The sequence below is a fragment of the Anomalospiza imberbis genome, chromosome 6 (genome assembly GCF_031753505.1).
Source record: "Anomalospiza imberbis isolate Cuckoo-Finch-1a 21T00152 chromosome 6, ASM3175350v1, whole genome shotgun sequence".
NCBI classification, from domain to species: Eukaryota; Metazoa; Chordata; class Aves; order Passeriformes; family Viduidae; genus Anomalospiza; species Anomalospiza imberbis.
This window is the reverse complement of record NC_089686.1, coordinates 44,103,034-44,174,850: the sequence shown is the minus strand read 5'-3', so window position 1 is coordinate 44,174,850 and position 71,817 is coordinate 44,103,034. Positions and strand designations below refer to the sequence as shown.

At 39.7% G+C, this 71,817-nt stretch overlaps 1 protein-coding gene and 3 long non-coding RNA genes across 8 annotated transcripts; 2 read left to right on the top strand and 2 right to left on the bottom strand.

The window, feature by feature from the left end:
• Positions 1 to 305: 305 nt before the first annotated feature.
• Positions 306 to 3,698, bottom strand: LOC137475924 (uncharacterized). Its single transcript, XR_011000133.1, has 3 exons — positions 3,539 to 3,698; positions 3,269 to 3,373; positions 306 to 484 (listed from the first exon to the last, which is right to left on the bottom strand). It is a non-coding gene; the product is annotated as an uncharacterized lncRNA (long non-coding RNA).
• A 12,856-nt stretch (positions 3,699 to 16,554) lies between these two features.
• LOC137475915 (uncharacterized) lies at positions 16,555 to 26,235 on the bottom strand. Its single transcript, XR_011000124.1, has 5 exons — positions 25,661 to 26,235; positions 23,213 to 23,316; positions 20,182 to 20,297; positions 19,613 to 19,774; positions 16,555 to 17,248 (listed from the first exon to the last, which is right to left on the bottom strand). It is a non-coding gene; the product is annotated as an uncharacterized lncRNA (long non-coding RNA).
• LOC137475916 (uncharacterized) lies at positions 17,245 to 27,159 on the top strand. Of its 2 annotated transcripts, XR_011000126.1 has the most exons (4): positions 17,245 to 17,550; positions 23,231 to 23,323; positions 25,688 to 25,756; positions 26,824 to 27,159. It is a non-coding gene; the product is annotated as an uncharacterized lncRNA (long non-coding RNA). The 2 variants fall into 2 exon arrangements; XR_011000125.1 differs by lacking the exon at positions 17,245 to 17,550 and having other exon boundaries at positions 23,011 to 23,323.
• A 1,450-nt stretch (positions 27,160 to 28,609) lies between these two features.
• EHF (ETS homologous factor) lies at positions 28,610 to 71,081 on the top strand. Of its 4 annotated transcripts, none has more exons than XM_068193805.1 (9): positions 28,610 to 28,634; positions 55,326 to 55,425; positions 57,893 to 58,138; positions 58,459 to 58,518; positions 60,898 to 60,966; positions 61,057 to 61,125; positions 64,199 to 64,258; positions 66,637 to 66,832; positions 67,643 to 71,081. In XM_068193805.1, the coding sequence occupies exons 2-9, from the start codon at positions 55,329 to 55,331 to the stop codon at positions 67,740 to 67,742; spliced, it is 897 nt and encodes a 298-aa protein (XP_068049906.1). In that variant the 5' UTR covers positions 28,610 to 28,634; positions 55,326 to 55,328; the 3' UTR covers positions 67,743 to 71,081. The 4 variants fall into 4 exon arrangements, with proteins under 4 accessions (XP_068049906.1, XP_068049904.1, XP_068049903.1 ...); XM_068193803.1 differs by lacking the exon at positions 28,610 to 28,634 and adding an exon at positions 32,153 to 32,177; XM_068193802.1 differs by lacking the exon at positions 28,610 to 28,634 and adding an exon at positions 36,749 to 36,934.
• Positions 71,082 to 71,817: the final 736 nt, after the last annotated feature.

The following is a 71,817-nucleotide window of genomic DNA, read 5'->3' as shown; positions in this document are numbered from 1 at the left end:
AGAGTTTGTGTCCCTTTGGAAATTTAACTGGTTTGCAAAGATGAGCCTGGACTGTGTGTGATGTGAGGCCAAAGCTTGCAGTGATTGCTGTCTGCCTGCCCCCTTTCTGCATACTCCTCATGTAGTATCTAAGTGGCCTCTGTATTTTGCCTTTTTTCGATGCTCAGGAATGCAGATTCCACAGTTTTTTGTTAAACTCACACAAAAATGCAATGCTTTATGTTTTGAGTTTGATTTCTGGAATGCTAACCATGCATCCTGCTATTCTGTGAGATGAAATACAAGTATTCTCCACAAAGGCCTGCAGCACCCACAAACTGTTCCTGGGTCATGTTGCCTAATTGCAAGTCATTGACATTAAAGTGGGAAAAGGAAATGCATTTGACATCTAGTTTGTACTGGTCACAGCAAAATTGCAACCACTCACAGACATTGTGCTCACTCCAGTATTCTGAGAGGGCAGATGTCCGGAAAGAATTAGAATCTGTAACATATTTGTCAAGAAGGAAAAACTGCAATGAAGAAGTCACATAAACATATTTCAAGCAAAACTAATCCCTTTGCTTTCTCCTAACTGCAGTCTCCCTTCTTTATTCCTGTCGAGCACATCAAGCCCTGTGTTTGGCCTTTTTCTGCTTTCTATTGTTCAGCCTTTTGTACTTCATTTTGTATGAGATATTCAAGAGAATGTTTCACCTGGAAATAAAAACTTCCTCTTAAAACTGAAATAATTTTTTTTAAATGGGCAAAAAAGAGAATTTGTGAGAATTTAGAACTCTGTAAAAAAAGCAGTGATGTGTTCTTAGATTGAAATAGCTTGACTCTTAGATTGGAAAGTACTCAGTTAAAGCCACCTAGCTACACTTTATGGCAGATAGATAACTTATGTTAATTTCTAAAATTTTTCCTACAATCCCAGCAAGTTCTTTCACTCACTTAATCTAAAATAATGTTAAGGTCATAATAGGGAATATTTTTTTGTTAGATTAGAAAATGAAAAATGTATTACTCTCAACACACATCAGTGGACAAAGAGCTTCCAAGTCACCCTGCCAATCATAGCCAATCAAATTCCAAATTTTTTAACAGCTTCTCTCCTCAGCAATGCTGAGGAGGAAACCAAGAAATGGGTAGAAATATGTATATATTTGCAATAAACTTTTTTCCCCCAGAAAAACATATTTGAACTGTTACTGGTATAATATCTAGACCTGGTATGACATATATACTGCAGCTAACAAACATAATTTGTGACACAAGCACTATTTTTTTTCTTCCTAGAATCAAAATACAGGCTTTGTTATTGTTTTTTTAACTTTTTAAGGATGAATAGTAATTTCTCTCAGTTTTGATTCTTAAGCAGTTACAGGAATCCAAGACTTGAGGAATTATTGCTTTAGGATCTTTAAGGATTCTACATTAATTTGGAATATATTATCTGTAATATCTATTATATGACTTGAGTGGGGCAGTTGCAGAACAGCAAATAGCAAAAGAAAGACCATCAAGTATGTGAATGAAAGTAGTCTAAAAAAACCTGAAAATGTAGTTATTTTCACATATTACAGCATCCTACACTTGACCTGCATTTCACAGTTTCTTAGTCCAGTCGTCTATTATTCACTATGTAAGTTTCAATTGAATCCAGAAAGTTTGACTTTAGGCATTGCTTATATGAAATTGTAATTAAAAATGGCTTATATCACTGCAAGTCAAATGAAAAGTCTGTCTAGACAGAGAGTTCAGAATGCAAAACGATGCAAATAAGAAGGAGGAGTTTCCAGAGTAAAATTAATTCAAAGGGCTTGAAATTGTGACAGAATAACTGTAATATGGATCTTGCATCCTACATGGCTTCTGTAAAGTAATTAATACTTCTAATTACTTTAATTACAACTCCTAAATGTTTACAGAAGAATTTGTGGTTGCTTTCATGAATCATTCCCATGCTATAAATATCTTCATATGTATGCACATACAGAGTTAATGTAATATACTGCATGTGGTGTTTTAAACCCTGAGATTCTACTGCGACATTGTAGCAAAGCCAAGAGGTGGGCAGAAGCTCTGGGTCTGACTTTTGAGACCCATACCTTGAGGATATTTGGATCTCAGATTTCATTCACCTCCTTATTTAGAAGGAAAATCATATGAGCTTGACATTGGATCAGCTTTACAAGCCCTGCAGACTGAGCACACCTGGCTATGCCAGGGTCTGAAGGCTTCTGTGGGGGAGAGTGGGAGCGCAGGCTCACAGGCCTTCTGCTAGGGGAAAAAAAAACCCTAAAAAAGCTTTAAAATTAAGCCTTAGCTCTACAGAACTTTAGAGGCTGCTCAGGAAAAGCAGAAGGCTGAAATGATCCCTTTCTGAATCAGGCATACTTTTTTCTTTTTCTTTTTTTTCTAATCCTCTGCCAACAGCCTCCCTTAGGAAAACTAGAATATCATAACATCCTCAACTAGACATATTTAGAGGAGATGAGCATCCCTGTGGGGCTGGGCATGAATCCAGCCCTGTGTTTCAGGGGCTACTGTGAGCTACTGCCACAGGCCAGTCCAGACCTTTACCCTTACCTGTGTTTCCATGTGCAGCCAAGTGAAAAGTTCATGACATTGCTTTTCTATCTACAAGAGTGTTGGATTGCTCCTTGTTCTTCTATCTAAAGATAATATGAAAGAAAAGCAGAAGTATTTATACTGCCAATCCACAGGTACAGTGAATAACCCTGAAATATTTTGTCCATTGGGCTTGAAACTTTGATCTGATTTTGATAAATATCTTCTCTGGCAATTTTTGTACTGTCATGTAAGTGAGATGACAGGCTTTGTTCATGGAACAGCACTCATCTGGTCCAGTTTCTGTCTTTGCTTTGGTTTTGGAAAGACTCAGATAATTAATTTCAAATATTTCACAGCCCCTTGCAGTACTGTTGTGTTTGATGAGCATTTTAAAGGTGCTGACACTGAGACCTCACCTTCACATGTGCTCATACCTTTTATATCTCATATCAGAGTAAAGAATTCAGGAAGCTTTGTTGTCTTGTAAATGATGAACGTGATCAAGGTATTACCCCACTGAGGAGGGAAAGATCAGCCAAAGCCAAAGGGTCTATGAAAGACTTCAGGGTTTTTTTATGAGGAAAAAAAGGGGCAGATAAAATTACATACCACCATACATAAGAACATAAGAGCCAGTACATCCCCTTGTGACAGGAACATGCCAGAATTGTTCTTAAAAGTACAGCTTGATGTGTGAGGGGAAAGATACCTGGCAGGATGATGGTGAATAGCTGAGGATGGAGGAAAATAAACATAGAATTCAGACCTTTCATGTTCCAGCCTTTTAAGGTGATTTTCCTCTTTTCAACAAGTGCTGGAAAACAAAGAGAAGAAATTAAAAATTACACAATATATTTGGTGTCACAAATTTTAACATACTTCACTTTGTATTAGAAAAAATATAAATGCTGATATATTCTGATTGCCAGAAAATAAAAGCATTAAAATTACCAACATGGGAATGGAAAGGCAAACTTACCCTGTGTTTCATCCCATGGGATCATGGCAGGGGACTGCAGCATCCCAGATGGCAGTCCTTCTAATGCCAGGGTCCTGTCTCTGATGAGCCAGATGTGCCAGAACTAGTTCACATTTTTGCAGAAAATATTTTAGAAACTGGCTTTGGGCTCATACAACAAAATAGCAGTGTGCTTTCCAGAAGAGAAGCTGAGCCCAGCAATGGCCTGTAAATCAGTGGTCCTCATCTGTTCCTTTCTAGGCAGTCTTGCTACCACAGTTTCATCTCTTTTAATTACGCTTCTACTCTGTTTCTACCAAGCACAAAACAGGTTTTCAAAAGGCATCAGGATCACAGTCCTTAAGCCTATTACTGTCACCAGAGGAAAGTGTAGGTTGAATGTTATTATGCTGACCTACATTCTTCTCTGGCCTCACAGCAAAGTACTTTTCTGTTCAAGGGCTGCCTGTGCAATGCTGGTGGCACTGCTGTAGTGGCTTTTATCTGTGTGTGCTCAACACGGACTGGTAGGCTACCGTGGAAGAAATGACAAGGGAATTCCCTGGCTGGTTTAAATTGGAGAGAAGTTACTGTAACTGTGAAGGACTCCTAGAAAGCCTAAAAGCATCAGGAACTGAGCAATAGAAAACATGTGGAGAAAGGAGCATTCCTTGGTCAGAGAAGGCTCATTATTTCCTCAGCTCATCTCTGCTTAGCAAGAGGCATCTGACCTGATTGTTGAGTAAAGCTGCATCTCTTAAGAGCACAGGGAGCTCACACTCAGCCACACATGGAATTCAGTTTAGCATATTCTCTGGAGTGTAAATGTTGCACCACTGTTCATCTGGATGAAGCCAGAGCTGTGCAGCTGTTGCATCACAGACCTTATACTGATAACAAGTAACAGTCTGCAGTAAAGTTAGAAATTGCCAAAATGCCTCAGCTGGGCTGCTTTGCTTTTGGCAATTGCTGATCTGCTGATATCACAAATTCCCTAGAGACTATTTCAATTTCAGTACTGTGGGGTTTGTATTTGGGGTTTTTTTTTATGTTTGTTTAAAAAAGTGGAAGAAGAGTAAATAACAGGCAAATCTTTAATAAAAATCAAAGCAATTCATCTGAGTGATCCAGAATTAACTTCAAGAACAAAATATTTTCTGTGATTTCTGTAATTTCAAATGAAATTTAGAATTGTATTCTGGGATGGAATGAAAACTAATATTAAAATAATATTATTTTAAAAAGCTCAATTCCTGCAGGACTTTAAATACAACCATTTGCTGGAAGCAAGGATATTTATATTCTACCTCATACGTCAAACTTAGCGATATAGAAACAAAGCACTACATGATTAGTGGTCTTGGATTAGCATCACCAGAAGCCACGGGGAAATTATTGTTATTACTCAAACTGTGTCTAGGCAGGCAAGGTCTTTTCCAGCAGACCAGCAGTGTCGTCACATTAACGAACAAAAGTAGCTTTGGAAGAGAAAAATGTTGCATGCACCCATAATTTTTTCCCAGTTCTGACCAAAAGTTTGGTTCATTAACATGAGTGGGTTGTACTACCTCCTTTTTCAGAATGATTCAGCCTGAGTGCAGAGAAGAATATTAGGACCACTTAGGAATTTGAACCAACTGTTTAGAAGGGAGAAGATTTCTAACAAGCAGTGCTTACTTTAGCTTCTGAATATGGATCTGACCTGACACCAGAACATTTGGTATTAACTCCTTCAAACAGAGTTGGGATTCCCACAGGAAGTATATTCCCTGGTGAAGTATAGGGTTTCCAGTGCACAGAGTATTGCTCTCTTAACACTGGCAATCCTCTATTGGTGAACTCTTGCATTATTACAGATGCCTTTCTCTGGTGCCTTTCAGAATCCTTCTTGTTGCCGGCTAAGTGTGTCTTTACCAGGTCACTGCTTTCATTACCAAGCTGCAGAGCATTTTAGGAACTAAATCTCACGCTCATAGCTGGAGTGGTGTGTTGTGTGGTGCTGCCAACTCAGTGGGCAGAAAGAAGCAGCTGAAAGCCAGTTGTCATCTTGGAGAGACTAGAATATCTCCACAGATCATTGGAGAGACACAATTTAAGAATAATTGCAAAGACAACCTTCTCAAAGTATCTCGTTCACTCTTTATACCTGCCACCCAATATGTAGGATTTCCCACAAATGTCTAGAATGAAATCCAGAATCTGTGAACCATGGAAAATAGATAGCCTCAAGCTGAAATAATATCTGGGAAGATGGATGAACTGATACAAGTAAAGGGTGTGAAAAAAATTCCAGAGCCACTGGATTAAAAAAAAAAAAAAACAAACTTAGAACTAGGCACGTGCTTGATTTTGTAGTTATTGTGAGGACAACTTATTTCTCTAAGCTGGGAAACTGTCTGTGAAGTGGAATGGCAACCTCAGTCCCTGCTGAGGACTAGACTTGAGCTTACAGGTGTGGGGTAAAGATGCCAGCTTCCAATCCTATCAGCAGGTTTGACCACATACCTTACAGGCAGCAAAATCTATTGGGGAAGGAAAAATACTGATTTACCCATATGCAAAGATATTATTAATTACCATTAATTTCTGGAACATCCCATATAGAGCTCTGGATGTTCCAGAAATTAATGATAATCATTAGTTTCATTAGAAAAGAGAAGATATTTTCATGCATTTTATGCAAACAGGATATTGGTTTGGGTCACATTGAATAGTACCTCACCATTAACTGGTGCTGTTTATGTATGCACATATATGCTTAAATACACTTAGGAGACACAGAAATTGGAAGAGTCATGCACATTTTGTTTTTCCAAACAACAGGAGAGCTTTACAGCTCTGTTTTACTCCAGCTGGTACTGTGTTCACAAAATCTATAAATTAGTTTTCATGTTACTAACAGTCTCTTCTGATTTAGTGATACAGGCTGAGATTGTTAATTTATTAAAAGGTGTTGAGACTCATGTTTGTGTCCACAATTAATTCATTGAAGCAAAGTCTGTTGTTTACCATTGAGAAAATTAGTGATGCAGAAATGAGAATGGCAGGGAGTACATCAGTTGAGTGCCTGATAAAATCATCACAGCAAAACCATTCTGGCAGCCTACAGCTCTTTTACAAACAATTACTTCAGTAAAACAATTGAGCTTACTTTTAGGCAGGTGATTAATCCTGATGCAGCACTTTAGTCCAGAAGTAGGTCTTGGGAGCAAGGGGGAGCAGGAGGCTTCAACAGCAGCACAGCCCAGCACTTTAGGAAAAAAGCCACCTGCAGGATTGTGATATATGGAAAAAAATAGAGACAGGCTGGTTCGGTTTTACAAGTTCCTATACACACCCCTTTCGATGACAGTGATAATATATAGCATAGCATAGCATAGCCCAGAGACAGGGGGAGAAACATTCTCAAGTACAGAAAGTTTACCTTTGGTTTTTTCCCTCTTTGTCTACATCCCCTTTGTTGATTTATGCAAATGTGGCTTATGGACCACCTAAGCAAACCTGCTCTTTAAACACTTAACTGAGGAGCATCTCACTCCTTCTTTTGTGTCCTTCACATGTAAGAAGGGCTATCAGATTTTGTTTAGAGCTCTCAAAGCCCAGGGGGTAGTGTTCTCACTGTTTGCATCTGGCAAAAACCAGGATGCCGAAAAGTAATTGGATTAAAGTCACACAGCAAACCACTGTGGGTGTTAGAAAATGAACAGCACTCACCTGAGGTCAGGTGACATCTCTGCCTCTTAGACCCAAAAAAGCCTGCTGGGTTCTAGCCCAGGTGCAGCTGCTTTTAGGTCTGAAATGATCATTAAGAGATTTGAATAGGATTCATGGATAGGATGCTTAGCATGATTAGAAGCAGCAGATCAGCAACACTAGAGGCAGTGAGAATGAATTGGTGAATGAAAACTGTCACAGCATATGCCTCAGCACATGCTGTAGTTGAGAGGGCCACCATACACAGAGTATCACCATACAATTTCAGAAGGCTTTAAGCAGTCACCTATACAGGGTAACTCCATACCACATCAGAAAGCTTCGGGTGTCTGCCCATACAGAGTAACACCACACCACTTCAGAAAGCTGCAGGCATCTGCCCTTCTTTTTCTTTAGCCCAACCTTTCATACCCCTCGTGTTCATGCATTGCACCCGTGTGCCCTCTGTTCCCTTTGGTGGTTGCTCAGTGCACCTGGGCACTCCATGGCTCATTGCTGTCAATGCTGCTCACCTGCTTCTCACAGCTGTACCCACTGGGGATGAGGCTGGGCCACAGCCCCACTCCCAATTACCACAAACTGTGTGCCTACAGCAAACCATACATCTAGCAAAATACAATACTTTCAAAAAATATAAAATAGGAATGGTTTTGATTTTTGTGCCCCAGAGCTCCATCTTAATTAGCAGTCTCTTGAGGATGCCGGCATAAACAGCAAGAGCAAAAAGTCTAGGCACAAGTGGAGGCATTTCTTTACTTGATTATGTGCTGGTGGGTGCCTCATGAGCTTCACATGCTACTGTCACGTGCACCTCACACCAGTGGTGTGACGTGGCTGTAGGGAGAAGTAGCTGTGATGCAAGGTGATGTTGCATGGTGTGAGTACAAGGAGAGCTGACTCAGAGGGAGTGCCACATTTTACCTCCCCAGCACAATAAGGGTCATGCCAAGAAACACTGCTAATGGAGCTGGGCGAATGCCACCCAAGTGCAGTGTCCCAGCCAGTCACTTCAGAACAGCATATTGTCCCAGGAGAATTACCTCTTGTTACACAAGATGATGGCTGACAAACATGACTAAAGCCTACAGGCTCTATTTGGGCAAAGCTTTAGCCTTCGAGGACCCACCTTCCTTCTCCCACTGCACTCTCCTTCAACTGACTGATCTCTCTACTCTGTGCTTCTTTTTAAATTTCCTTCTCTGCTTACCTTTCTTCTGTCTTTCTCTCTTCACATTTCTTTCGAAATGGTAAAATGATGGGATTTGCTTCTGCCAGTAGGGGAAATACACATATACTGTGGTACTTCTGTTGCAGAAAGATTTTTCCAGAAACTCAGTCTGTGAGACCAGACACATAAGGTTGTGCAACAGCTTATCACCTTGTCCAAAGCAACCGTCTGATTTCTTCTAATGTGGCTTTTGCATTGATAAAACAGCATATAGACTGTAGGATAATCCAGACAGGAAATTGTTCATAACCTTGTAAACATCAATAGCTGTATAAATAAGGAGTTTCTGCACGGTACAGAAGGGATCTCAAAGGCTCTATGAACAAAATTTATAGATATAGGTATAACCCTAAGAAATGAGCCATAAAAAAGAGATTTCCTCTCCTTTCTCTGCTACTCCATGCAGATATTTAAATAAAATTCTCATTTCTTAAGGATGTGGGAAAAGACTTCTCTTTTGATATAGTCTTATGATGTGCTTCGGCAGTTGTGAATTCTCAAGTCAGCCCCAGTTCATGCTGTTTACTTGGTTTTGCACTGAAGTACCTGAGCCTTAGTGCTCAGCTTATGAACAAAGATGCAGGTTTGAATAAATTTGACTAAACTCTTGAGATTAGCAGGAAGAAGTGGATTAGTCCATGACACAGTCTTTCACAGTTCTTAATAAAAATGTCAATCACAGAACTTCTCAGACCACTTGGAGAAGTGTTGCTGGGGTGTGCAAATGGATGCTGAAGAATTCCACAGTGAGATGTCTCTGATTCAGATACATCTCTGATTTTGATTTGAAAAAGTGGACTTTGTTAATAGTCTATTAAACTGGCTTCATCTGATATTTCCTAGTTTATAACCTGTTATTATTTTTTGTCACTCACCATCATAAGAGTGATCTGAGACTTTGACTTATATGATGTAGAAAGTGTAGGGATGATAATACCATAAATACTAATCTAGTTTATTTTCTTTCAGCTACAGAAGAAGAGAAACCTGGTTAACTCTGTTGATTCCATTCAGAACTCACCAACACCAAACAATTCAAGGTCAATCATAGCAGAGAATGTCATGAACACACTGCATCACATCTTCACCCCTATACATGTAAATCATCTAAATAAGAACCATGCCACACTCATCATTTATCAGGCTTTTGCTGATTTTTGTAGCAACTGCTCTCACAAATTTTTTATCCCCTGAAAAGGTACAGATTTTCCACTTCCTTTTTTTCCCTCTCCTCTCCTCTCCTCTCCTCTCCTCTCCTCTCCTCTCCTCTCCTCTCCTCTCCTCTCCTCTCCTCTCCTCTCCTCTCCTCTCCTCTCCTCTCCTCTCCTCTCCTCTCCTCTCCTCTCCTCTCCTCTCCTCTCCTCTCCTCTCCTCTCCTCTCCTCTCCTCTCCTCTCCTCTCCTCTCCTCTCCTCTCCTCTCCTCCCTTTCTTTTTTTCCTTTTCCTTTTCCTTTTCCTTTTCTTTTTCCTTTTCCTTTTCCTTTTCCTTTTCCTTTTTCTTGTAATCCCACACAGAAACACTGCTACTGACTAGAGACAGGAGAGCCCATAAGTGAAAAGAAACCAGGAACATTTATAAACAAGGCTGCATCATAGAACAAGTTCCCAGCTCTCCTCTTAGATTCCATTCCCTTGCATCCTAAAGATTGTCTACACCAGACAGGGTGGGGCTGGAGAATGATGGAACCACTGGCATTCTCCTTGGCTTTATGTGGAACGATCACTGGATGTTAAAGATTCACATGCTGCACATTTCCTGCTCTCAGAAATTCTTGTGAGAAGACAGCATTGAATGTTTTCAGTATTAAAATTAAAACTGGTGACAGAAAGAAACACTGAGAAAAAACAAAGCCTGACTAGAGACTTGGCGTTGAAGAATAGGCAACATTTGAGTTTTTGAGTTTGTCTGGCAACAGCTGCTTGCATTTGTAGGAGATGGATCAGAAAGGAAACTGATTCTTCAGCCAACCCAACAGCATGGTCTCTAGCATGGCTTTGACTTTTCTACAGAAAAGGACGCTTTGACACCAAAAAGACTTTGTGCACTTTTTAACTCAAGAAATTGGATTTACTACATTATGGGAGAAATCATGTTCTCTCTTGCCTTCTACTTGTCAGAAAGGAAGCAGGGCCACAGAGCAAAGGCACTGGTCTCTTAACCCAAAATCCAGTTCACTGGGATGTGAAATGGTTCTACTTTTAGATTCCACTCTTCTTCTATGAGGAACGTTTGAAGGAGCTGGGGTTGTTTAGCCTGGAGAAGAGGAGGCTTAGAGGTGACCTTGTTGCTCTCTACAACTTCCTGAAGGGACGTTGTAGACAGGTGGGGGTCGGTCTCTTCCACCGGGCAGCAACTGACAGAACAAGAGGACACAGTCTCAAGCTACGTCAGGGAAGGTACAGGTTGGATATTAGGAAAAAAATGTCACCAAAAGAATAATAAAGTACTGGAATTGTCTTCCCAGGGAGGTGGTAGAATCTCCATCTCTGGATGTGTTTAAAAAAAGACTGGACATGGCACTTGGTGCTATAGTCTAGTTGAGGTGTTAGGGCATAGGTTGGACTTGATGATCTTAGAGGTCTCTTCCAACCTCATTATTCTGTGATTCTGTGATTCTGTGATTCTAACTGCATTCGCCACCTCCCAGTTTTAGATGCTGTGAGTGGGCAGCTGCTCCAACAAACAAAAGTATGTAGATGTATCCCTGCTAAGGAGTATCAGGTGGAGTGACAGCCATTTTTCTCATGTCACCAGAAATGAGGGTCAAAATGCTTTGCACAACTTTCTGTTATTTTTTTAAAGGGGAGGAAAAATCAAGGGTGTGTCTTTGACCTTTGAAATATGATGGGAATTCCCCTACACATTCAGGTCAGAGGAGTTAGGAAACAATACGGTTGATCAATCTGAGACAGCTCAAGGGTTAGAAAACAGTAGGAGAGATCAACTTAGTGCTGTAAAATTTATCACCATTTAAAAATATCTTTCATCTCTTCATTTACAAGGCCCATAAAAAAGGCAAAATAAAAGTACCTATTTCTCTCAGAAGTCAAGATGGCCAATATTCAAGAAGATGTCTATCTGTCACTATAGGACATGAGAAAGCACGACACCAGCCACTGCTATTGTCAAGGTAAAAAGGCCCAGTTTATTTTCTGACTCCAGCATTTATAGTTTTCCAAAGGTGACAGTGAATTGGAGGGTGAAAGTGCCACCTCTCCAACGACACTGGAAAAACTACTAGTTCATTAAAATTTTCTGACTCTATGAAGGAATGCAAAAACAATAAGTTATTTACAGAAAGTGTGTGAGAAAGTTTGCTACAAGAATGTAAACTCAGAAGGCTTTAGAAAATCTTAAAAAATCAGGGCAACAGGCTATCTACACAGGAGATCATAGAATTATTTAGGCTGGAAAAGACCTCTAAGATCATCAAGTCCAGCTGTAAACCCAGCACTGCCATGTCCAGCATTAAACCATGTCCCTAAATACGACATCTACAGCTCTTAGAAATACCACCAGAGATGGTGGTGCAATCACATACCTGGGCAGCCTGTTCCAATTCTTGACAGCCAGTGAAGAAAATCCCAGTGAAGACATTTTTCCTAATATACAATCTAAACTTCCCTTGGTGCAACATGAGGTTGTTTCCTCTCATCCTGTCACTTGTTTCTCAGGAGAAGAGACTGGCACCCACCTCACTACAACCTCTACATAAAAGTAGGGATTTTGGGTAAAAACAAGTAAAGCAAGGATCCAAAGGTAAAGAATCTCATATTTATTCTGACCTGGGAACTATCATCTGTATGCAGTTGGTGCTACTCCTCATTTGATGCTCCCTAAAAATGTTTTCACTTTCCAGTTTAAAAAGTGTGGGACAATATGAAAGGCTGATTTAGAGGCGTGTACACACATTAGGTTAACAAATCCATCTGTGTCTTAGAAAAATACATTTAATCATTCTTAAGCTGAGGCCAAATTTTTTTTGTTCCTACTCACCAGAGCCTGGAAGGGCATAATGCATGAAAATGGGGCTTTAGGGAAGTCTGAACAAAGCTATACCTTTCTTCACACCTTGCAGATTCTGTAGCTTTGTAAGCTTGACTTGCCCTTGTTGTAAAGTCCATGCTCCCATCCTCGGAAGTGTTCAAGGCTAGGTTGGATGGGGCCCTGAGCAACCTGGTCTGAAGTGCCCTGTGGCAGGTTTGGCTAGAGCCCTCTGTGCTAGGCAAGTTTTGGAGACATTGTTGGGTTTGCATGCCTCCAGCAGGGTCCATGAGAAAGAATACCTCTGGGTCCTAGTGAGGATAGGCAGAATGCTTGGAAATATTTTGGTGGCTGGAAAATAAAACCAGCAGAAATTGTGGTGCTTATCCCTGCTGATCCCAGTTTTATCCCTTCCCCTCATCTAATCTGGGTTACCTCCTAACTCCTGAGCAAAGATTTGTTTTTTCTGTGTATTGCCAGAAAGCTTGGTGTCATGTAAGCTGACCTGTGATCAAAAATTCTGCTGGTAACAGCAGGCTCAGAGCCAAGTGAGGCTGTAGGCATCAGTGTGATTTTCCTGCTTCTGCCCCCATTATTCCCTGAAACTGGCAGGATAGAGGAGAACACCATTTGTGCTCCAGATACTTCAACCTGGCCATGAGGTAGCTCTTGATTTACCTCAGACTTGTTGGGACTTATCACTGCTCACCAGAAAAGACAGTAGTGGATGATCCAGAGGGCTGTAACAGGCTGGAGAGTTTCTTGGTACTACTTGGTATATCAGTTCATAGGCATTCAGGCCCAGTGACAAAACATGCAAAGCTAAAATGAGCTTCCATGAATGTGATCAGCCTCATGCAGAGTTCATGCGCATCCTCCCTGAAAACACACCCCCCTCACGCACACACACCCCCCCCAAATCGTGAGAAGCTGCTGGAAAATCTGTAACAAAACTCCTAGATGCACCATCACTGACAGCCTCAGGTTTAAACAATATAGTTCTCAAGAGAGAAACTTGAGATTAAAATATAAACATGAGTGAGAAATGGTGCCAAGCTTGGGGGGATTAAGGGAGTCAGTGAAAGACGAAACTTCAGAAAGTGTTTGAACCTGTTTCAAAATCCTTGAAACTCACAGGCACAGAAAAGTAACCTCTTAGTTGCTACACAAACCTGTGTATGCCTTTGCCACTGCCTGCAAAGGCAGCTCATATGTTTTAGTGACCAGAAAAGCAAACATGTCTCAACCACAGACCTGTGAACTGTTCCAGTTAAATAAACTCTTCCCTCTCTGTCCTTGGATGAGAAACACAGGGTCTCTCTTAGAAGCACAAAATCTTTCTTAGGCTTTTCTCTTGAAACTAATCTAACCTCATGAAATGTTCATGACTTGAGGCACAAGAAACAGAGTGAAAATACTCATGACAGCCTTAGTTAGAAAACTCAGTTATCACTAAATCCTGCAGGACTGTGTGATCACCAAGGGACTTGCAAATGAATGGAACTAACTAAGTAATCAGTCAGATTTCTTAAAGTTTTTGTCACCTTCCTTGGTACAAGACAGAAGGGCAAAATATTCACTGATCCTGACTGAAATTCAGCTGGAGGACACAACAGGAAAAGAGTAATGGTTCTGCCTGCATTAGGCTGTCTAGATGGGGGGGTGTCTACATAAGTAGGCCTCTTTCCCTCGGAAGACTTTCTTCTTCCTAAAGCAGTACACCATTAACACTGCACACTAACTCCTTGGAAGAACGTGTTGCTTCAAAGGCCCTTTCAAACTATGTTCAGGAAGCTCAGAGGGATGTGTGTTTTCTTCGGGACACAGAGAAGGAGAACTCGAAGTACAGCCCAGGGACTCAGAGCAGCCAGCAACCAGGACAGTGGGTCCTGACTTCTTGTCTTCTTTGACCTTTTGCTTTGGTTTAATCCTGAAAATTGGGGTAGTAGTAATTTGTTCTGTAAAGAAGCATAGTGGGAGTCCAGGACTATTTGGAAAGGTCACTTAAGGCTGTTCTTCTGTTTAATTTTCTTGAGTTTCTCCATGAAATGGCCTTGAAAGCTATCAGTGCAGCAGTCAGTTGAAACTAATCCTTAACTAGACAGCTTCTAGCAAGAAATGAACATTTCTGTGTCTGCTGTTCCTCAGGAATGTTGAGCAGTATTCAGAAATCTTCATGCTGCCGATGCTGTTGGCTCAAACAATTCTTTTGACATTTTAGGAATAGAGCATGAAGGATTAACAGATAAACGCACATTATTATGCATCAAGAACAATTCTTAACCCTTCACACATCCCAAAGAACATTTGCATGGTCTGGGTGGGCAGAGAAGAGGCACTGGGGAAGGGGCATTTGGCTTTCCTTTTGCAGCCACAAAGGATTAACATCTGAACTTCCTCATTCGCCTCACATTCTGAAAGGATCAGAATGCAAGAGTATAAGACTAGAAATCTGCAAAAACTTGACAGAATGACAGCTGGGTTAGGATAAATTATGCTTGTTAAAAGAAAGCTAAATATCATCATTTTACTCTTGAGGATTGGCCTATAGTGATTTAGGGCTATGTGAGAGCACTGAATTGGAGGTTTAACTTCCTTTAGGATATACTTAACAACTTCACACTTAACTAATTCATGTCCACTTTCCTGAACAGACAGATGACAGACATAGGTCAGCCAGAAAGCCAGGGAGTGGAACTGGGAACTAGCAAGTACAATGTCAGTTTCTGCAACAATTGCTATGTTTTTCTTTTTTTATGAACTCAGCTAGGATTACACATGCAATACTCCTCCTACTACCATGCATTAATTTTCTGTGATGCTGGCTTGCAGTTGTCTCCCAAACCAACTCTTAGTGAAGTTTAGGAGGCATGCTCTCACTGCACACTGAATTCCTTTTACAGCACTGAAATACCGTCAGGTCTTAACACGCTTAGGCTGTACCAAGGCCAAGTCAGATAGTAATCAGTTGTCATGCTTGGAGAACATTTGCTCTAATATGTGTCTGTACATTTCTGTAAGGGAAGAGCTGCCAGGGAGGTGCCCTGGGAGGGCAGAGGCAGGGAGCAATGGGGAGCTGCCATCCTGCACGCGTGCCAAACCCCTCGAAAATGAGCAAAGTGTGTTTGTACATTTTTACTCTTGGGGTCTGCAATGGTGTTTTCAAACCTTCAGTTTTCCCTTTGGGATAACCAAGAGTCTGCATTACAACAGCATCAGCTGTAATGCTTCTAGATTAGGCAGCATATGAGAGTGGGATACAGCTGTTATCAGATAGTGTTTCTGCAATGTTCAACAGTGTAAGCTTTACAGCCACAAGGACCACTCGTCCGTCTTGCTTCAGTTTTTAGTCCCTAGTTAATATTATTCTTTGCATTTTTTCCCCTGTAAAACTGTGAACATTACCTTTTGGAAGGAATCTCTAGCATTTAATGGACTTTTAACAGGCATTTCAGTTTTCAAATAAGAACAATCTCTTTATTTGTAAATTATGCCTAGAAAAAGTCTTCAGTACCTAGTGTGACTGCAGTCCTCCTTCATTCAGACACATGATGAGGTACATTTTAGAGTGTCATTGCCATTAAGATAAATCAACTCCTTTAAGACACATACATTATTAAGTAGAGAAAGGTAGGTATCATCGTAGTGATTAATCTGTCACTTCAATATTTTTATTGAAATAAGTACAGTAACCATCCATGACCTAGAATTTTCAGAGAGGGATATGTTTGTAAACCTCAACAAAAAGCAGATTTGGATACCTCAATTCGCTTAAAAATCCTATTTATAACTGCTTATAGAGCAAGGATAAAATATGAAGAATTGTCAATGGCAAAGGCTTCTTTCTGCTCATCCAGGATGTTGCTAAGTGTTCTAGAGCTCCATTAAAATTCAGTCATCTATCTATCTATCTATCTATCTATCTATCTGTCATCTATCTATGTTTCTATCTGCCAATGCATGTAACTACATCACAAAATGGAACTCTGATATGAAATGTGTCAATCAATTAGCTACAAATGGCTTCAACTGACTGTCTGCGGTAGCTTTACATGAAACCTGTAGACTCATTTTGTAACCATCCCTCTTATTAACTCATTACAGAAAAAAAAATCCCAAACAACAAACAGAAGAATAAGAGTGTGGTCAAGGAAAGAATTATATATCTTGTGGCAATGAGAAACCTCAAACTCAATTTGGATAGAGAATTTTCAATAAAGAACACAATAAGCAAGCAGTCTGTGTTCATTGAGATCGTAACATAATTACATACAAATCTTGAAGCCTGAAGTTTTAAACCAATATGTACTTATCTTAAACTTATGAAGACTTCATGTTTAACTGCAGAGTGGGAAAAGGTAGCTCCTTGTTTAAATTCTATTTCCATTTAAAAATAAAAATAATAAAAGAAGAGAAAGTCTCTGGAAGGACACATACATTTCTTGAACCCACAATTACCTGCAAAGAAGCAAGAAGACTACATCAAACACACCCAGGCAGGCATGGGTCTCAGACTGAAACAGGGAGCAGGCTGGACTGATCAAATACTTTCAGCAAGTGAGTCAAATTCTTACTTCTCTTAGCATTGGCTCCATGTCTGAGTTCACTATTACCTCTGTTACCTCTGGAATTTTCTCCTTGGAATATGCAGTTGCTGCTTGGCAGACGTAGTGTAAGCTACATGGGCAAGTGTAAGGGCCCTGTATCCTGCCTTCCCAAGCAGGTCAGTGTGTCATTCAGGAATGTAGCTCACGGGTTAACCACCCTCTTTATGACTCCTTGGTGAGATGAAAGATTTAAGTTCCTAGGAAGAGGTTAGGAATTTTTTTTTAGATACTCATTGCATTTTTTTGTAAGTACTTGAATGCAGTGCTGGTGAGGAATCTGCCAGGGCAGCATTTTTTCCACCAGAAAATTTCCTTTTGTCAAAATTTGTAATATTTTGTGAAAATATATCAACTTCAAAAGAATATTGCATTAAATGACATTCTTGGTCAAAAGAGAAAGTGACGAATTCTACCTGGTTCAAATATGTGAAGCTAAGTGGTAACAGCAGGATGGGCCAACAGCTTCCTAGAGCAGAAGATGTCCAAAATTATAATCCAGGTAAGAGAATACTTCATCTATTGAACTGTGATTTTCCAGTTAAAAAACAACCAAAACAAACAAACAAACAAAAAAGGAGGTCTTGTTTTTTTAGTGAAGGAACACGCAAGTGCAAAAAAAACATCCCTAAAACAAATTAGAAGGTGGATTTTAAAGGACTGCATATGTCTGTTGTTAGAACTGTGGAAACACAGAAGTGTTTGTTTCCTTGTGCAATTGTTACTATTGTGTAAGTGGTTCCCAGTATGGTAAACAACAAAGGTAAGACAGTGAGATTTGGTCAGGTTCCATATTGTACACCATGCTCACACATTAATCCACAAAAATTGGAAGGAAGGAGCATATTCAGAGTTACAGTGTTTGTCTTCCCAAGTAGTTGTTATACAGCCCTGCTTTCTTGGGAATGGCCAAGCACCCGCTTGTGGTGAATGAATTCCTTGTTTTATTTTGCTTGTGTGTGCAGCTTTTGCTTTACCTATTAAACTGTGTTTATTGCAGTTGATGAGTTTTCTCACTTTTCCCACCAAGGGGAGTAAGCAAGTGGCTGGACAGAGTACAAGACAGCTAAATGCTGCTAAAATCAAAGTGAGGAAAAGAAACTGACCCCAACTGAAGAAACAGTTTAAGGCACTCGGTACAGCCTGCTTCTAATGTAATTTGCAAAGCTGCTGATTCTGAAGTTACTTTTCAGGTGACTCTTGGATCTTCACTACTGTAGAAGCTTTAAATGGTATTTGCTCAGTATTAAACTCTGAAACTACTGCTAGATGTTTTCTCTTTTTCCAATTACAGAATCAGTGGAATTGACTTGACTTCTAACTCATTCCCTTAATTCTAATGAATGTTGCACTTAGTTCTGCTGAATTGTATACCAAATAGCTGCTTGGTATCTTTTTACTGCTATGTCGAATGCTGTTGCAGAAATACTCTGCAATCACTAGACTGAGATCCATTCATTGCAAAAAAAGCAGGTGAGCTAATGGCTCACATTTGGTTTCTTCTCTTTGGGCTCTTGTTTCCTAAGAAAGGTGGTGTATGTCTAAGTTCATGTGCATCTTTTCTGTCTGCCTCCTTAGACCTTTTTAGCTATTGACTAGTTTTAATTGGTTATATTTGACACATGAGTAGGAGTCCCAAGGACACCACAGGTTCAATGGAAATGGCCAGGTGAGAAAAAAGGATTTTTTTTTTTTTAAACAACAAAACATGTCATACCTGGATCTTATTCTGCTTAAGAATTCACATCAAAACTGTCCTAAAACTTCAAGCTTCCCCAGGCTCACAGACTCGTTTTTATGTTATGCGATGAGCTGCACAGATTATATACATTGAGACAGATCCAATATTCCGTGAAGAGCAAATCAGGGGTTCCCAGAGCTGTACAAAGCGAGTTAGAGGCAACAGTAATTCCTTTGTTCTTTGCCAGGTGATGAAGAAAAGATCAGGAGAATCACTGCTTTTATTTTTGATCTGATTTCCACCAGATGGTGCTCCTTCCCTTGTCCTGAAGTTGCTCTTTCTATCGAGTAATACCTGTCCGTATCACGCCCTCTGCATCTGTCTCTACCCACCCCATATACCTGGATGCATTGCTTTGGGTGTCTCCCTCTGCCCAACACTGCTTTCCCAGCTCTGACCTGCAGCTGTGCTTCACAGGATGTTTGGGGTCTGTTTGGTTCTTCAAAGGCTTCTGCATTATGAAATGGTGATATTGCAGCCGAGCCCAATCACATTGCGTCAGTACAACCCAATGCTTTGTTACCAACATTCACATTGACCTTGTGGCACTGTCTGAGACAAACAAAGCAAGAAATGGGTGCAATTCCACACACCAGCATGACTGTTATAGGCCACGATGGATCAATCAAGCGTGGGATTACGACCTGTGATGGAATGTGTTAGCTGTTTGGAAATCATGGATTGGGTTATCCAGACTAGGTCTGTATCAGTGTAAACAAGTGGATGACAATACCAAATTAAAAACAAAGGCTGAGTCAAGCAGGAAACAGCACTGATTCTACAGTGTCTGCAACCTGTTTTCCAGCACACTTGCTGCTTTTACCTCGACACTGCTCCCTGCAGAGGGCTTGATCTTGCACCAGCCAGAGCCAAGGCACTTTGGCTCACCCAGAGCAGATCACCAAAGTACTCTTGTAACTTCCACTTTTATCTAGGACCAGGAGGACAACCAGTAAAGGATGTTGTAAAAGCTTCTTTATCTCTACTAAAAGTATAAAAAGTTTAGACCATGTCCTATTACTTTTTTTCTGCCATTTTAGATATATGGATTGACACTGCACAGAACAGTAAAGGCACTGACCACAAGTAACACTCCTGGGACCTGACAAGCCTCCAGCCACTGGATGCTTAGTGGACACAGCAGAGCCAGCTGCAGCCCCGTCCTTCAGCTCCTCAACCTGCTCACAGCCCTCCATAGTCCTTCCCTCTGCCTTTTTCATGGACCTGGTATTAAGAAAACTCCTGAAATAACAAATAACAAAACTCCTAAACATATACTTTTCTGTAAGGTTTTCCCTTAATTTCTTTCTCACTCTCAGTATATTTATCCCACCCTACCTCCCTCCCCTCCATGATGGTACATTATTGGTTTTCTGGAGGAGATACACTTACCAGATGTGTCAGGAAGGGATGGGTGGGAGTTCCAACACCTGATATAAACAGATGCTGAGCAGGAGGAGTTCGTTTTCTGCAGGGATTTTGTCCTTTGCTCTTCCTATGTTACTGGGCTGGGAAGGAAGCAGGTAAGAGACTGTAGTGACAGTACTACTCCTTTTCACAGGAAGTTCTTGAAGTGTTTTATGAGACTGAGAACTATCACTGCCTCATTCACCTCTTCCTGAACTGAGACAGACACTTGCCCAGGCTGAACAGTGAGTCACTGTTGAGTGGGTATGCCTTGGCTTTAGCTTGCAATTCCATAATGCATTTTAGGGACTCTGTAACAACAGATGATTTAAAAGAGAATTAAAATGAGTAAAGAAAACCTCAGTGAAACCAGATGACTATAACAAACCTAAGCATTATAACTGCTATGTCCTATTCTCTCCTGCTGAATATTGCTAATTCACCTAAGTCCTTACATCCATAGATCAAGAGCCAGCTTAAAAACAGTTAGGACTTCTGCTAAAAGCTGAACTAAAGTTCTGTTCTACTTCTTTCTCTTCTTTCCCCCGCTGTTTAGTGGGAAAAAAAGAGTTTTCAACTGTGAAAATTTTACTTTCCTATTGTTTTAATGATTAATGTTTTTCATTACCCGATTGTCTTATTGACATGCAATTGTAGATATTTAATTTTAATAGAGCAAAAAGCATTATACTTGACTCATTGTCAAGCAGTGGAGTCCTAGAAACAGCTTCTTCACAATCTGCCCAGGGGCAGGAATGGTGACTGCACAGACCTTGAGACTCACCCTAAGCCTAATTTTCCTTGATGTCTTGGTGATGCATCAGATCATGTCATCTGTTGTGAGGTTTGTATGTCCCACATTTTCAAATGCCTGGATAGTCTAACCTTCATGGTCAGATCCACTTTTAAGCTAACAGGAGCAAAGATACACTCCCACATCAATGATTAGTGATACAGCCATTGCATGTGTTTGTACCAAATATTTCAAGGATTAATGACAGTAAATGTTATGGCTCAAGATGAGTGTGTTAGTAGGATTGGAAAGCCTATTTCACTTTGATCTTCTTCTACCTAGAAGTTTGCTTCATTTCAGAAACAATTCATAGGAATGTCCTCATCCTCACTCTCCAGCTGCCTTAACAGTATGGCATTTATACAGGAAGGAAAATTACTGGAAGAATTTATGCTCTTATCTGATTCACTAGTCAAGAGAGGAAAAAAAAAAAAAAAAACAACCAAAAAAAAAAAAAAAACAAACCAAGAACCCTTTAGAGTGTTTGTGGCTAAAGGTATTCCTTCTTTCTCATTCAGAACGGATTGATTCACATGTCTTTGGGAATGATTTTTGCCAGAGGACAAATTGAGTGGTTGATGTGAAAACTGATTTAGAAACAGTCACAATTCTGATGAGGATATGACAATAGGACTGCAGGAAATACTTGTTTGTGATGCAAGAATGCAAATTGTGCAGTGTGTGTGCAGAAAAGTTAATCCGACAAAAAGGGGTTTTAGTTCAAGATGCAGTTTAAGACTGTGCTGCCCTTCCTTGGACATTTTAATTGCAGGTGGAGAGAGATAAGCTAGCACTCAAAGTGACAGCAAGCTAATATAATGCTTTGTATTGAGAGCAAAGGAATGAATAGCTTTCTCATTACCAATTTCAGGCATGGGCAGGCAGAAGAAAAGGCCTTGTTAAGATCTGGAACAGGACAGAGATCCTGCTTCCTCCCTGCCACCAGCCAAATGGGGACAATGGAAGCATCACTCCATTGCTGGGCTGGAGCAATTTGGACTCTTGATACTTAGTGATAATTAAGGGGCTAAAAGTTACAGAGAGAAACAATTTTTGATGTTTCACAGACTCACATAATATAATGAACGTAGTCTTGCACGGACAAAGGGAGTGGCAGGTTAACCTGACACCTTAGTTCTATCTCAACACCAAAATTAGCAGGCTACAGAAGCTAGTGCTGGAGTGGGGTAAAGCAGGACCCTCCGAGGAAGAAGAAGACTCTGCCTCCAAAAGATTACCCAGGAGCAGCTGTGATTCAGAGCTGAAGTGACAAAAAAAAGAATGTGTTTTCCAGAAAGCCTCCAGCTATGCAGCTCAGATGGGTAGCGGAGCCATGGTTTCAATTGCTGGTGCCCTTGAAGCTGATGGCACACATCTTCTGAATTTGCCTCCTGCATTTGGATTTGGGTGTTAGGTGGCTCTTTTCTTGCTCTTGGTTTTTTTTTTTTTTTTTTTTTTTTTTTTTTAATAGACACTACAGTAAACATTCTCTTTGTTTAGCAAAAAGAGCTCGATGTCTAGACCAAGTTTTTGTTCATCACTAAAATCCTCACAAAAGACATCCAAAGGCAGGGTAAAAGGCACTCTGCAGCACTGACTGTTGTGCCCCTTGGCACCCACTGAGACATTAAAGTTCCTATGGCTGAAGCATCTTTTAGAGGCTGTGAGCATTTCCTGGGGAGCTACACCTAGCTGAAGGTCTCTCAACCACATCCCTTTTTCTCTCGAGGACATGGGAAGAGCACACCAAAACTGTACTCTACAGGTCCTGCACATTAGTGAGGCAATGATGAGTTTCTCCAAGTCTTTCTCAAGGGAACTTTGAAGTCATTCAAAGAGCTTTGGGAATGTATATTTTAATAACAACCCAGGACTGTACTTGCTGGGCTTTGCATTTGGCTTTGCCATTTTGTTTACTATAGAGTTTGTGAAATAGGGACAAGCCATAAACATCCACCTAGCCGCACTTCTGCAGTGACATGCTCTGACATGCACGAGTATTTTCGGTGGAAGTGTTTCTGCAGCCTTCTTCTTTGTGGGTTTTCAAGTCATCCAGTTAGGGAGAAAAACAACCATAACATGTTACTGAGGTCACAGATGAATAAGACGTTATGAATAGTCATGCTGGAAACAAAAGCTTTGGTGAATACTTGGTGAGAACTGTGGGGGTTGACAAAAGTTTGCAAGCAATTCAAATTAATGAAGCACATGGAAAAATGTTACCTTGTGGATAATTTCCAGGCGAAAAGAGTTTTTGAATAAACTGTTCGATGCGGGGATTCACTCTCCCTTGTTTTCATCTGAGTTGTGAATCATCCGATCATTGGCTTGAAGGTAAATCATTAGATAAAATTTAGGGGGCGGGGGGGAGAGGAGGGGTGGCAATCAATGTGTCAGGTTTACCCTGTGTCCCAGAGCAGTGAATAATTGCTGTTACTGTAGCAACTGATGGCTTAATGCCTAAGCTTAAACTCCCCAGCAGTGTCAGATCTTCTGAGTGGGTCATAAATAAATGTGAATATATGTATATATCATTTTTGCATCAGAAACTTTGCCAACAGATAAAATACCTTTCTTTCTTATGCCATTTTAAAAGAGAGCATATACTAACATGCCCACATCATAATAACTTGCCCATTTGTGACAAAGTTTTTCTCTATATCACATCTCACTGCCAACAGTAACATTCAACAACTTCCGTCATGAACTGCTGCGATTTTATCTGGAAGTTTCAATTAGGTGTGTGCTTGTAAACTTTTCTCAACTATAGATTATGAACATTTATACATTTATTCTCCCAGCAGCTGTGTAAAATGATACAGTGCTTTACAGCTCTGGACCTGAAAGATAAATATCATATAACCTGTCTTCAATGTTGCAGAAAGTCTACAGTAGAAAAACATTCCAGATTTCCTATGATCAACTCCAGAGCCTTATGTACATAATTTTCCAAGCTAAACATCAACTCTGCAGTCATGGGCCCAGACATAACTGTCCCTAATATGTTAAATGGCAGAAACATGCTGGCACAAAAAGACAGGGTGAAGCTGAGTGTTAGAATATTTACTTTTCTCAATCTTACATAATCTTAGCATGTTAATCAGCTTTTCCTGCCTCTGAGGTAGATTTTATAGATTTTTCTCAAGTGATGCAACATACTTCAAGTTCACTTTGGCCATTCAGTCACTTATTTCCCCTTTCTTCCACAAATTAAGAGAAGGTTTGCCACCTGTCAGGAAATTTCCAGTGAAAGGACAAAGTTGGTAGCAGCAATCAGCTGAAAGCAAGAATGTGCTTATTAGATGAAAGTGCGTGCTTAGCAATTAAAATCTTCTTAAACAACATTGTAGTTGTTTTTTGTGCTTTATGTACAGTATTAAAAATAAAATAGTCTACCACATGTAATTTATGAAAGCAGCCAATAATGCGTTCATTATTGCATAGCAAGACAATGTTGCAGTCATGGTTACAGGCCTAGCCAAAGTCTTTGATCTTCTGGTTCATTAATGTATAAATTAAAAGACCTTAGCTAATTATCTCAGTAACTGGTCTCACTCAGGTCTCAGTCAGGTCTTATTCAAGGGCTTACTCTTTCATTTTCTGTCCACTATGCAGGGAGTGAGTCACCTGAGTCATGATTTATTGTCCTTTCGTATAGGAGATTTGTTATTTTCATACCTATGTCCAAGGGACTCATCTGTCTATAAAATTTGCAGTTGAAACAATTTGAAAAATGCCAGGTTATGTAGCTATTTGCAGTGACACCACTGGGTATTAGTAAAGAGGAGCTGATTTTAAAAAGGCAAATGCAGCACCCAAGAGCTGAGCCAGCCCCAGGGCTGAGCTGAGTATCATCAGAGCATCGCTGCACTCTTCAGGCTCCTTCCTCTGCTCCCAGGCAACCAGGCTGTGAAACCCATGACTGGGAATGAGAGTCCATGTTAACAGGACATTTAAAAAATCCAGTGAAGGTGAATTTTTGAATCTGCTATCCTAGCTACTAACAGTGTACTCTGTCAGAACTGAACAGCAAATAATTCTTTCTATCAACTCTCAGCTGTCTACACAAAAACATGCTATAGTTTAAAGCTTTTGTTCACTTTCAAATATTGCAAATGGTCACTTCTATTCAGCTAAATTTCAGTCAAAATTATATGTGTATATATATATATAGTATGTATATTTATAAAATAGAAATTCATTCTGAATTTTAAATTATTGAAATCTGGTTTTGATAGTGATTCTAAAATGTGGTCTTCATTTTATACACAAGTTTTCAACTTGCATCTCAGAGAATAGTAATAGTTACCAAATGGTGCTTCATAGATCATTGTCAGTCTCTCTTCCCTTCTTCCTCCCTCTTTTTCATTATTTTAATAATGACAGTTCAGTGACAGCAAATAGAAACATTATGTTCCTGCCTTAGAAGTTGCATACTAAATTATTTTATGCCAGGATTCTATGACACATTCTGTATTTCTTATTATTATAAACAAATCACATTCCATGAAGAATGATGTCATTAGAAACTCACATCAAATTAATATGTTACAGTATTTATATGATGAATGTCTGGAATAGTAGGATGGCTGATATGCTTTTGAGTTCTAGTATAATTTCTTTTTTGTTGTATTTTTCAATAAAACAATGTATGAACACATCATGGCTTACCTGCCTCCACTGCCATTGATTTTCCAGGGATGAGACCTGGTGCTGGGAATGGAATCTGTTTTATGCAACTATGCTACGTGGAGAAAAATGCTGAAGGTAATATTTAACAATGGTTGGACTCACATATAATTAACCACTATTTTCAGGGGAATTTGCTTCTGTTATTTTTTTACTGCACACAATTGCACACAAACAGATGGCTGCTTTCTTTCAACTCGTATCCTTATGGACAATGGATTTTATGGTGCCCTGGTGCCTCTACCTACCAGTATTATTGCAGATGTGAAAAGAAATATGGGGTACAGTTTAGAAGATGAAGTGACATGGTGAGAGGACTATGACAGTGGATTATAACTGGAACATATTTTTCAACATGATTATGGCAAAACTGAGCCAGATAAACTTCTGGCCAGAATGTGATAAATCTCTGATGAGTCTGTAAAGGAAGAGGTATGAGCACCAATCTCAGGAACGTTTAAAACTAATCTAGATGATAGACTGGTTACAGTGATAATTATAACAGTAGTTTCAATTCATGAAATACACTAGATTGACCAAGAAACTGCTTTAAAGGTACAAAAAAAGCCCTAAAACCTATAGCAACGTTGTCTGATCAGTTACCTGGCTTTGGTTTGAACAGGAGGCTAAACTAGACATGTTCTGAGGTCCCTGAGACCCTGAAGTGTCTTATGAAATCACAGAGAGGTTAAGGTCAGAAAGGACCACTGCAGGCCATATATAAATATAAAAATCAAATAAATACAATCAAATGTATGGCGGAGAAAAAAAATATGGAAAGTGATTGTACCATTTCCTACAAAGTTGAAACTTCTCCTTGTTTTTTCCCCCTTTTTTCCACCTCTTTCCTTTTCTTCTCCACTCCATTTCTTCTTTTGTAAATTTTGGGAATGCTGACATATTTTTCTGTGTTTCCTGTGTTGTGATCCAAGAACATGCTTTTTGTGCTCTTTATGTCCATATGAAAGAATGCTCAGATCTACAGATCTTGTGCCTGTCCCCCATTTATACTGGACCATCAAGACCATTAACTAAATTATGTACTTGGCAGAAAGAACAGAATATCCAATCCATTTTAGTAGCAATGGTGAAATCTCCTAGTAGAGAAACTAGGACTGAAAATCTGTGTCTATTTTTTCCTCCAGATTTGGCAGCCCCAGTAGGTGTTTCCCTCAGGTGTGCTCTGGAGAGGCATTTCTGCAGTGTGTATATGTGTGTGGGGGTGCATGATAAAGCCACCTGTCTCTTTAATCAGGGGGGACTGCTTCCTACCACTGGGGTGATTGCAAGAGGCATTGCTGCCTCTTAGTATGTCTGCATGTAAGTAGAAGCATCTCCTGCAGGGCATGAGACCAGTGATGAAGTTTCCTGGAGATCACAACTCCAGCTCCAAGGCTTTCACTGTCTTAGGGAGCAGTTCAAGGAGAGACTCAGTCCTTTGAAATTCAGGGCTCTTTTGCTGTGGGTCACTAAGCCCAGTTTGCAAGCCACAGAATAAATCCTATTAAAGTTACTACAATTCTTCTCATTCTTTCCTCCCACAGATCCAGAATGCCAGCTGCTAAAAGCCATTTCACAAAGGGCATGGGAGAAACCTGGGAGAAGGTTTTTCTTTCTAAATAAATCAAGTCATTAATTCTGACTAATGCAATATTGTGTAGTAACCCTATACAGGGGTGATGAGGTGCCAGCCTCATGTCAGTGTGCCTCACTGCAGTGCCTGTGATACTGTTCACATGGTCACCTTCCAGATTGAATAGTCTGGTTTATAAGAGGCAGATGAAGCTCCTCAATGCAAACACTCACAGAACTGAATTACATTGGCCCCTTGTCCTGGAAAAAGTGGGCTATAATCTGGGAACAACGTGCCAGATGTAAGGATAAGAAATGTGAAATCTCTGCTGAGTAAAAGGCATCTGGAAAATATTAGGAGAATCAGACATGAACAGCCCACCTCAAATACTAATGCAGCAGAACTCCAAGGATAAAGGCTGAACTTCTGTCCCCCTCAAGTTTAATTAGCGTGATAAGTGCTATTACAATAGCCTGGTACACAGTCTGGTATATCCAAGATCTCCCTTTATGGCATCACTAATAAACTCTGCCGTCTTCATCTCTAAATATAACCACTGAAACTTGGAATGCCTCATGAACAGGACCGTGTTCATCTTTATAGTGTTACATCTTTATAGTGTTTCAAGAAGGGTAGCCTCCTTAGCATCGTGACTGAGAAACCTCGAGAGGCAAATTGCTGAAAGATTCTGATGAACCCAGAGGAATAACCCAGGCCTCTGAAGTCCTCTCTCTCTCCTGCTTAGGAAAAATCTCTCTCCACAGTGCAAGTTTTGTAGTGGGAACCAGGTGACTTCCAATGAGGTCAGTGTTAAATCTTTGCTTATTCTACCCCCCATCTTCCTTAGAACAATATTTCCCCCGGTCACGCATGCATCAGACATGCATATTCCCTGGCAGATAGTGTGCTAACTCCCCTTCCAACTAAAGGATGTGAAGAAAACTCTTTGGAAATATAAGGATATAGCACATGCATCCAGTGAAAGATTTTATTTTAAATGTTATTAAAGTAAAAGCATAGTAAGGAAAGGGTGCATTGTCTCAATTTCATTATACAAACAAATAAAAGTACTTGCAGTTCCATGGAATGTAACACAGTTAATCATAAGCTTGATATTTGCATCTCACAGGCACTGAACATTGTGTAGTTACTGGAACTGGGATAAACTGGTTTCGAAAGATTTGACTGCTATAGCTATGTTCAAGGGTTAACCCTCACTCCCCTGCTCAGATGTTGGCAAAGGAAATCCTCTCATAATCACAAAGATTGGAAGTTAGCCTATGAATTGTTCACATCTCTATCTAGCAGGTAGCTGCTTGCTTTGAGATGCCCTCAAAAGATCTGTTCTGGTATGACTCCTAAGGCTAACTTGAACCATGAAGGGTTAGGTTTTTATTGTCCTTTGTACCTATATAGTTCTTAGACCACCCTCCATTCATTTCTGTGAAGCTATTCCAACTTCACCTAATGGCAGATATATCCATTGCCTGACTCTAAATACTGAAATCTTGGAGTCTTCTTTAATACCCTTTCCCAAATGCATTAATGTACTCTTTTAAATTTACTCGGCTCACATTCATACACCAAGACAGAAATGTGCATAAGAAGTTTCTCAGTTTATCCCCTCTGCATCATTCAGTCATGCAACGCTCACTCACATGCATGCAGACATGCATGAAAATGCACTCATCCAGAATTCTGCTCTTCAGTGTCATGAAGAGTGAGAAGCTCACACTGAAGATCTTGGGCACCCATATCTTCATGCTGTCCTGGGACTTTGCTGGGCATTTTCATATTTGAGCAATCCAGGGGAGTAGCAGTGCTACCACAGATCCCTCCTAACTAATAAAATCTGTAATCTCTCAGTCAGTTGCTCTGCATCTCAATTTGTCTGTCTCTCTATTCTCAGTTAGGACATGTGTTGTGCCATCCTGTCCTTAAATTGCTTTTGATCTAAATCTGGACATGTGTGATTTTGTCCAGGGTTGTCCCTGACTCCTCACCGCTGTGTCATTTTCCCATGCTCTATGGATTACAAGGGTGCCTGCCTTGCAAGTAGCTGATTACAGTGTGAACAATTCCCACTTTTTCATGTAACTGGCCCTGCCATTCCTTTCCAATCCAATTTTATTGGCTCCTAAAGTGCTCTCGTAGGATCTTTGTCCTTATTTTTAAATTTTCTGCTTTCCCAGCACATAACAGAAATTATGCACGCTCCTTGTAGGTCTCTTCTAGAGATTAGAGACCTACAACCCAAATTAGCTAATCTAGAGATGAGCTCAACCCAAATTCTCTTTTCTGAACAGTTTTTAAGTTTGGGAATGTTCCAGCCATTTAGATTTTAAATTTCTCCATGGGGCTCTTAGTGAATCCAACACTCTTAAACCTGGAAAAGTTAAATTTGGTATGACACACTGCATCATAATAATCAGCACTCTGTGTCTGGGAGCCATTTACCCACTTGCAGGTTCCTAAAATGTTTGACATATTCTGTATATAGTGAAATACAGTCACTATTTACAGTGCTTACTTCTACTTTCCTTACAATTGTATCACAATGTCAAAGTGTCTACATGACACAAGAACTCTTCTAAATTCTATAACTCTGCCCCAGTGGTCCTAGCACAAAATTATAATTTCTATATTCACCAAATTTTGGGAGTGAGAGCTGCAACACCCAGGAATGGTTATGCCTCTCCCGATTCCTTGTGGTTTTAGCTTGTCCTGGTTTATTAATGAAACAGCAGAAGTATTTGAGGCCGACTAAAAGTTTATCTCATGATATCTGTGCTCCTTTCTTTTATAATCTTTGTGCATTACTTTGTGTTTGCCTTCTTTGTGTTCTCATATTTTTGCTTTGGTTCTGGCAGCTTCAAAGTGTTTGCTAAGAGATTCAAACCACAACAGATAGAAAAGACCCATTAGGTCATTTTGCCCTGCTTGTTGTTTAACACCCTCTATTGCACAGTTATGAAGTTTTCCTCTGAGACATCATTGCACGGTCAGTATTGCCTCATAATAAATTAAATATTTTGGAGTCCTGAAAAGGCAGTATACACAGCTATATAAAAATACTATTAGATATACATTGTCAAAATCTCACAGAAATCCAGGGGACTGTGTCAGCTCATATGGGCAAAAGATAGTCTTATAAATAGCTTCTTACCAATTAATAGTGTGCACTCCTAACAAATTTTTAATATTTTTCCTTCAAATCAGAAGCAAAATATAATTGATGCTGCCCTGCATTTAGTGGCCTCCTCGTTGCTACATATCTTTTTATTTGTCACAGACATTATTTACTAATATTAACCTTTTTCTCCCTATTTCTCATACAAGCTTATCCCAATGGTTTGTGCAACACTGAGGAGATTAAAACAAATAAATAATTAGTTATAAGCCTATATTATCTCTAGCATTTGCATTTCTTTCTTTCAGTGTTTGTATAAGCAATTTGTATTTGCCCTGACAGTTCATTCTGGCCATTTATTACCCTTATCTTTTCCACGGGAAACTTACTGTTATTTAGATTGCTTTCTTCTTTACACCCTATCCTCATTCTGTTTCTCAGTGCAGATGTCTATGTTTTTTTTCTTATGCATCTTTTTCTCAGAGCATAGACAGTTTTGCTGTGATCCTTGCAAAGTTTCTTACATAATTTTTTCTGCAAGACCTTTAATTAATGGATGCACACTATATTTTGCCTTTTCTGCACCTTTAGATTGACATGATGAGAGAAACCACTGCGATGTTTTCAATAAATAAAATCCAACTCTTGATCTGAGATTTGTGGCTAGAAGACCAGAGGGTCAAGGTGGTGGGAGTCCTCTCCAAGAATAGGAGAAGTGGTTCTTAAATGGTATTTTCTGGTTGGCAGATGGGTTCTGGGAAAGGAATTTGAGGGTGTTTGCTTTATCCCTTTGTTTATCAGGTTATCCAGTAGGCCTTTGAGGCATATCTGGATTTTTAGGATACATCCTTCTCCTGGGAAGAACATACAGAACCAAGGAACTTTGTTACTCAGTGATTTTCCGTTTATCAGATCAACAAACAGAAAGTTGGGGTCTGTTTAGCGACTATTATGTGTGTGAAGAAGCTGTAGAAATACTAAAATATGTAGTTATATTGGTTTAAAATTTGAATCTTCACAAAATTGTCTGCAAAGCTCATATTCTGGTGTGACCATTGCCAACCTTCTTATCATTACTTTCTTTACTTATAATTTATCTAGACAGTGATTGGCAGAACTGTAATGGATTTTTCTTGAGATTGATTAAGTTTGGAACAAAGTGCTTAGGCTGTTTTCTAGACTCAGGCCAATACTCGGGAATATTAAAAAAAAAAATAATTTTTTCCTTCTTTTCTGTGCGAAAAGGAGTCTGATTTACAGAACTGCTAAGTGCTAAAATCTGAAATGAGAATGAATAGTAGCTGTGCTTTCAGTACTTTATGTAACTATAGAACTAAGTGTTTTAAATACATGGTGCTTAGGCAGCTCAAAATGGATACCTTGAATTAATAAACACCTTTGTCTTGATCTTTTTAGGATTCTCCATTAAAATAGGGACAATAAATTATTACTTTCTCACCCCACTAGGAATTCATAAAGATAAATAAATGTTTTTGTGCTAATAATGCAATGTTACTGCTAACACATTAGTACAATGTAATACACTAATCTACATATATTAAATGTTTATTTACATTATAAGTACATGTGTAACTATAATACCTAAAATACCATGAGGATGAACAGCATAAGAAAACTCATGAGGAAATGAACAGAAGTTTTCAGCACAAGTTTGATTCATGTGCAGCAAATACAGCTCAGGGCCACTCCCTGTATGCATAGTATTGGGTAGCTTCCCTCTGAATGAGTACCCCTAGTCTGAGCCCTAAGTACTGCGCCTCCCAACACGTCACAATGTTAATAATGTTCTCGTAGTTCTGTTCCCTGTGTACAGTTTCTAGGTTTGGAATAAGTGGTGTGCAGAGATGGCTGTTTCGGCATTGAGTAGCCTGTGGGTTGATCTCATGAGCAAGGCCTTTAGCTCCCCCCTGCAGACTTCTGCCAGGTGTTCTGAGGGTAGCTGCTGGAGCAAATGGAGGACTCATTGGAAAATTTGCTTTTTCAAGTTGGTGGATGTACAGGAATAGCCTTTTTTATCTGCTAGGAAAGCCTTGTGAAGCCAGTAAGTGGAGAACACTTGCTCCAAAAGAAAGCTGAGGGAACGAGGCTCTGCCTCATAAATCCATCATGTGGATTACGATTTGAGGGGAGAGCAGTGGATGTTGTCTTCTTGGACTTCAGCAAGGCTTTCAACACTGTCTCCCTCATAGGCAAACTAAGGAAGTGTGGACTGGCTGAGTGAAAAATGAAGTGCATTGAGAACTGGCTGAGTGGCAGATCCCTGAGGGTCATGATCAGCAGCACAGGGTCTGGATGGAGCCCTGTCACTGGTGGTGTCCCCCAGGGTTCAATACTGGGCCCAGGCTGGTTTACCTAATTCATCAATGACTTGGAGGAAGGGGCTGAGGCCTCCTCAGCAAGTTCCCTGCTGACTCAAAGCCAGGAGGAGTGGCCCATACCCCAGAGTGCTGTGCCACCCTTCAGAAGGGCCTCGACAGGCTGGAGAGATGGGCAGAGAGGGACCTTCTGAAATTTAGCCAAGGCAGGTGCAGGTCCTGCTCCTGGGGAGGAATAACCCCCTGCACCAGCACAGGCTGGGGGCTGAGCTCTTGGAAAGCAGCTCTGTGGAGAAGGACCTGGGTGTCCTGGTGGAAAACAAGCTGTCCGTGGCCAGCAGTGGCCAAGAAGGCCAATGGGATCCTGGGGTGCATTTGGAACAGCATTGCCAACAGGTTGAGGGAAATGATCCTGCCCCTCTCCTCAGCCCTGGTGAGGCACATCTGGAGTTCTGTGTCCAGTTCTGGGCTCCTCAGGACTAGAGAGACATGGAGCTCCTGAAGAAGGTCCAGCAGAGGGCTACAGAGATTATTAAGGAACTGGAGCACCTCATTTAGGAGGAAAGGCTGAGGCAGCCTGGGCTGTTCAGCCTCCAGAAGAGATGAATGAGAGGGGACCTTATCAATGTCTATAGGTATGTGACAGGAGGGTGTCAGAGGATGGAGCCAGGCCTTTCTCAGTCGTGCCAAGCAATAGGACAAGAGGCAATGGGCAGAAACTGATGCACAGAAGTTCCACCTGAACATGAGGAAGAACTTCTTTACTGTGAGGGTAAGCGAGCACTGGAACAGGCTGCCCAAAGAAGGTGTGAAGTCTCCTTACTGGAGATAACCAGGATCTATCTGGACACAGTCCTGTGCCATGTGCTCTGGGATGGCCCTGAAGATTGAACCAGAAGACCCACTGTGACCCCTTCCAAATTTGCCCATTTCATGATTCTGTGATTTGTTGATAAGCTTTAAACTGGCTAACTTTGGCTGGATTTTATTTGGAATGGTAAAGAGTACACTAGTAATTTGACAGCCTGTTGTAATCAATCTATGCTTCAAACATAGATGTTCCTGAGCTGTCCAAAGAAAAGGCAGTAATAACTCTTACTATAAATACAAAGTACAGCACTTTCCTTAGCCTTTTTGAATTTGTCAGAAAAACATATACTAGTATGGATGGCAATTACTCAAAATTTTGTTGCAAATGCCCATGATGGAAAATTTCAACTTAGCCAAAGAGCTAAAGGCTAAAATTTAGCAAACTATGAAGAAAAAATTACAAGGTCTTGCAAGCCTAAGTAATAGGCAACCTTAGTAACAGGTGGCATTTGCCTATAACATAGAACACAGATCGGAAATAGTATCTGTCCTATTTCTTCTGGCTTCTCTAGTGATGTTTTTTCAGAAAGTTTACTTTTTTCCATCAAAGTTTAAGAATCACTTCTCATTTTGTTGCAGCAGAATGAAGGTAGGAATCTCATACTCTGTATTCTCAAATTGCTTGGCATGTCTAAACTACATATCAGCTTTATACCCACGTTTGATATTCCACTGGAATTTAACAAGTGAAGCAGAGATTAATGTTAATGAAAAAATAGAAATTTCCATACATTTGTTGTCTGTTTTCATCAAGTGTCAGACATTACAGTGAGAGACGCCAATTTAAGAATCTAGACAGATTTAGGTAATTTCCTTGATGCTTGATGGCTATAATTAAATTAATTCTGGGAATCTGCACTGGCACTTCTGCCATACTGTGATGGTGGCCTCCAAGTTCCTAGTTGTAAAGTTTTTAATGTTTTCTCTCCCACCTAGAACTGTGTGTGGATGAAATTCTTCTTAATTTTGTGGCTACAGTGCAGAGAAGGATATGCAGAGGGAAAGGCCTGACTGTCTCTGAAAGCCACCCGTAATCCTCTCTGTGCTGAACCACATGTAAGTGTCAATAAGCATACTTGGGAGCATGGGGGCAGCATAGTTGGCCAGGTAGGGCAGTAAATTTAGGGAGCCACCACCCTGTGTGGCACCCTGCCTTTGAAAATAGCACAGTAATAAATAATGCATGCTGGTGTGCCGACCAAGCTAGCTTCACCCTGTCCAGACCTGTTGGTACAATGTGCTTTTTTGTCTGTCTGGAAGTATTCTGCGTCTTAGCGACCAAAGCTGTCTCTGCCCTTAGGAGTTGAAACAGAAAAGGCCAAGAGTCACGCAAACAGAAAGTGACATTCCAGTCTCAGTACCACATTGGAACCATTTATTTTCTGCTTTTGCTGATGTCCTTTCTAGCAACAGGAAAATTCTGCTTTCCCTGTCTATGTTGAGATCCAGTGGTCACATCCTCCTGTGGTGCTTCTGCAGCATATAGATGAATTTCATTGTGATTCTTTAATCTCCCATGTTTTGCTCAGTGGAACAATGTAAGACTTGGGTTTCTTCCTAAAGGTATCCTTTTTGGGAAGGAAAGTGCTCTTTACTTCTTGCTAGTTCTTTGCTGCTTAGCTTTTCCTGCTCTGGACTGATTGTTCATGCTGATATCATGCTAAAGCATTATTTTGATGATGAAAGCTATAAATATTCACCAAGACATGACCTGGTATGCAAATACTTGGACTCAGTGACATGAATGCTTAGAGAAATCTTTAAGTGCTAGGCCTATCAAAATAGTTGCCTAGCTGTCTGCAGGGACAACCTCAACCCTTCGTGTTGTAAATGCAACACAATGAAGCTCTCCAAGATGGGTATTTACAGTCTTCCTTCTTTCTGAAGGACAACTTTTTTTGATAGGTGAGAATCAATGGAAGCCATGGAACTTGACGTAACATGGTGAGAAATAATTCAATCTTCCCAAGCAACACTTGTACACAGGAGCACCTTATCTATGTGAATAAAATGAACTTAGTTTTTAATTGGTGTTAGTGTGGATGATAGGAACAAAGGTGACATTCCTTGAGTCTGAGATCCATTATTTATCTTGAAATCAGGTTCAGCATAAATAGTATTTGTGAAATATTTCCCCTACACTGACAATGAGCCTTGATTAATAATTAATAGTATCTCTGATGCTGAAGGACAATTCATTTCCTGTGCTTGGTAAATCTAGCAGTGAGAACTCTTGTCAGCATCTGTCAGGGGAATATTTATGATGAGACTTGGGACCAAAAATGAGCAAAGACTAGAAAATTCACTTCCCACAGACCACTGAACAGTCACTGAATAATAGTATTTAGCATTTCTTGGTTTATGCATACAAATTAATGTAACCTCAGAACCTGCCCACATTTTAGTGCATTTTTAACTGTTTCCATGTCGGTGCCTTGTTTGACTACTGAAATAATGAGAAACAGATGAGGCTTCCTATTTTCATTTGGGCACCTGGTTTCCTGCTCAGGTTCATGGTTGAAGGCTGGAGGAGTAACTCACACATGGGCAAGGAAAACTTTGGACTGAGCACGTCTACTGATTCGCTGCCCTGCTAACCTGCACATAACTGAACTTTCATACTCAACCCCGTATACCCACACGCTGATTTTTTTCCCCTCATTTTGTTTCTTATCTACTCTCAAATACCCAGAGAAGTTGAAAGACCAATAAACCCCCCTTTCATGCATTTTTCAGGATTCTCAATGCATAAAAGAAAGCCCATCACATGGGCTCACCCAGTCTACCTCCGTGCCAGCACAGGGTTATTCCACACCATGCATCTCCTAATGTTATTTCCAGATTAATTTTAATTTAGGACATTCCTGCTTTTCACTTCTCCCCATCCTAATTATGATCTCCCTGTCTACCTGAAATAACCTCCATTTAAAAAAGTAAAATAAAAATGAAGGGATGGTCTTAAAAAAACAACTACAAAGAAATCAATCCCTCATCCATTACCAGGTTTTTCTTTTGTTCTGGAGCCACGCGTGTAACCCGGTTAGACCTGTTCTCTTTGAATGCTGAGGACTGAGCTGGCCTTATGCAAACGCTCTCAACCTCATCTTGGTTGTTGTCGTTGCAGATCCAATCAAATGAACAGGAAGTGACTTAAGGAATTCCCCTATTGGCTGCTTGAGTGTTCAGCAAAATGTTTTAAAATTAGTATCACATCCATTTATCTTCACTCCTGGGAGTCTTTAGTTGACATAACCTAGTACCTGTGCTTACCCAACCTACTGTTCTGTAGACAGTTTTCCCATTGCCTCAGTTCAGGATTTCCACTCCAGAATCTGCAGCTAAATGAGGTAAGGTGTTTGGGGTATTTAATTTTTTTTCTTAAATTGCACTTCATTTAAAATAACACCAGTGACAATAATGAAAAAAAGAAAAAAATTGTCTGTTGGACTCCTGGCCACCATAGCAAGCCTCTCCCTTCCCACTTTGGAACAGCAGCTAAGGTTACTTATTCAAAAGGCTTTTTAATGTTGCAATAAATATTTCTTCTTTCCTGGTTTGAACTTGTATCTTCTATTTAAGTATTTCTGTTGTGTTTATGTTTGAGTGGGGCCATATCCTGAGAATCGTTTCTTTAATGATGTATCTAATAATATTCCTGGTCCTAAATCTGCTACTTTTGTCAACAGAGTTGCCATCTGTTCAGTAAGACGAGGGGTGAAAAAGTGAACTTTCTCAATGCTATGGAGGGTCCCTATGTCACAGAACTGGAATACACTCCACAATGACCATGTTTTTGTTCATTTTAGTGATGAGGATGTTGATGGACATGGTGTTTTTAATAAAAACTCAAAAGTACATTTATAATTTGGCTTGGTATCAGCCTCAAGGCAATTTCTTGGCAGTTGTGTGGTGAAGGAGGTTCTGCTGATCTTAGTTCTGTCTAAGCAAAAACTGCACAGAGCCCAGCTCAGGCACTGGGTAGGTAAATATAGTGTGAGGCCCGCAGTGTCTTTGCTTGTTTAATTTGTTTCTGTTCCAATGGTAATTTTATTTTAATAGAACCAGAACTGGCCCCTTAAGGTATAGACACAGTTGTTAAGGTAGTTGTAGAAGAGAATGTGAAGAAAAAGTTGCTCCAAATCTGTGTTGATTTTGTTAAATATGGGTAATGGACTTAGTAACAAATGTTTGCACTTCACCCCGTGAGGCATTTTAGGCACATACTTGTGTGTATATTGTTATAGAGTTATTCAATTATATCAGTAATGTGCTTTTTGATTACTTAATCTAAAGGTATATGTTGTGTTTGCTTCTAAAGTACATTCAACTATCCTTTCTTTCCTACCTTTGCCATTTTTTAGAACCAAACAACTATTAGAATTAAATAAGCTCATAATGACAGAGATGTACCTTGAGGTAAAAGTTTCATTTAGTCATTTTATTTATACTTTTCTCATTTGATGCAGTGTTAAACAGATCTAACATGTACCAGTATTTCCTGCAATTTGCGAAAACTTCAGTAAAATTTAAAAATGTGCTCCTTTAAGTTTTGCTTTGATAGAAAATTTGCAGGGTGTAGTTTAAGCCAGTTGTCTGACATCTATTTTGCACTGTAGAAAATATCACAGTAGAAAATATAGCAGTTTTATATTTAATGCAAATTCAGAAACTAAAGAAAAAGGCTGCAATTAAAACTAGAAAAACAACAGGATTAAGGTGTTTCACTTACAAATATCACAATGACAGTTTAATTCCTGCCCCATACAATTTTCAAAAACAAGTGACTGTTGCTATAACAACATAAGACTTGCCAGAATTTTTCAGAAATAATTACTTGACTTCAAGTAGAACATATATTTTAGAAAACTTCCAATCTTGAAAAAAAAAAGTCTAGAAGTCCAGTGATGGGAAATTCCCCAGAATGTTTTTAAGTGCCTCAGCAATTAAATACCATTCTTCTAAAAATATTTTACCTCATTTTCAGTCTGACATGGTCTTGCTTTAACATTCAGCCACCTGATTTTGTTGCCTTTTGATGGTTATTGAGAAGTTCCCCTGGGTAGGAAATTTCTGTTCCTTGTGTAGTTAGCTGGGGACAAGTCCTTTCTTAGCCTAGTCTCTGATAATTGTGGTAGTCTGAGCTCCAAAGCCTGTTCCTTTTCATGGAGAAACTTGCAGTACAGTGAAGGATCTAAACCTGTTTCACTGTAAGCTTTTCCATCCTTTAATCATTTGAATTCTCTCCTCTAATTTTTCAACATTAGCTATGAAATTTGGACGTCAGGATGGATCAGAGTCTGAAAAGTGCCAAACAGAGATATTATGAGTCAATATACTGGGAATTCCAGTTCAGGGGTTTATGAAATGTGCCCAAGGCTTTCTTAGTGCAGCCATCCTCCAGACACCCTTCACCCCCTTGAGCACTGGTCCTGTATACAGAGACAAGGTTATCATTAGCAGAGTCAATGTTTCCTTGCATTTAGCATTTCTATTTTTTTCTACTCCAAATGTCACTTGTAAAGCCTATGACAATGGTAAAAATACATATTTTCCCCAAGTCCTGATAATAAAGGCTCTCAGATCAGAATATCTCTTTGCTTGCCCTAGCACAAGTTAGGTCGCGCTTCACAGCCACCTATAGAGTGACAACCATATATTTACCCCAGTCGTGGTGAGATCAGGCAGTAGAATGTGGTCTGTTTTACATGGGATATTATTAGCTTCTTGTCACCTCAAAGAATATGCTGTGGTATTGCCACAGTAATTTCTTATTACTTTAGATATTCTCGGGGTGTTGTGGGTTATCAGCAGTGGTGGAAACAGACAATAGGACAGTTGGACAAGTGAAAAATTAAATCATTTGGCTCCTACTCAACTTCCTTAACTTTTTTTCATTCCCAATGAATTTTCTTGTTAACATCTGCACTTGTTCTGTCTGGGAAGTGCAAGGTAGCAAGCTGCAGTGGAAACAGATCAAACTAAAAAAAAAAAAAAAAAAAAAATCATCCAGAAACACAGATAGAGAGAGCTTAGACAGGAAAAAGAAGGATTTCTGTATGTGCGTCTGTTTTCGGACAGCAGTGATGTGTTAGTCTGTTGCGTGTCCCACAGCAGTTTGCACCAAACTCCCCTGTGAGGATGGAATTCTACACCTGCTGAAGAAGAGTGTATTTATGTACAATTCTCACAGAAAAGGATTAATGATTTTATTGACTCAGCCAGCTCAGAGAACTGCCCACGAGCCATGACAGCTTTTCAGAATCAGTGCTTGGCTTTCCTTCCTTGTTCGCCCCTTCCACGCTTTTTATAAATATGTTTAACTTAGTGACAAGACCAAGCCAGGAAAAGTTCTCGCTAACCATCATGTAGCCTGGATCTGTTCTGTGGAGTCTACAGTCACATGCTTTCTGTTGCTGTTAACTTGTTCAGATTCAATCCTCACAAAATTGTCTGACCTCTTTCTGCAATACTATGAATACCATCTCTGTGAATTGGGGCAATGACCTACTGTACGGAGAGACAGGTTGGAAAGTGGGTGCTCCAGGACAGACCTGTCTGGCTTAAAAATTCGTCAGTGTGCTGAGATCAACATACTGATAGAGATGAATGACCCTTTCTTAATCTGAGGGCAATGTGCCCACCCTTGCTAGGATTTTCTGGTCTTACAGGGCTCTCTTTCTCACCAGCCTTCCTACAACTGTGAAGTAGGTATTCTTGCTGAGGCATAGACATTCCTGCAACAAGCAGCACAGAAAAAGAAAACGGCCACAAACTTAGTTGTCAATTGTCATTACTAATGACACACAATATTAGGATGTGGTAGAACAAAATGTAAAGGCTTTTTTTTTTTTTCATGTCCACAAGGAAGTGAACAGAAACACTATTTTTGTAGCTAGCATAGTTGGTGATGTTTAATGAAGTGTCTGTCCCATCTCACAGCTTCACTACTACTGAATTTCAGCAATAAGCTAATGGAATTTTCTTCCTAATAATAAGTGCCTTGTGAGAATTAGTGAAGTTTAACACCATCTTCAGCAAAGCGCTCTGGCTTCAGCCACTCAGCCGGTGTCTAAGGGCACTTCAAGATCTCTAACCACAAATGGCTGCATCTCTCCCTCACTGTCCCTGCCTCAGCACACTCTGCAGCTTACATGTATTATGGTCTCTGATGATCCCAGGAAGCATTTCAGTAAGTTTTCAAGAAAAGGGTACATTGTAAACTTGGTAACAGCGAAACTCACCAGTAACACTGCTGATCAAAAGGCAAGAAAGAAGGATTTGTTCTCACAACTGGTATATAAAGAAAGCAAGGATTAATTTGGTTTTTGAGGAAGTCCTTGGGAGTCTTAGTATGAGAGCTCCTTTGAGCTCTACTGGGGATGCAGTTTGCACCAAATCCCTCATGAATGCCTAGAATACTTGGGGCGTTTGTTGGTCATTGGTCTACAGACAGGCGAGAATGAGTAAACATGGAGTCATGTAGTCAGTGGAGCGATTGACTGGCATTTGGCATTTTGCATGTCTCCCTCTGAGGAAGAGTCCTCAAAGGCTGCCTTTCCAGAAGCTGACATTGCACATGGTTATCATTACCTATTCCTCTGCTGATCTTGTGAAATGTGCTTCACAGGAAAGAGTATGAGGTCTAGTAGACAGAACAGGCAACAGGAGCTGGGTAATCACTGGTGATAGACCAAATAGATAGGGTAATAAAAGAGAATTGCTTTGTGGTGGTGGAAAAAAATAATTTTACCTAAAGGAGCTACAAAAACGTGGAATAAAAGTTCCTGCCTATTATGGAGGAAGGATACAGACATAAATATTTGAGATATTTTCTCAACTCACAATCAGATGTAGCCAGAATAGTCTCCTAGGCCCCTGTAAGTCTGTAAGGATTAGGCAACTATGTGTAAAAATGTATTCTATTGCCTAAATTAGTAGTGCCATCACAAGAAGAATTGGTTTTGTTTTTTAAAACCATTCTATGTTTTCTTTCATTTAGCACTGAGTATTTAACTAATTTATGTTGCTATATAGTTAAAGAACCCTTGTAAAACTGCCCAAGATGCTATGGTCAGGAATCAGACTAAGTCCATGATATAGTGATTACTCCCAAAATTTCTTAATGATTTTTACTGCAATATGTAATTATTATTACACAATAGTTTAAAAGCTTGCATCTTGATGATGCACTTTCAAAGTATGCTTGGTTAAGCAATTGTCTCATAGATTGGAGGGGCTTTATCAGGGAGTCAAATTCTGACACATTCAAGGGTGCTGTTCTCATCTCTTTTGCTGTGAGATCTAACATGGTACTCACATAAAAGACTTAATATTCCCAGGCACCTGCCCTGACAGAGGAAGATGAAAAAGTTTTAGAAGACTGAATTAATAGGTGGTTAGATGAGTAAGATATCCTTATAGACTTATCAAAATTGGAATGTACAAAATGAAATAGATGCAGTTTTTTCGACATTTAGTGACTCACAGATATCCTTACTCTCCCTAAGACTTTTAATGATGGAGCTTTAATACTTTGTAACAACAGGTAGAAACTTCCTTTCCTTCTTTAAAATCTTAAATGATTAAATATGTTTGGACGGGAGTCAATCCCGTAAATTTCTTTGTCTGCCTGTTGCTGATTCCAACAGTCATAACAAACACCTTGCTCTAAGAACATGGAATTATAGATTAATTTAGGCTGGAAAAGATCTCTAAGACCATTGAGTCCAACCATTAAGTCAGCACTACTGAGTCTACCACTAAACCAAGTCCCTAAGTGCCATATCTATGTGTATTTTAAATATCTCCAGGTGTGGAGACCCTGCCACTTCCTTGGGCAGCCGGTTCTAATGCTTGCTCACCTTTTTGGTGAAGAAATGTTTCCTAATAGTCAGTTAAAACTCTCCTGGTGCAACTGGAGACCATGTTCTCTCATGCTGTCACTTGTCACCTGAGAAAAGACACTGACACCCAGACTCCTTTCAGGCAGTTGTGGAGAGTGATAAAGTCTCCTCTGAGCCTTTTTTTCCAGGCTAAAAAACGCCAATTCCCTCAGATGCTCCTCGTAAGAGTTGCAAATCCCTTATCTCCTTCACAGGCTTTCTTCCCATAGCTTTTAAAAGAGGAATTAATTTTTTTCCCAATTTCGACCAGTTCTGTTTTCTAATCTGCATAGCTCCTTGACTGATACCTTTAAAATGCACAGCTATTGGTATTTGGCATGTCTGTTGTGTCAGTAGGTATATGTGAGTGGCTGACATTGTCTTGTAGAGAGTGAGGGGCTGTTCATACCAGGAGTCTTAGACAGAGCTGCTTTTCACTTCCAGGCCTGCAGGTTTTGTCCTCTGCTGCAGCAGGTTTTTTTTTGCAGGAACACGTGCATGGCCTGAGAGGTCAGGGCTGCCCTTCCCCAAACTGTGGACAGCAAGTAGCAGATCAAAGCTTCCTTATGCTATGAAACATCTTCAATCTTTAAAAATCTAATGAAGATTTAATCATTGAAGATAAAAAGAAAAGAAGAAGAAACTCCCCAGCACCTGCAAATAGCTGTTATAAGGATCTCTGATAATACTTCTTTCTCAGAACATTTTTAAAATAGGTACAATTCCATGGTAAAAAATCTACTTTTGAGGAAAATAGTTGTTTGAAATAGTCTGGAAATATTTTCATAGATTTTGTTGGGGAAATCTCTTCCAGTTACATTGATGACTGAGATACATATCAGTACAGGGGAGCAAAAAGAACTGGAGGAAGAAAAGTTCTTTTTCTGATTTCTGACTCCTCCAGCCTCTCTCCCAGAGACCAGCTATATACTCTGCAGTCAGTGTAAGACCTGGCATTCTTGTGCCACAGATACTTGAAGATGATATTTTACTCTGTTTTACTGGTTACAGGATTATGGTGTATTGGAGAAAAATTATTTGTCCTGGTCAGTCAGCCTGACTAATTAAAAGGCAAAAAATTAAAGACAGAAGGAAAAAAATGAAAGAAAAACTAAAAAAAGAAAAGTAAAATAAATAAGCAGGAAGATGAAGAATAGAAGTGTTTAGTGAAAAAGACTGAGTGGGATCACAAACTTCACATCCTAGTTTGGTTTTGAGGCTGCCTGCCTTTCAGGATTAGCGTGCTGGGCTCTGCAGAGCCCAGAGGGTTCCCTGGTCACCATGTGCACAAAAGCCATGTTAGGCAAGTTTATTGCTCCCAGTGCAGCTGCTCTGGGGTGATTTTACTGCCTGTGTACCTCAGTTTTATGCTTCACATTTCTGTCTTTCACAAACAATTCCACATAACATAGTTGCACATTTGATCCTTGAACAACTTGAATATACGTTTTTACACGTCAGTTGATTCCCTGTTGTCACTGAACTTTCTTGTAAAAATTCCTTTCTTTCATTGTGATTAAAAGAGAAAATAAAAATAACCCAGAACCCAACCAACAAAAAAAATTCTAAACCACACAAGCAAAAAAAACCCAACCCACCAACCAACCAGAAAACCCAAACCAACAAACAAACAAATAAACAAACAAAACGGAAGGAAGGAAAAACATCTGTAGAAATAGCCACAGTTCCACAGAACAGAAATTTTGAATTTCAGCCAGCTATGCTTAGGAATTCCTAGCTCATTTTCAGGATCATACTTAGGCCAAGGGCAGCTTTTTTGATTTAATACTTAAAGTGTAGGTTTAATTGTTTGGCTAACTTATCATTCAAATCTCTACTAGTCATATAATAGCCATGATGCATAAAAGAATTTTCTTTTCAGTCTGAACAGGTCTCTTTTTTTTTCCTTGAGAATTCTTTCTCTTGTTGAATATCTTCTCTCTGCCCTCAAAAAAACCACATTCAACCTAACTCATCTGCATGTTGAAAGGTTTCCCAGAGACGTGATGCAATGGATAGCAATGGAGCTTGAGCTGGAAGATATGAATTGGACTGACTTCTCCATTGACTTGTTACATGTCTTAAGTGAATAATTCCAGCTCAGTGTCTCAGTTTTCCTATTTGTAATGTGGATGCACTGCTGCTTCCTTCCTTCATTTCTGTATTTCTATGCTATTTACTGCATTTGCTGTGTGTGCGGACTCTTCTGCTCTGTGGCTGTCAGTGTTTCAGTTCTTCCATCACCATAGATGTTATTAGAGTAGACGAACCCTGCAGGCTTAATTTTCAGAAGAACTTAAAAGTAGCTCAGTTCCTAGCTGAGTACCTACTTCTCATGGATTCAATGTTATTTTTTTTCCTGTGAAATAGTAAATGAAGAGATGGCGTGTGTGTGGGTTCATATGGGAAAGCAAACCCTCCCAGTCTTTCAGGTTTTCTTTATCTCTCAAGAAAGTTACTTTACTGTTTACACTTAATTTGCTGCTTTTTCCTTGTAATTTTTGAACCACAGTGTCTTAGCTGTTTTTTCTTTATGTATTTTGTATGATACTTCTAACTTTAGTCTTAGGACAGGGTGTTGCTTTGACTGGTTTCATTGATGGAAAAGAATAGTATTGAGCTCTTTTCTGACACCAGGTTATTCTGTAGCAAAGGACAGTTTGTGAAACAGGAGAGAGTTCACATAAGAATTGAAAGAGCCCATTTGTACAAAACCCAATGGGAAAAGCTCTACCGTCAAACCAGCCCCGGCTGTTGAGGCAGATGCCTGGCTTTGCTTTTTTTGTTTATATTCCAACAAATCAAAGTTGACCTGTGTTGTTATCGGAGTAGAGCAGCAGGTGCAAAAAAATAACTCTGCTGCCAACTCAAACGAAAGGGTAAGACTAATACCCTCTGGGAGGTATTGAGGAGATAACAGAGAGCCATGCCAGCAACTGAATTAACGGCTCTATTTACGGTGGGTTTTACTTAATAACCTGCTCCTTACACTGACACATAAATACTCCATTGTATTGTTTAACGCAACCACTGGAGAAATCAATGGAAACAGGATGGGCGGCTCTTGCTGTGCCAGGTGAGAAGGAGTGACGCCACGGAAGCGTTGCTCTTCTAACCACAGGCAGAAGGGAGACAAGGAAGGTGGGAAGGTGTTCTTGGCTTTTACAGAAGTGAGGAGACGTTGTTTCCCACAACTTCTTGACTTACCTGTAGCAAGTGGCTACAGAGCAAGGAAACCTTGTTCCCCTATTTTCTGTTTGCTTTAATAAAGGCAGTGAATATAAACAGGTGGTGGCACATATGTAAAATACTGTCCCAGTGACATGTGGCTCTGGGAGGCTCACAATGCTGGGAGCAAGGGGGAAGCAAGCCTGCTGCTACACCAGCGGTAAAGTCCTTGTGCAGCCACTGGAGGAGGATGCCAGGGAAGTGGTCTTGCAATCTCTTACTCTTTTCTCAACAAATACAATATGAAGAAACCACATGGAAACAACAGGGCTCCAAGTAAATGTTTACCAAAATCACACAAATGTGAAAGACTGTGTGGTAGTAAAAGCAATGGTCTGACAGCAGCTTTCTGAAACGGTGATGGTGAGTCCCACTGGGCTGTTTCAGTGATAGCCAAAAACATGGGGACAATTTCCTTTGCAGACAGAGATTTATCTTGGGATACTTGGTAGTCTGGTGACGAGTGCAGGGCAAGCAGACATCCTGGATGGAGCTATCACATAGGTGGGATCAGCAAGTCCCAGCTTGGTACTAGGGTATGTGGTAGAGAAGTTAATAGTGAAATAAACCTTCTCTGTGAGCTCTGCAGAATGACTCTTCCCACCATGAACCCTGCATTAGCTCTGCTACATCTCCTTTTTGAAATATGTTTTTCCTATCCCATCAGCAAAAAAGTGTGATCATATTGTGGTTAGTCAGGCAGTGGGTTGTAACATGGTATAAATACTTCTTTCAACAAGGGTACATCCCCAGAAAGCTGCATAGTTTAGCATAAAATTCTTTGTGCTTAATTTCCAGCTTCTCTGCCCTAGCTAATTTGTGCTGCAGCCTTCACGTATTTAATGAAGAAGCACAAACAGTTTGTTGATTGAATGAATCAATTAATGTAAAAAGTAGTAGACCAATGGGAAAATTTGCCCATTCCCCAAGACACTTTGCTGGTATGGGTCTCCATCCCAAGTTCCTTATTCTGTTTGCTTCTTGCTCAGAAACCAGCCCTAAGGAGGAACCTTGCAGTTTCCAGGTAGTTGCCCTTTATTCAAATAAAATATATTAAACAGAGTTCAAAAAAAGTAAAAGAGAGAAAACACAATTGTGTTTGTTTTTTTTTTTTTCAAAGTAGGCAAATTAGTGGTTGTTACTGTTGAAAACCAGACAAAAGTCCCATAACAAAAGAGAAGTGTTGGTGGTGATAGTGGTTAAAGTGAACTTCCACATGAAATACTGGCTGCTGCTGCAGCATATATCTGAGTGGCTGTTATGTCAGCACCGAGTCAGCATCTAATGAGAGCCAAACATGAATACAAACAGAATTATTACTGTTATTATTGTCATTATTCACTAACAACTGAACAGTCACACAGGCTATATTAGCAGTATGGAAAACATTTCCCTCAATACGCTGTTAGTCTTTAAAGCAATGCAAAGAGAAGCTGTCGTGGAAGGTAGAGGGAAGTGGTTGGGGAACCAGAGCCAAGGGAGAAGGAGAAGGTGTTAGAACATAATGGTAATATTTTGTTAGCTGATGAGGTTCATGCGTAATTATAGACGTGTGGCTTGTCAAGTTACAGGGCCATCTAGAGTGCTTTCTGGCCATTTGTATATTTAGTGTATTGTAAGCAAAAGAAAGGTTAATTTAGCAAAAGGAGATTAGGGAGATGAGCTGGCTCCTGGTTAGAGGAAGGATGCACCAGAGAGATAGGAAGGACATGAAAGGAGGTGTGGAGTTGTTCCATGAGGTGTGGTATTAAGTGCTGAAAGAAGAATAAAGAGCAAAGGCAGTTTTTCCCATTATTGTGTTTCCAAGACTCTGTATCCCTGAGGCTAGCTTGATGAATCTATGGCAAATGACTTCTAAATATTCAGGAAAAAATGGTTGACCCAAATTATCATGAACTTGCTGAGGTGGTGCAGACAGACAGAAATGAAAGCATTGCCATATACCAGTCAAAGCCAACTCTGAAAAATAAAAAAGAAAATAGCCCACTTACTTTTGGCCAGTTTTTAGTGAATCTATCTACTTGTTCCAAACATTCTAAGAATACATTAGTGCAAATATAATCCAAATATCTATCACAAGAAATAAAATCTTTTCTTGACTCACTTTTATATCAGCTCTATGATAGCTCTTTCACTAATATTAATATATGGAACTGTACACAGAACTTTGGCAAAAAGGAGGATGAGATTTTTGACAGTAAAATAAATTATGATATTATTCTTTTCATGTTCAAAAACTAGTGGCGTGGCAAAAAGGTGCACATCTAGCCTGTGATGTGACAGGAAAGTATGGATCTGAAACACCAGATCCTTGTTAAGTGGCAGGCTGCATTTCACTGTTTTCTCTGCTTAAGTAACATGATAACAGGGAAAATTTGAAGTACAAGCCCTTGGTAGTTAATGTTGTCAGACACATCTATGCCTTGAGGATTCTCTGTTCACAATCTGCTTTCTGTTTGCTTCTGATTTAGAAAAACAAACAAACAAAAAACCTCCTCTTTTAAAATTCTTCCTTTTATTTTCATTTTACTAATGAGTACTTTGAAAATTGAAGTCAGTTCATATGAAGATTATTGGGGAAAAAAAGGGGTCAGAGAAAAACAACCTATGAAACTTTACATATCATCAAGTAATTTTTTTCCTTGCATTCATAAAGTGAACTTTGTTCTTTCTCAAAAAGGAAACTGAACTATGGTTTTGTCTTTAAATTACATCGTTAAAAGAGAGATAAGAACCAAACCCAAACCCTGAAGCAGAGGGATAGCTCAGATACAGATCTAGATCCTAACTTTTCTACCCAAGGTTCTCTTTAGTTAAAATATATATGCAAGATTTTGAAGCATCCATATGAACATGTTTAAACAACCACCACATATCTCTTACAAAAGTTGCCTTGTAGTGCATCATGAAAATAAGATCTTTAGTAATAAAATATTCCAATCAAGCTTTATTTGATTTTGTTTATCACGATCCTATCTGTAATGTAGGTATATGTTAAACATTCCTTTCCTATTCATCTTCCTTTTTCTGGTCTTTCAGTTTACCTTCATGTATACATTTAATGTACAAGGTTCAAAGAAAACAAAAGAAAAAACCAAAGTCTTCCTTTCCAAAAGCCCACAACAGTAAATGTTCAAGGTCTCAATATAGTCTCTGAAAGCTCACCGAGAGCTCACCAGTTTTGCACATGCAAAGGTGGATTTATGCATATGAACCACAGCTCTATCCTCCAAAAATACCAAAGCATAGAATCGTGCACGTCAAAGAGGTGTAGTAGGAAATAAGATTAGCCCTAAAGACCAAAACCACAATCTTGAATACTAAAATTTTGGAGATTATTTAGAAAATTTTCTTATAAAACTGATTCCTTGAACTTTATAGTCATAATGTGATTCAGTAACTAGATTTTGTTACTATGGCCCAAAGGCACATGAGATGGACTAAAAATGAAATGCATTAAATGCTTGGTATGTTTTACAACAAATACTGAGTGTGATCAGAGTGTTTCTTCATAGGAACTTTCTTCAAAGCTTTCTAAGACTTTTTCAGTTCTCTTAGTTGTGAGTCTTGAGGTTATCATCAAACAGACTGTCACCTGAATGGTACCTTACAGGCCACAGCAAAGTGGTCCAAAGTTGAGCTTTTTGTTGTGAAACAGATGCCTGTGTGTAATCAGCCTGCAGATGAGTTGTTTCTTTTGAGGCTTCTCTCAGCTCTATAGGCACCATAGGTACGGAAACAAGGAAGTGTGTGCTAGCTACAACTGAATCTACGTGGCCAGAAGAGATGCTAACACACTGCAGAAAAGGTCACATCTGAAAGTGAGCCATGGCAAGGATGATACCTTATGTGGGAGTCTGGCACAGACACCAGGCATGAACCTGAGACCTTTGCAAATTAGACAGATAAAGATCACAGGGCAATCTTTGGGTCAGCCATGGCTGTATGTGTAGACACACTGGCTCAGACTAGGACCCTGAAGCCCTGATAGTAATGCACGTTAAATGAAAGGGAATAAAAAAAAACCCATAACAGAAGACCCAAAGCTCACAGTAACATTTAAACAGGCTTTCAACATTCATATATTAAGTTTGTGCCTGCCCTTACCACCACTGGAGATGTAAAATAGCTGGTTGGAATGCAAAGCAGCTAATTGATCATACACATTACAAGTACAAGGCATTTATGTTTCCGAAGCAGCCGTACATGTAAAACAAGCCCACGTGCTATGTCCTACATGTCCTTTGTGATGTCTTGAAAACTCTGCCCACTTAGTAGTCTTTTGATTTTTCGAGAAAAGGATTAAAAATCCAGATTTTGTTACTCTTTAGTTGCAATTATCACTAGGTATTATTTATTTTAGATTACTGTATAAGTCTTTGACTGTAATCCAAGATGCAGTAATGATCTAAAATATTTAACATACTCTGCAGATACTTGTTCCATAAACTCCAAGCCCTGAAAAGCAGGGATTGTGTCTTCACTGTGTACATAACACACTTCAAAGAAAACAGACCCAGGTGAAATCTACATTTGAAGTTCAGCCATGATGGTAAAAGGGGAAAAATGGGGAAGAATCCCATAGGTAAATATGCCAAAAGAGATCCACCCTTTTGGACATGCCAGGAGGAGCTGCACTGAGCTTGTCTCAGCTAGAAGTCACTCTTAGACTTTGCATAGCTTACAGGTAGAGTCATGGCTTAGTAGTTTCAGTCTGTTTTGTCCTAGACGTCGTTGTTGTGTTTTGCGCAGAGTGCATGGCTTTACCAGAGGGAGGGCTGGGGGCCCCTTCCCCTGTGGATGCCCCCTTCCCCCATGGATCCCTTTCTCTTATGGGCTCCCCTTCCATGCCCCCTTAGTTCACTTCAGAGTTCTGTCCATGAACAACTATACAAATTGATATCAGAACAATAGCTCTGGTTGTACTACTTCAGGATTCAATCACTTTCTCTGTACTGCTTATTTGCCTTTCCTGTGTTTGGAATTTTCATGTCATTTAATATAAGCTGGTCTCGAAAGATTCTGGCTCAAAGAAAAGAGAAACTCTTTATATGGTTGTTAAGATTCATTGGGCTGAATGTGGAAATGGGGATCAGAGTAATTTATTTTCAGAGCACACCTGTAGTGCAATAAAATAATTCGCATAGAGTGCACTATACAGTGTTCAAGGTTCAAGGATTTGTAAATATGTTTTTCTGTAATGCTGGATTTGCTCCACAGCCAGGCCATGGGTCCTTGCTCTTTCCATTACCCCTGTTTACTCAGTGTGGTGAGGTGGTCATCGAAGAGAAGAAGAGCAGAGCAAATGACCTGCTTCTACTGCCAACTTGCTATGTTGTGGCTCAGTCAAAGCTCCTTGGGACTCCAGTGAGAGCTTTAACTAAGAGAGGCCTTCAGGGTTTGGTCTTAAAATACCACCTGATATAATGAATGCTGGTGAATGATTTTCTTTTTTAATGCATTAATCCCTTCTAATAGGACTCTCTCTAGAAGGAATTTTGCTGAACACCAGTCCACAACTACATCTAACTGTGCTGGCTGAGTAAAGTGTTATTTGCATAGTGCTATAACTCCAGAGACTTCAGAGGAACAGAATGGGATTGTGTGTACAGACACCTGCCATGCAGACATAGACATGTATTTGTGTACGTCTATAAAAATATATGTGATTATATACTCAAATGATGTTTCATCTGTGCTTTCATTTATAATGTACCATGTCGTAGTAGAGGGAAAGATCTCAAGATTTTTTAATTTTATTTTCCAAAATATTAGCTCAGCTAGAATCCCTTTTAATATGGTTTCCAGAGGAAATGAGGCTTTCGTGGTAATTCTGTGTTTTGGCTTTTACATATGGCCTGTAACAATCTTTGAGTTTCATCACCAATTTTTAATTAAATTTGATATGGGGGTAGAAGTTCCAGAGATATGAAATTTTTACAAGATTAATGAAAACTGGCTGCCAAGTACAGAAGGAAAATCCATTAATACTCGATCTGAAAGAAAGAGTGACGCTTGAGCTCACTGCTTTGAGACAATGAGATATTATGAATGCCCCAACCGTGGGAAAAACTTCAATCAGCACTCACATCTTACTAGACACTAGAGAATTCAACCACAAGATACACATTCATAGGAAACCAGGCTTCATTAGTTCCACAATTCACTTTGATACATGGAATATAATTAAATGAAAACTGAACATCTTATGTGTCCTTCCCCTTGAGGTTTCACACCCTTTAACCAGGTTTGTCTGTACACTGTGGAGATTTGAGCATTTGGCCCTGGACTAATGAGGAGCACGCTACTTCCAATATCCTGACACAGGATATAAGCATTACACTGCTATAAGCATAAATCTTCCATGAATTTTTAGCAAAGAAAGGCATATACAGGATTACATGAAGAAAATCCCAGTTTAGCTTTCATACAGAAAATATTGTTGAGCATAATGCTGTATGCTTCCAAGCAAAGGTGTGGAAGTTGTTAGTAGGACTTTGTAATCCTCCTGAACAAAGTGCTAGAATGATTTCCAAAGAAGGAACACCCTTGCATTAAGATAAAGGAGGTGACCTGAAAATTTTCAAGACACCGAAAAACCTGTTCCTTCAGTAATACACAGAACTTTGGCAAAGCTTAGGTTAAAGCTAACTCCAGTCCTCCTTCTGTGATTAATGTCATATTGTAAATCCTCCTTCTTAGGCACAATTGTTTCTACAGGTGATACTAGAAATTAGGTAAGTTATTGAGGTTGAGATAATTTATTTAGCTTCCAAAACTGGAATGATTGATTCATTAAATTGTAAAGGAAGTTCCAAGGACATTATTTGAAAATAATATTAATGTTGTTCAGGGATACAGTGAAGAACAACTATCTGCTAGACTGCGACAGGGAAAGGACATTTTAAAGGAAAATAGCTAAAATCCAGGTCTCAGGAAGAGTCTGTCAGAGATCTTCTTTTCAGATCTCTAATGTGCATTGGTTTTAGTTACTGCTGGGGTGGAAAAACTATGCAAGACACATTATTTGGTTTATTTAATTTTACATAGCTTCAGTAAAAGTGTCATAGGAACTTTTGGGTTGAAAATTCACCTGATTAGTAATGAAGAAGAAAAAAATTAACTGAATTTTCAGGACAAAATTACACAGAAATAATTTCAGTTCATATGCACATTTTCCCAGACATACTTGTAAGCCTTTTGCAAAAGTTATTAAATCTATGTAGAATTCCAGAAACTACAGAAGTTGTGGAATACAATGACATAACACAGTACTTTTAATTCTGAGATAGCTTCTGAAAATGTGAATTCAGATCGATGGATTTAAGCTATGAAGTGAATATTGTAATTTTTTAAAAATAAGTAAATTCAATGACTAAGTTTCTAAGTGTGTTTTCCTAATCCTCAATTTTTATTGTTTTCGCAGAATAGCTGGTATTTTATCTCACCTCTATTTGATACTGTAATAAGGTCTTTTTCATGAATATTTCATTCATTCATACCTAATTGTCTTTAATGATTGAAACCAAATTTAAAGATAAAACTTGATACATCATCAACCTTTACAGCCTCAGAAGTGTATGTATTGACTGTCAAACATACATTATTGCTTAAAAGTTCTTACACATCAAGTATATAATTTATATACACTATAGGCTGAACATGTTTATAATCATGAGATTGAATTCAAATGCTTCCTCACACCTTCTCACTCACAATACTAAGTCACTTGGCCTTTACACAGGGCTGAAAAAAGTCTTCTAACTTATATAAATGTACTGACTTATATGATAATCATCTTTCATTTGGCCAGAATGGGACAAAAAGTATTTCTCTCAATTGTTAATGTTTTATAACCCGATATATCTACTATGCGAAATTAAATCCTCCTTTCTAGTGGTCACTGAATCACAGATTGGCTAGAATTAGAAGTGGAAAGTGACTGACAAATCATCCATGGTTTGATTTTGCCATTCTGTGCAGCTACAAAAAAACCAAAAAAAAAAAAAAATAAGCCCTAAACTACTTCAAGTAAAAAGCACCATTCTCTGTGATAAACTTAAACTTCCTAAGTCTTTGGCTTTTTAAGCAGTTGTCAGTAACCTCTCTCCCTTTCCCTCTCTAAATACATTGTGGGGGTAGGAGCGTGCAGGGAGGAGGGGGGAAGAAATAAATACTTGTAAGTTTTAAGTTACATGACTTATTTTAAATTACAGAAAAAAATACCAATCCAGGTAATTTTCAGACTGCTCCTTTAAAACCAAGGCTGTAAGTGTTTCTATTGACTCCTCTTTTACCAAAAAGGTTGCTGGCATGAGCTGGTAGGGGGTACAAATGTGCTCTCAGTGGATGTTTTTTCACTGGCCTCAGTGGATAAACAGCCAAGACCAGTGACTTTACCCTTCACAAGTCTATTTTGTATTTCATAACCTTTTTAATTCTAGGGTGAAGTCTAGTTGCATGCACATGCCATCCTGATGTCTAATGTTTTGTTTTTACAGACTTTGTGGCTTTCAATATTTTTGAACAGGAGTTTGGTTTCTTTTTTTTCTCCTGTATATATAAGAATTACAATCCAAAGACTTTGTAATGTTTAACAAATTACTTTCCCAATGTCCTCACAAATATCTTTGGTTATTATGTATATTTTTAAGCTTTACAACTTCACACCACTGAAAGATAATGCAAAACATCAAGAATACCCATCACTAGGGAATTTTGTATACTTTCATTGGAATGATTAGATTAAGCATGTGATAAATGTGACATTTTTCTAGAATGTCATACAAGTAGGTTTTTTGTTTTTAAAGTATAAAAAAGTAAAGGACAATTTTACTCATGGTGCTAATGCTAAGACACATGGAAAGGAAAGTATGTGTAAAAGCGGGAATGCTCTCTTGGGGGTGGTGTCACTCGAAAATATTGAATCTGTTACAACAATATCTGTCTCATTTACAGGATCGTTGACCATCTGATTTTTTGGTGGGTTGAAATGTATGATCTGTGATATTTGTTACCAAGAAGTGTTACAGACACTGCTGACACAGATCAGATAAGAAACTGGGTCAGCTGACAAGATATTCCCTGTAAGGCTACCTTCCTGTAACATTATGTGTATCCTTCTGTGTGAAGGATTTTCTGAGCATGCCTTGTAGTCTACCGTATAGTTTCATTTGCAATTATTGGAAAGTTCTTTCTCTCTCCTAAAAAAAAAAAAAAAAAAAAAAGAAGAACTTGTTTAAATCACATTTCTCTTTAAAGCAGAAAAAAAAGTAAAACTATTTAGTATTTCATTTCTCAAAGCTTGGCAGTTTTCATGTATTGCTCTGTCAGGAGCCTTGTCTTTTCATTCGGCTTCTTTTCTGATTACAGATTATTCATTTATGGATAGGCAGCTGTAGAAACTTGCTTCTTGCGTATGCAAATTAATCATGGTAATGTTTATCATAAGGAGATTTTGTGGCAGTGGAAAAGGGGTTGTGTCAACATGTTCTTGATTTCAGTTGTATCTTCTACAAATGGAATTGGCCTCCCTGCTTCACCTTCAGTGGATTTTTTTTTTTTTTTTTAACATTTACCTCTTGGACTAGACACCGCTCACTAAGCAAGCTGTTTGATTCATTTACAGATCATGATTTTGGAAGGAGCTGGCAGGATGAGTATCAATTCCAGCAGCAATCTACTCCACCAGCAGCCTTCCTGGACAGATGGATATTCCACATGCAATGGTAGGAGGAATTCAACTGCTCTGAGCCGTATTCTTTTTTGGGAGGCCGGGGGAAAGGGGCTGCTACACCTTTAAGCATGTACGAGTATTATTTTTCAGTAGTACTAATTTACCGGAGTTTCACTTCTGGTAAGAAAAATTTTCATTTTTTACTTCATTTGTAAAAAGCTGAACTTGCAATAGGGACCAGTTTATTGTTCATTTCCTTACTGGCTGTCTTTCTTAAAGTTTATTGGTGTTGAAAGTGCCAGATCTCTCTTCTCAGTCCAGAATTCTTTCTTTCGTAGCTTTACCCCTTGTGCTTCCTCTGAACCAACATTACCGTTTAATGCTAATCACCCTTCTGGCTTTCCAGGGGAATACTATTTTTGGTCCTTTGCTGTATTTGCTTTTTTGGTTCAAATTACTAGATAGCTTTTTAATTAGACTGGCATTAGAGCACTAGGTAGCTTGTGGCTTGTGATTTTTTATCTTTTTTTCTCCTTACTATTTTCTGATTATATATCTGGGTATATAAAAATGTATTAATATATATTCTTTCAGAATAAAAATATATATAAACCTATATTTCTATATCTCTATAGGTGCTTGACATAATTTTAGAATTCTTTTCATTATTCAATGAACAGTTAAAACTTAAAATCTAAGCGGACAACCATACGCTGCTCTTGTCCTTCTGATCCAAATAGTACTACAACAAAATTTACAATTAAAGTTCCCACTTAATGAAATGATTATTCTTTTTTATGTGTAATTTCTAAATACACAGGAATACATCAACATGTGCTTAATAAATGTGTTTTCTATAACAGTGTCATACAGAAAAAAAGTCATGCCTGAGTTTTACTCTTCCACAGGATTTCATGGAGGGAAATGGTGGGGGTCTATATCAAATTTCCAGGGTGAAACTCCTCAGGATTTACTTATGTTTTAGAGGGACAGGAAGCTCAAAGCTCAGACCTGCCTGCACAATAATTCACCACTACACTTACTTTTACCTAAGCTACTTTCTCCTCTCACTAAAGTATCTTTGCTAACATTAAGATTCTAGTGGCCTTTGAAATCACTTTACTCTTCTGAAGTGATAAGAATACAAATCAACCTCCTTTTCAGGGGATATTTGACAGCTCCAGCAAACCTTTTTTCTCTGACATACCACACTTTAAATAATTTCTACACTCATTCCCCAAATCCTTTGATGGGAGGATGAGGAACAGTCCTGCAAACTCCCTAAATTACTTACACAAGCCTTGTTGGCTAATATTGATAAAGAAAGCTAAATAACTGTGGGGATTGTTTTTGTGTTACCTGGAAACTGTGTCCTGTACCTCATCTGAAGAGACCTGAGGTCTAGTGCACCTGAGTTAAGGTGATTTCCTAAAATGTGCCAGTTCTGGTCCTTGTGGTCCTCTAGGAATATCCACTGTTGTCAGTATTTCTCACTGTGTGGTTAATTTTTTTCCTAGAGGAGACTGGGAACAGACTGGTGCCATATCCTGGAGCGAGGTCCCTGCAGAGCTAGGCCATGGCAGTTTCTCCTCCTTCTGTAATCTCTCATTCCCTCAGCCTTAAACCCTTCTTGCACTTGTGAACATTTTATCTCACCGTCACCTCTGTCTGGCATAGTCCGTTTTCCTCCCTTCCCAGGGAATAAATTGCACTGAACTCTGTGAGGACAGACCAAAGCAATCCTGCCTTTGCTCTTATCTTACATAATGATCCTATCCCATGTACAATTTCTTCCATTTGCACATGCAAATTATTGTCGTGCAATGACATACAACCAAGAGCAGTTTAAGAGATTGCCAAGAAAAGACTCAGACATTCTAACAAGAAAATTAGGCAGCTTCCATAGATAAAGATGAGTTTTACAACTACATTCAGAAACCACCTTACATGACTACAGCAATAATCTGCACCATCAGAAAGCCAAATCTGTCATGAAACCATGGCCCACACTGATAGGCTTTTACTGTGGAGCAGTATGAGAGTGCTTTTAACCTTCTTTTTCCTAACCCCACAATTAATATTTAGCCCCTACTAAGTTCTTATTCAAAGAAAGTTTTCATGTCACCTTATGAGAGTTTTGCAAGGCTTTTCCATAATTTTCTGATGCAATGAAATAATATTCCCACACATCCCTTTTCAACAGTATTCTGTAAAGTATCTTCCCTCAGATAATTTTGGTGTATTTAGCCAACATTAGTAAATTAATTCCTCCAAATCAATCAGCCAAGAGGTGTGTAATGAAATAATGCCCAATTTTTAGGTGGAAAACTGAGGTCAAAACCTCAGTCTTCCACCTAATCTTCACAATATCTTCTCCAGCAATAGCTACCGAGACAATGTTAAGGACTGAGAAAAGCGTCTTGATCTGTAGACTTCCAGGACATGCAATTTGGCTATAGATCTTATTGTGGATGACTATTATGCTATCAGAGACAGTAAATATTTTCTTTCTTTTCCAGTATCCAGTAGCTTCTATGGAACCCAGTGGCACGAAATACACCCGCAGTACTGGACTAAGTTTCAAGTCTGGGAGTGGCTGCAGCACCTCCTTGATACCAACCAACTGGATGCCAACTGCATACCTTTTCAGGAGTTTGATATCAATGGGGAACATCTGTGTAGTATGAGCCTGCAGGAATTCACTCAGGCAGCTGGGACAGCAGGACAACTGCTCTACAGCAACCTCCAGCACCTAAAATGGAACGGTAAATAGATATTAGAGAGAAACACGTGTATATTAGTCTAAAGTCTGAGATCTTCAGAAGTCATTTACGTTCCCCAGAAGCCTGCCTGGCAGATTATACTTGCTATGTTTGCTATTCTGCTTATAGCTCATTCACGGCATTGCTAAATTTCTTGGATATTACTTAAGGCAGAAATCTGAAGGATGAAGAAGAGAGGGAATGTTTCCCACTCCAAAATCAGCCCTCTGTCTCAGGTGTAGAAGTTGCTGCTTGGAGCTAATACATTTAATTCCTCTGTGCTCATTCTCATACTTCCTATCTGCCAATTTGCTTTCTTGCAGGTCAGTGTGGAAGTGACATGTACCAATCTCATAATGTCATTGTGAAGACAGAGCAAACAGGTGAGTAGCAGTTGGGTAAATTGTCTTTTGAAAAGAGGGGACCCCTCTTCCAAGGAAGACAAATCAAAGTGGCATTAAATAAAATGGAAAATGTATCATGCAGAATTAAAGAATTAATACAAATGTCAGTCAGTGCCTACATCTGAAGTTTCGGGTAATGCCACATACATGTGGCCACTTTTCCTGGGAGACCTCGGCAGTATCAGCAGTCTACATGGATGTTCAGAGTTGGAATAGTTTGAGGTGCTCCATGGAGGCAGCTTTGTAGATTACTTCATTCTGTGATTCATTCAGCAGATTTCAAAACAACTATTTTAACAACATGCTCCTTTAAAAAAAAAGGAAGAGAGAAAGGAAGAAAAAATATTTTGTTGTGAAGTGTTGTTAATGTTTGAAACATGAGGAGATTCCCAAAAACCAGCTTGGAAAGAAAACAAAATGTTACATTTTAATTTTTTCACCAGTTTCAACGAAACTGAAATTCAGGCAGTAGTTTGGTTTGATCAAATCTGCATTTCTGCTGTTGCAAGTCTTTTTCTGAGTGTGTTTATAGCTAGATCCCTTTCCTCCCAGGGCTTTGTTTAACTGAGAAAAGAACTTCAGCTTGATTCAACCGTCCTCTTCAGGCACAATTATTTACCTTGTTCCTTTGCCAGATCACGCCTGTCCATATCCACACACTCTCTATCCCCGTAGTCCCAGCCTCTTTGTATGTAGGTGTGCCCATGAGCCACGTTTTGATATCTCCTGGCAGAACAAATACTGATCTGTTGCATGTGGTGTCTCTGACAAATACTGTCAGCCTGTTTATCCACTTAAACTGTTGGAGCCCAGCCTCTCCAGCCAGGAACATTACCCACACTCTCCTTGCAGCAGGCAAGGATTGCAATCTACAATCCACTCCTGGTATATGGGAGATGTGCATGAGGCAGCCTTGCTGCTTTCCATAGAGGTAACTCCAGTAATCCTTTAAGTCCTGATTTATGAGATCCTGGTATAATATTATTTCCTCCTCCTCCTACTAGAGATGAGGGCAAAGCACCTCAGCTGTGCATCTTGGAAAGGACTAACTGATGGGTGGTTATCCTGGATGTGTTGAATCAGGAATGGCCTCGTGGGGCTCTGGTGGTACCAACCATGGCCAGTGGGAGTGGATTAAATTTCTGCATGTGAAGGATGAGGAATTGTGGATTAGAGCTGCTGGGAAAGTTACTCCTCATGAGGCAGGGACAGGGCTGGCGGTTTTGAGGGGAATCGCATTTCACTCCAGTAACCCATCACAGCTGCAAAGACATGGGTACTGAAAAAGGCCAAAATGAACAAAGGTGAACACTTTCCCTGTGTTCTGTCTGGGTAAGGCCTGTTTTCAGAGGCAACATTAGGCAGATCAGGTGTCCAAGCAAGCAAAGGGTGTGTGCTATTGTAGGAACGCAAGCTCTGGGCGCCCAAACATGCAGCTATTAGTTAGCATGCCTGCGAAATTCCTATGTCATCAGTGGTAACTTGGCCAAACATGATTATTTAGCTGTAACTCATTTTGGGGTTTTTGATTTCATTTATATGAACATGAAAAAAATTAGGCTTAACCTAGATTTGAACCTTATATCTCATCCCTTCTGACCTGGTTTCAAAAGAAAAAGAGATTTTTAAGGCTTCTGACCTTAAAAATGCACTGTGAAGGAAGTATCTTCCAGACCAGTGTACAGGTCATAAAGACAGTACTTCTGTTTTGCTTATATTGATCCATATGACCAGAAGGTCACTAAAAATTATTCCTCTTTAATAATGAAGGTGGTTTTTTAGGTTAAGGATGGGGACTTACTGTGCCCGGAATAAAATGGCCCTTCATCTAGGATTAGGCTTTGATGTTTCTCACTATGTGCTTAAACAATAAGCTGTGTTTCAGAGAGGACTTTCGAGTTCTACCATTGTAGAAATAAATACTCATCATAAGCATCCTTCTTTTTTACTAGATATTTGAAAACACTTTCATCTCTGTGGCTCCAACGCACTGTCATAATCATTAGGGGCTGAGAGTTCAGGACTGGATTGGGTAGAGTTGGAGTTGATCTGGCATAGGAAACCTCCTCCAAGGCCAGGCATAAATTATATACTAGTCAGGAGAAGGAAGAGCATACTACATTATTTCTAAAAATCAGTGCTTTGTGTAAATACATTTGCTTGACTATGCAAAGCTCCATGCATAATTTGAGTGAAAGGAAATAATTTTGTACATAGCCCCTTCACTTCTTGGTTCCCTTGGCAGCTTTTTTTTTTTTTTTTTTGCACATTTTATATTCTTTCAGTGCTCAATATTTACCTCTGTGCTGAAAAACATTCTTTTAGTGATCCAATTCTTTTTTGGTCCTTTACCTTCAGATCCGTCATTAATGGTGTCCTGGAAAGAAGAGAATTATCTTTATGACAGTGGCTATGGTAGCACAGTAGGTAACTAACACCACAATACTTCATGCATTCTGAGATGGCTTTATTGTTGTCTGAGGCTATTAGTTTAAATGTCTTCCTTTTAATTCCCAGAGTTACTGGACAGTAAAACATTCTGTCGTGCTCAGATTTCCATGATGACACCTAGTCACCAATCTTCTGGTAAGAAACTTGTAATTATATTTTTAATTGTTTGTCACTTGTCCCAGAGCTACTGAGATGTAATAGTCTCTGTGGTCTTCTGTTGTAGGATTGCATCTGAGCCTCTAGTAATTTTAAACCAAGCAATGATGATTCTGACAGATTTATTAGCTGTCATTATTACAATAGCTTTCTTTAAAGAAATGCTTCTGTCTTCTCTCTGTCAAGAGGAAGATGATCAAGTAATCTGTAATCTCCACATATCTTTTAAAGTGACTGAGTCAAAGGGGTAAACACGAGTGTCAGAGAGACAAGACATTCCAGCTACACCACGCTTTTCTGCGGTGCAGCACACGGGCAAACAGTGCCCCATTGCTCCCCAGAGCGGCCGTGCTCCTCGGTGAGCCCGTGATTCACGCTCAGCAGGCTGCTGGGTTTGGGGCCAGGCTCGGGTTGGCCTGGGGCAGCTGTAGGGCAGACACCAAGCCCTGTGCCCAAATGCGCTGGCACACGGGCTCCCTCCTGCAGCCTCTCCGAGCTGACAGCGGGCTGCTCGCTGAACCCGCCTGCCTTCCGTGAGGGAGAGCTCAGATCGGCCTGCCGAGGGGCGGGAGACAGAGCAAACCTGTTTGCTGGAGTGCCTGGTCAAAGTGCAGTCTGACCACACGTGGCAAAGGCCCTGTGGGCCCTGTCCTGGGGGCTGCCGCCAGGACGGAGGCAGGAGAGCAAGGCGGTGGGACAAGAGTAAAGCAGAGGCGGCAGGGGAGCGAGAAAGCGGGGAGCGAAAGGCGGGTTCTTCTTGGGAGGCCTTGAAGCAGAGATCTGAGGGAGAAGGCACTGGAAGTGCTGGAGGAGAAGAAAGGAGAGCGTGTTGCTGTAGACCAGCCTTGCACTGGGGCAGCCCTGTGCTTCTGCACGTGGGCAGTGGCCCCAGCCCCGCTGCCTGCCATCCCCTGCTCCTCCAGACTCTTGAGCTGGATTGGCCAGGTGACATACAGTTTAACTAATGCACTCAGCTACGAATTTACAAAACCAAACAAAAAAAAACCCAAAACAAAACAAAAAACAAAAACAAACAAACAAAAAAAAAACCACAAAAAAAAAAAAAAAAAGGAGAGAGGGAGAAACTTGACCAGAAGAAGAAAGCCACCAAACCTCTTAAAAAACCCCAACCAAACACCCTGTTTGCTTTCTCCACCACCTCCACCCACTCTCACAAGATGGCTACCAGGATTTCGGGGCTCTGACAGGGCTGGGGACCTGTCCAGATCCCGGCACGGTGTGTTTATCTGCTGACTGCTTAAGCCTAGAGCTAGGGTGGCACACCAAGGGCACAGCCTCCTGTAAAAACTAAATTTGTATATCCCGTAAAAAAATGGCTCATTCCTGAATCATATGCAAATAATGTGTAACCTTTTGTCAAAAGTTTTGCAAGATGGTTTTGTTGAAACTGCATCATAACTCTTTTCATCTGTCAGGCCCCAGCCTCCTAACATGGCATGTTTGAAACCAGTCTCCATGTAGGAGCTGTGGCAGAGCAGGAGGCTATTTACACAGCTGAAATCCAGAATAAATCACTGGCTAGGCAGAAGGCAACTGAACTTCCAAGAATAAATTTCCAGCTAAGTGGAGCATAACAAACATTTGCAAGCGAATTGTGGGATTTTAAAATGAGAAAGATTTATATGAGGGCAAATAAAGAACTGGGTCCTGCAGTCGTTACCTGGAGTTCCCACAGGCTTTTAATAACATATGGGGAATCATAATCTGAGGAAAGGCAGTGAAATAAGCCTCATTTTACTTCCCCCACACCACACCCCCCTCCAAGCTGAGTGAGGTTCAGGCTAGTTCCTGCTCTTTGAGAGTGGGAAGGCAAAATGACTCAGAGCACGTTTGCTGCTTGGGGGTCAAGGACAATAATTTATCAGACTTAGAATAGCAGAGGTTAGGCCTATCCCCACGGTCTTGTTCAGTTTATGTTTCCAGTTATGTATGAATAAAGCAAGTGTGTGAATAAGTTTGCATCTACCTTTTCACATGCAGTTATTGCAGTAGCTTGTGCAAATCTGACAAGTTTCTATGCAAATAAATATTTCCTGTGAGTCATTTTCCCATGCAAATGCCTGGTTTCCATGAAAAATATGATAATTGTGCATTCATAGAAGCTGGGAAAACATGCGTGGGACCTTAAGCTAAGCTTTGCTTTATGGGATTCAGGGACAAGGTATGCTGAAAAGCAAACACAGAAGGGGCTCCCTCTCAGGTCTATCCCACAGATTTTGTGAGACTTAGAGCAATCAGATGAAAGCTATTCATTAAGTACAAGAGCAGAGCCAGGCTGCGGTGGTTTGGGGGCGGGAGGGTTGAACGTGCAGACTGCGAGGTAGGTTACAGTCATGAAGAGGCAGAACTTTTTTTTTTTTTTTCATTTCTGAAGAAATGCTTGTGCCAGAAATCCCATTTCTTCTCTGGCTGGCTGCAGGTGATAAAGTACCATTGATGAGAAATGGCTTGTTCCTATGGCTCTGAGCCACAGAAAAATATATGCTTGTCCTGCTGCCAAAAACTCCTACCAGTGCAGCCCCTTTCCCCCACCCTGCCCCCCTAAACAGCAGCGCTTTGCCAGTTCATTATGTTTTAGTCAGGTAGGTGTTCTGTGCTTTGGTACCAGCACATACATTTCCCATTAGATCATCTCTTCAGAAACAAATAAGCCCCCAAAGATACGTGCTTCAGCAAAGACTAAGATAATGGGACAATTCAGGATTCCTTTTACAGATGTGATCATCCTATTTTTCTCTCTCTCACACACAATATGAGGTGAGGTATTTGTTAATCAAATTTAGCTTTCAAAAGCCAAATGTTTACCTCTGCATTCATTCTTTATTCATCAGTGGTCTCTTTGAGAAGTGTGCTGATTAACATATAGTACAGAAAACAAAACTCTCCCTCCTCACTTAGATTACCTTCCGAAAAGTGATTATCTTTAGAAGAGATATTTGTTCTTTTTTGTGGTTTTATTTCTTTCAACCTGCTAGTCAATGGAAAGCCTTTAATCAAATTTACAAATAGACTTCATTTTCCTTCTCTGCAGACTCTTCAGATGCAAAAAAATCGCAAGATCATACCCCAAAGTCCCACACCAAGAAGCACAGTAAGTCAACATCCATGCTTATAAGGGTTGGTTAGTTTATTGAAGGAAAAAGAAACAAATGAAAATCAGATCCTATTTGTGAGGGAAGAGGAAGTATTTTGAACGCAAAACATGTTAAATCATTATTGTGATTGAATTCTGAAAGGATCTGACTATCTAGTACTGCTTGTTTATCATGAGTAATTTTTGGACTCAATATTGTTAAACTTTTCAAATTGTTTTTATCAGTGATGGCCTATAGGGAAGCAACCAGAAACCAGCTTCCTCTGCCCTGTTAAGCTGGGCTAGTGGAGTGGAGTAAAGGACTGATGAGGAAGACCCAGGATTTAATCAGAAGGGCCTGTGCGTGGGCACAGTCATGCTTGTGCCTGTGCCTGCCAGGTGCAGCACGCACCGCAGACCCTGCTCAGCATCTCCTTGCAGAACTTCTCATGCACGATATCACAAGCAAGAACCTGTGCCTCAATCTTGCCACCTTCTTATCCCCTGATATGACAGTCTCTCCACTCCCGTCACCTACATTTTCTGCAAGTTTTTATTCAACCTGACTCTGAAGACAGGATACCATAACTGTGATTTCTGTACATAGTTCCATTAACGTACTTTACTGAGGTTTTTTGATGCTGTAAATATCCTGTGTATGTCTTTTCCATCCTATTTAATTCCCTGGTTATAATAGGAAAGCTTAGTATTGGTCTTTCACTGCATTTTGTGGTATTTGTGTTCATCCTGTTTCAATATGACCTCCAGACTGTCTCTTCCTGACTCTTCTTATTCTTGTTCTGTTGCTTTGCCCCAGCAGAACTACTGAACTTTATATCTGTACACAAATATCTCGGTGGTGGTTTGTGTGTGTGTGTGTGTGTTTATAAAAAGGTTGTTCATGAAAGGATTAGACAGGACTTGTCTGAAGAAAGACCTGTGAAGAACTGAGGTCTGTCAGCTTGTTCAGCTTGCAGAAGAGAAGGCTGAAGGTTGACACATCCCAGTCTCCAGCTTCCTCAGGGAGGGCAGTGGAGGGGGAGGTGCTGATCTCTGTCTAGTGACCAGTGATAGGATATGAGGAAATGGAGTGAAGGTGTGCCAGGGAAAGTTCAGACTGCACAACAGAGAAGGTTCTTCACCCAGAGGATGGTCATTCACTGGAACAGGCTCCCCAGGAAAGTGGTCACAGCACCAAGCCTGACTGAGTTCAAGGAGCATCTGGACAATGCTCTTAGTCATGTGGTTTAGTTCTAGAATGTCTTGTGAGGAGCAGGGAGTAAGACTTGATGATTTTTATAGGTCCGTTCCAACTTGAGATGTTCTGTGATTCTAACATCTCAGTCAGAGCCTGGGCATATAAAACAGGTGACATTGGCAGTCTGGACTAGTCCCCTTCATCTCCAGTTCCTCCAGTACTGCTCCGTATCATGACCATAAGTTACTGATGTTCAGATAGGTTAGATCCACAACGTTTTAATGGGTCTAGAAAACAATTACAATAATAAAGAAAAATATTGGATTAGTTGACTGAAATCTAATTCTACTTATACTGCACTGCATACCATTTCCAAGTTACCTTCACATCTTTGACTAGCTTGTTTCCTTCTTAATTTGGTCTAATTGCATGCTTTTGAAGTCAGACCAAAGGACTGCTGTCTTTCTGGCTCACCTTGTCACTGTCTTTGTTATTCTTCATTTGTAAACTACTTCATCTGATTTGGTGGATTTTTTTTTTTTTTTTTGACCTGGACTTTCTGGTTCTATCTTTATAGTAACTGTGCTTAAACTGAGAGGTCTACCTGTTGAACTTGGAATCTGTCTTTTCTACACCATGGTCAAACTTTTTGGTTCCCTTTTTACATACAATTTTGGCTGGCCAGTTTTGTCACTGTCCTTCTATCCACTCTACACCTTCTTACTTACTCATTCATGCAGAATGGCAGTTCACCTCCTGTGCCTTCTGTCTGTATTTTAAATGCATGGAGGTTCAGTGCCTGTTTCACGGTAATCTGGCTGTTTCATATGCCGCACAATAATATCAGGTTACATGCTGTGCTGTAGACAGGGATCAGGGGAAATGGGCAAATGAGATGAGGGGAAGGCTTAAACATGTTCTCTTTAGGGCAGGAACAGTGCCAAAGGCAGAAGGAAGCAGTGGGTGGTTTGGACTCTGCTTCCCCTTGTTGCTGGGGCTCCTACCTGCCTGCCTGAGGCCGATGCTTACCTGCAGTCAAAAGGCTGCCAGTGTTTTTCACCTGTATATCTCTGAGGTGGGGGTCCTGTGCTCCAGAAACTATGGCCTGAGTGTTCAACCTTTGTAGACGGCATAAAAATTGGAATCATAGCCCAGAGAGCTCTTGAGACACTCCTTCCTGCCCTCTTTCCTTTTTCAGACCCTCGAGGAACTCATCTTTGGGAATTTATTCGAGATATTCTTCTCAATCCTGATAAAAACCCAGGATTAATCAAGTGGGAAGACCGGTCAGAAGGTGTCTTCAGATTTTTAAAATCTGAAGCTGTGGCCCAGCTGTGGGGAAAGAAGAAAAACAACAGCAGCATGACTTATGAGAAACTCAGCCGGGCTATGAGGTGAGCTGATGTTGCTGAGGAAGACTGTGGCACATACACAGACCAACTGGATGGAGAATTTTTCTGACTTTTAGAAATGATTTGTCAACAGCAGAAGTTGCTTTCTTTGACAGTCTTTCACACCAATTTTGTAATAATTTGTATAATTATATTCTTTTCTTCTCCTGTTTCTCTAGAATATATGATATATATATAACCCAAATAATTGTTTTTATATCTATAAATTCTGTTTGGCTCCATCCAAACAACCAATGTAGGGAAGGAATATGGTTGCAGAAACCTGAGAATATTTAAATGGTCCAGTAATGGCTGGAGACCTTGTTGTTTCCAGCAGCATTCTGAAACTAGGCATTGTCCTAGGAAACTAGGACACGTCCATTGTCTTAAAATAGGTGTTAGGATTTTCTTTCCTCTTTGATTTAACATTTTAAGAATTTTTCCATAATCTCTGAAACTTCCAAATGTATTTTTAAAAGGGCTGAGGTTCTTTCCCGGTCTGATTTTCAGATCCTGGCTTATCTGGAAAAAAACCCCGTGAAATCTCATAAGAGTGTATGATAAATCCAGCAGTATGCTTTGACCTGAAACACAGTGAAATTCAAACTCAGAAGCTAATTAATATAAAGGAAAAAGAAAACATCCATTTTTCCTTCTCTGTCATTCACTTATAATGATCTTAGATATTATATATATATCTCAATAGAAAATCAAGACTTTTAAAACTAGATAAGGGATTGTCTAATTGGCAGTGGCCTTTTAGGACCACAGGTGAATTTACTCTCATATCTTTTTCTGTTTTTATTTTAACAGATACTATTACAAAAGAGAAATCCTTGAGCGTGTGGATGGTCGGAGATTAGTGTATAAATTTGGAAAGAATGCCCGTGGTTGGAGAGAAAATGAAAATTAAATAGATAAAGGAATAACATTTAAAACACATGGATGTAAATATTCAAAGACTATTTTCTTATATTTATCAAACTGGGGTGAGAAGACAATTCTACTTCTGTTGGGAAGAAAGAACATTATCATTATTGGTGTTAAAATTATTTTATTTGAAGTATGTCCTGTATGGGGAAAAAATGTACACAGTTTTCTGTGATATAAGTTAACATTATAGAATTATGAATATTTTTCCCTTCTTGTGAAGTTTTCTTCTTTTTTTTTTAAATCATACAGGCATAATGTGATTTATGAGTCATGTAAAGAAAGGGAAGGAGCTAAATATTAGGGCATTTAGGGAGCATGATAATCCACTTTGGAAGGCAGCAATAAGTGGAGGAAACAGTAAAGCATCTCTGAGCCAAGTAGCCTTCTTCCATAGTCAAATGGTTTATAGCTTTCCTTGGCCAATACCACTTGTTCCTTCCCTCCTCTGATTTCTGAGTGTTTTAATACTTTGCTGGCTTTTAGCTGCTTTTCTTGAATTAGACAGTGGGTTCCTCTTCAGCTGGCTTATCCCAGCCACAAGAACAGTGGCTCTGCAAGGTGGCTGTCAGCATTTATTTGGAGAACCCATACTACCTCCACCACTGAGACCTTCTTTTGTGGGCAGACATTTAGGACCAGACCTTACCTGATACTCAGTGTCCTCCCTAACCTCCAAAGAGCATTCAGCTCACCTCAGGAAAAAAGCTAATTTTTGTTAACTAATATCTTTGGGGTGAACTGCTGGAAGAGTGTCGATCTTGGGGACCAAAAGCTGTTGAAGGAAGATTGTTTTCTGACTGGGAAAACTTATTAAAAGACACTGATTTCCCTGTAGGAATGTTAATAATCCTCTCACCCTCTTGCACTTCTAATTAAAGCTTTCAAATCTGTGCCATATGGAGCAGTGAGGAGGTGGGCAAGCAGAACGTTTATTAATCCCTTGGCATAAGGAAGAACTCTCCCCAGTTACTTCAAGCTGTGGTCCTCCTGGAAGGTCAAGTCTCACTTGGACAGATACTTTCAAAAAACCTTTGAGAAATGCAAAGCTAAACTATGTGTAAAATATTAGTTCCCCTCGCTTTCCTCAAGTCTAACTCTATACTGTACTTGTATTTGTCATTTGTGCTTGGGATTTTTAGTTGGAGGAAAAGCTCCATCAACATAAAGACACTGAGATTTTCGGTCTGGGTCAGTATTTTGGGTTCACCTCTAGCAGCACTATGCAGACACTGAGCATTCATTGGCAGCTTTTGCTTTCTCCAGCTCACAAATGCTTTCTGCTGGCACTGAGCATATGCAGAACGTAGGGAAATAAAAACTAGAGGAGGCAGCACTTCACCAGGTCACTGAGTACGTGAGATGTGGAAGCTGAGAAACAGGATTGTCTTGCTGATGTTAACAGAGGTGAAACTAAGATCAATTTCCAATCACTTTTTCAGGGATTAGAATTTGGAAATAATAACAGCGACTGAGAAGTCCAAGACTAAAAAAGAAAAATAAAAAAAAGGAAAATCAAGAATATTAAATCGATCCAATACCTATTTCCTGAGACATCTCCTGGGTTTCAATCCATATTAGCTTGAAATAAAGCAAGATACAGCTGGAGGTTGCAGGATATTCAATTTTTGTTTGTCTTAAAAGGAAATAGAGATGAAACCAAGAGACAACAGAAGTATCAATATGAAGTGTATAAAACGTGCTTAGCAACAATTTGTAGGCAAACATGAGAGCCTAACTTGTTATCTACACATGTAGGGCATGTTAAACAATAGCACCACCTCCTACACTGTGTATGCGAGAGCTGTCACCATCAATTAACCATACATGACAATTTTTACTTTTCATAACCTGGGTGGAGAGAGCTTCATCTTATTTACAAATCAAATAATAAGCCTATGTACTTCAAAGCATTTTTTTCTCTCAGTCTATCTCTCTTTGTTTTTGTTTTTTTTTTTTACTGTCTGTGCTAGCCTTGCTTGTTTTTGCAAACTCAATAATTTCCTTTTTTAGCTTTATTTGCTACATTTCACTTCCTTTACCATCATTTTGTAGTTCATATAAAAAGGATCAGGCCACCAGATGAGAAGAGCACTTTCACTTTGCTCCTAAGACCATTTCTTCCCCCTACCTGATGGTTATTTGTACCCCTTTGCTCTATGTGCTTCACACCACCTCCACACCTTGGGTGAAAATCTGAGATCACTGGTACCATCATAAATCTGCAATGCAGTTGTACCTTATCTTAGGTTAACATATATCTTATAGCAATGGATTGTAATACTTCACAAATTTACTTTCTACCTGATCTCTCACAAAATTTCTTGGGAGATAAAATGAACTTGTGATATATGCGTGTCACCACTTGGTTGCTGAGCAGCAGCTTAACCTGCTTTTAAAGATTTTGAAAGATAAAACTGTACTTAGAAGCATTCTGTATAAATTGAGAGAGTGGTTTACATTGGGGTGCAGTATAAATGGTCTTCCACTGTCACATCTTTCAGCACGTGGAAATCATGCAAGTTTCTGTTTCCACCCTGCGGAACTTTGCAGTGTTGTAGTTATTTGTCATTCAGCATTACAATAGCACAAAGTTGGAATAGAAGCCAACCAACATTTACTCTGTTTTACAAACCTTTGCCTAAGACAAACACAAAGGACTGTTTAAAATTACAGTTCTTGCCAAGGACAGATGCAACCAACCAAAGAGAGTCTTTTTACCAGACCTAAGCAAACGGAGAAAATGAAGAGATGAATTTTTATGTAAATTGCTATTTAAACAAAAAGCATTTCTGATTGCTCTTTTATTTTGTGTTTCAGAGGCTGAGCAATCATATTTTTAGATGTATCCTTTAAGTTAGCAGCTGCTGAACTGGTAGCACCATGTGTATAGATTTTTATTGTACCATAATTTTTCGTATGTATAAAGCTCTAGATAGGAAAGTATATTGTATTTATACAGTCACATGCAAATCACAACGTCAAAGGGTTGGCATGAGCACTCTCAATATTTTCTGCACAAAATTAGAGCAACTTGCTCTAAAAACATCCTGAGAAACTGTATGTAGGCTGTTGAACTACATAGACATTAAAATGTTTAGTTACATTTTCATGTTTCTTTCTGCAGCACATTGCATAATTCCTGCTTGCTTCTCACAGCATCATCTTCAATGTCTACGTGTGGAAACAAATCCAAGTTAGATATTTCACTATTGCCATTGTAAATTCCAGCTTGGAGACAATGTATTCACAAAATGGTTCTAAAGACTGTTTCTATTTTTGTGAATATGATATAAATTCAAATAAAACACTCATTAAAGAAATTATTTGATTAATGTTTATCTTCCCTTTTTTATGTGTTGTGATTGGAAGTGACTAATGTGAATGATTTCAGTACTGAAGAATATTTTAATATTTATGAAAGGACTGCTGTAACTACAACAAAATCTAATAGCTTCAATTTACTAATATATTGAATACCCAATCTTTTGCGAAGATACTCGGTTTCCAAACCTGTTTTATGTCTCACAGGCCTCACCGAAATAATGGATTATGTCAACACAGCTAGATTGCCTTTCTTGTTTGGCTGCTAAACTTACAAAGACCTGACTTCAGCACTGATTTAACTTCAAGGTATTTTGAAGTTTGTGCAAGGGCTAGGCTGATTAAGGATGTCATTACTCAAACCGAGTGTTTCCTTTACTGAGTCAAAGCAGCTAAAACGATGAAATCCTGTCCTTCATACTATTTTTCCATCTAAGTGGTGGCTATGAAAAGGGGACATCTCTCCTGATTTACTCTGCAGCTTGAGGTAAAAAAGGGAGAATGCTTACAGTTAAAAGCAAGTCAAGGCAGACTCCCTGGGATTTGCAGTCTGGGGGCTGTGGCCGTGCCAGCTGGGTGTGAGGGTGCCGTGTGTGGCTTGCGAGGAGCCACCCTGTAGCCCCTGTGTTGTCCTGCTGGGTGTCCCAGGCTGGCAGCACAAGGTGGTGCAGAGCAGCCAGTCTGACAGAGAGACCTGAGCCTGCTGCTGTGCCAGCACATCTGGAGCTGGGCTG

Coding starts and splice junctions, on each gene's coding strand:
- EHF (XM_068193805.1), top strand. CDS start 55,329: ATGATTTTGGAAGGAGCTGGCAGGATGAGTATCAATTCCAGCAGCAAT. Junction 61,126..64,198: donor ACCTAGTCACCAATCTTCTG/GTAAGAAACTTG, acceptor CCTTCTCTGCAG/ACTCTTCAGATGCAAAAAAA. Junction 64,259..66,636: donor GTCCCACACCAAGAAGCACA/GTAAGTCAACAT, acceptor TTCCTTTTTCAG/ACCCTCGAGGAACTCATCTT.